Source organism: Meles meles, chromosome 10 (genome assembly GCF_922984935.1).
Source record: "Meles meles chromosome 10, mMelMel3.1 paternal haplotype, whole genome shotgun sequence".
NCBI lineage: Eukaryota > Metazoa > Chordata > Mammalia > Carnivora > Mustelidae > Meles > Meles meles.
In genome coordinates, this window is record NC_060075.1 from 23,811,020 (window position 1) to 23,881,924 (window position 70,905).

General features: G+C 45.9%; 2 protein-coding genes across 2 annotated transcripts in view; both read left to right on the forward strand.

The window, feature by feature from the left end:
- The window catches only part of PRRT4 (proline rich transmembrane protein 4), a 10,720-nt gene extending 10,468 nt beyond the window's left edge, over positions 1-252 (forward strand). Inside the window, exon 5 of the mRNA XM_046021208.1 lies at positions 1-252. This exon is cut by the window's left edge and continues 2,062 nt beyond it. The gene's annotated coding sequence lies outside the window, so the exon portion shown is untranslated.
- Positions 253-4,963: 4,711 nt separating this feature from the next.
- RBM28 (RNA binding motif protein 28) lies at positions 4,964-37,098 on the forward strand. Its single transcript, XM_046021524.1, has 19 exons — positions 4,964-5,185; positions 10,570-10,728; positions 11,034-11,128; positions 11,515-11,590; positions 12,255-12,347; positions 13,126-13,197; positions 14,193-14,367; positions 14,538-14,680; positions 15,915-15,987; positions 18,428-18,537; positions 21,497-21,570; positions 22,744-22,879; positions 23,877-23,941; positions 25,714-25,872; positions 28,801-28,950; positions 29,261-29,335; positions 31,830-32,092; positions 32,698-32,797; positions 35,478-37,098. The coding sequence occupies exons 1-19, from the start codon at positions 5,068-5,070 to the stop codon at positions 35,610-35,612; spliced, it is 2,271 nt and encodes a 756-aa protein (XP_045877480.1). The 5' UTR covers positions 4,964-5,067; the 3' UTR covers positions 35,613-37,098.
- The last annotated feature ends 33,807 nt before the right edge of the window (positions 37,099-70,905 follow it).

The window sequence follows — 70,905 nt, forward strand, 5'->3', positions numbered from 1 at the left end:
GGGGTCCCACTTGGCCTTGGCATTCACCAGCAATAAAGCTCCAAGGTGCTCCACTCCTGACCACCAACTGCCCACTCTGGTGCTGAGTGAGAGGGGCTGTCCTCCAAGGACCTCGAGACTGGCTTCAGTCCCCACACCCACCTGTGCCATGCCCAGGAATCCCATTCCTGTGTGAGCGACACTCCCTGTCCTCCACAGGATCCTTCCCTGTAGAAGGGTCCATGGCCCATCCAGGAGACTCTACAGCTAGGTGGGAGGTGAGCGCTTCCAGAGTTAATTTATCAATAAAATATTTTCAGAGAAAGGTCTAATCTTCTTGGAAAAGCTTAGATCAGCCCACAGCAGCAGCAGCTGTTCCATCACAACTGGAAGACAAGCCATGTTTGGTGGGGAGGCTTCATCTCACACCTGGGTGACCTTTACTCCCAATTGCAAGGAGCCTTGTCGTCCTATAGCTGGGATGAGTGAGGGCCCTGGGAGTGACCCTGTGAAAACCCTCTGACTCTCTGGGAAGTGCCTTGTCAGAGATGAAGCAGGCCCTGGGAAGTGAGGTGGGACCTCTACACCCCTTGGTCGAAACCTCTGCATTCCTAGGAGCCTGGCTGCAGGTTGTGGGGGACAACTGGCTAGGGATGAGTGAGTCCATGGTGAAGTCCTCTGTGGAAATGTTGATACACACATCAAGGGCTTGATCACTTTGAGCTGGGATCCCCAGCAACTCCCCCTGCCATGTTCCCAGAGGAACTCACAGAGGACACTACCTGCTCTGCCTACCAACAAGGCCTCTTCCAGGTTGGACTTACAAGCCCTCTTTCCCTGCACTCATCTCCCATGGTGCAGATCCTCCCTAAAGGGAGCCTATCTTCCCCCAAACCCCGGCCCCAATCTACCCACCAAAGCAGAGCTCACAATGCAGAGACCCAGACCTCCGGGGACTCTGGAACCTCTCCCTTGTCCGGAGCATTTGGCTCTGAGCTCTGGGGTATGCATTCGTCATTTGGCTAAAATGCAATTAAGTTCAGAGTGTCACTAAAACAGGGTCGTAGATTAGGTTTGGAAATGAAAATTTGGCAATGTTTTGGCAGATGTCTTGCACGTCACAGGAAAACCGACAGGGGCCCAACATTCCAGACTTGAAATGGAAAAATAGGAATAGAAATGGTTTTTCTTCCAAGTCTTCCCATCAGCTAACGGGGTTTGGAGAAGGGAGGCCAGGGAGTCAAGAGTAAAGCAGGCAGGCAGGCCCCAAGGGGTGGGGCCTCACCAGACTAGGTCCATGCACTAGTGGAACCACTGTTCTCCTTGCACCTGCAGATCTGTCTTGCCTGAGAAGATGGTCCAGGTCTTGGACCTCGGAAGGAGGAAGAGTCAGTGATGTTTGGAGAGAGTGAGGGTCATGGTAGGGAGCTCAGTGAGACAGGAGCCGCTGAGGAATGGAACCGGAGTGGTTTTTGACTGTGTCTCCTCCATCACCTGGCTCAGCCTGGCTCAGAAATTCCTGCTGCATCGTCACTCTGGGCTGAGGCCCAGGGAACTGCCAGCCTCCTAATTATAGGCATTTCTCACTGGTGTCATAGTGGCTGTAGCAGACCCAGCATTGGAGCTGCTTTGTATCATGGAAGGGATTCTTGCTGCTTGGAAAAAATGGCTCTTTTTCTTCCCCACCAACCCTTCCATCTGCCTCTGCTCACACCCAGCTCCTCTTGGCCCCCTCTTCCTCGCCCTAATGCTTATCAGCTGGCTCATTCGTTTTCCTCACCAGGGGACCTGGGCTTCATGCACAACAGGGTAGTCCAAGCCCCACATACCCTGAGTCAGGCTGTCGGGGTGTGTGTCTGTCTCTCTCTCCCTCACACACACACTCATACACAAACTCCTTTCCTGTCTAGGAGCAGTGAATGGGGCTGATGAGACGGGGAATGGTGGGGGGGAGGAAGACAGCTCAGTGCTCACCAACTCCAACACTTCTTTGGTTTTCCTCTGCAAGCATTACTTCAGCACTTTGACTATAAAGAGGCCAAGACTATGGTGAAACAACCCTTCCCTTTTGTCCCATGCCTTGGCCCTTACCCAAGGTTTCCCAGAGGAGCCCAGGTAGATCAAACTCATTCATTCATTCAGTCATTCAATCTCTTTACAACATTTTATGGAATGCTTACAATAAGCTAGGTGCTGAGCAGAGAGGGGTGAACGAGGCAGACATCAGCCCTGAATGTATGAATTTGAAGGTCTTTGGGGGAAGGCAGACACTGAAGCACTAATCAAATAGGGGCGCCTGGCTAGCTCAGTCAGTAGAGCACATGACTCTTGATTTTGAGGTTGTCATTACTGACTCCCCATGTTGAGTCTAGAAATGACTTAAAAATAAAGTCTTGGGGTGCCTGGGTGGCTCAGTGGGTTAAGTCTCTGCCTTCGGCTCAGGCCATGATCTCAGGGTCCTGAGATCAAGCCCCATGTGGGGCTCTCTGCTCAGTGGGGAGACTGCTTTCCCCTCTCTCTCTCCCTGCCTCTACCTACTTGTGATCTCTTTCTGCCAAATAAAGAAATAAAAAATCTTTAAAAAATAAAATAAAATCTTAACCCACTGAGCCACCCAGGCACCCCAACTTAAAAATAAAATCTTAAAAAAAAAAAGAACAAATCATATAAATAATTACAATAGCACTAACTACAGCTGTGAGAAGTGCTAAGCACAAGAAGTAAGTGGTATAATAAGAAGGTTTGACTTGCAAGGGGGAGTGGGACTTGAGGGATGGGGCCTGGCAGAGGCTGGCTGGGAGAGAGCACAGCCCAGGCCTTTCTTCCTTCCTTCCCCGGCTCCTGCACAGTGATGGATGAGGGAGAAGCCAACAGTTTATTTCCCCTGGAAGCCACGTTGCTGATGTGGTGCAGGGGACCACAACTCCCGCTATTTAATAAAGAACGCTGCGTGTGTCCTGGGGAGATGGATGAGCAAATATTCCTGACTGAAGCACCATGTGGTCTCCCTGATGTGCAGGGATAGGAGGGGACAGGGCTGAGGTTGAGGCTAGGAGTCTGAGATGCACACACACCCACCCTCCCCCAGGTCTGAAACTCCGGAAGTGGAGGAAGGGCCAGCAGCATTATTATCTACTCCTAGGGGCACAGAATTCCTCTGCATTGTGGGTGGCTGCTGCCCCCTGATGGGCAGAGGCACACAGTTTTGTTTTGTTCTTTAAGGAAGGTCTGAGTGAGAAGTATTTTAAACAGCATTGCAGGGGCATCCCAAAGGGGTGTTGGAACAGCCTTCTTAGGGTTCTTTTCCTGGATATGCTGCAGCCAGCACTGGGAAGGCCTCCTTATACCTAGGGCCCCAAAGCTTGCAGTTAAGTCTTTGGGGATCGAATTTTGATTTCTAAAGTGGTGAGGGGGCAGGAGAGGAGGAGAAAAAAAGAGGAGGAATGTGGAATCCCAAACCGACTTTATTCAAATGACCCATCCCACTTCCTTTGTCTACTTGTCTCTGTTTATCCTGGATAGGATTAACCCCATAGCCTTAAAAATCTGTTTTGTATCTCAGTACTTGCTCTCTTGAGTTATGTGTGTAAAAATAACTAGTGTTTTCTTTTGAGCATACATTATATACTTGGACTAGGGTTTCATAAATCTGATGTTGTGTTCTCCCCACCCCCGCATTACTGTCAACCAGCCGTCCCATCCATCCAAAATGTATCGAAAGCAAATGGGTTTTGAAGAGAAGCGGAAACTTACTTTCACTGTATCTTTTGCACTTTCTGAATTTTCAGGTTATAGTATTGAGAAGTTATTTAAAAAGTGCATTGATGGGGCGCCTGGGTGGCTCAGTGGGTTAAGCCTCTGCCTTTGGCTAAGGTCATGATCTTGGCCTCCTGGGATTGAACCCCCAATCAGGCTCTCTGCTCAGCAGGATCCTACTTCCTCCTCTCCCTCTGCCTGCCTCTTTGCCTACTTGTGATCTCTCTCTTGCTGTCTATCAAATAAATAAATAAAATCTTTAAAAAAATAAAAAGTGTATTGGAACTTTTCTCAGCTAGAACCTTTCCAGGGTGCTTCAGTCTTGCACCAGGTCAGTTCCTGAACCCAGTGGAATGGCTAATAGTCTCTGCCTTCCAGGTTCCAGGAGCACACAGATCTCCTGCTGGTGGGTGAGATTCCTCAGCCTTGGGTCTGTCTGATAAGCTGACTCGAGGGAAGGTTTTCTTCTGTTTCTGGGAGGACCTGCATTCAGTGTCTGTATGTTATGTTTGCTTTGGGTGTGTTCTGTTATCCTGTAGGATATCCTGTAAGTTTTTAAAATGAATGTCTGTCTACCCCCCACTAGACTTCATTCTCCATGAGAGTAGGGACTCTTGTCTTGTTTTAGCTCAACAGTTTTATCCCTAATGCCCGGCACATAGTAGGCGCTCAGTAAATATTTATTGAATAAATGATTTTGTACGATCTGTGTCTGCGTGCGCTTTAGTAGCTGTAATTTGTCTGCACACTGTTACAGGCACGGTTATAGTTACCTGCTATAGTGTGACATATATTTCATTCTCTAAGAATATGTGTGACGTATGCATCTATGTGCGTTCTGGTTCCACTTTATACACGTAAACTGTGTGTCTTTGGTGGTACCGAAAAAAGTATTTATTAAATATGCAGTGTGTGTCAGATCCTGGGTGGGACTCCGAGCAAAAAACGACTTCCTCTGCCTGCCGTCGCACTCTGGGATCATCTCCTTAAAGTGAGATCTTAAACTAGGTAGGAGCTAGCTATGCCAGTCTCCTACAGTGGCCCCGGGGGGGGGGGGGGGGGGGGGGGGGCGAAAGGGACGAGAGGGCGGTGCTGGGATTAGGGGTGGAGCCTCGCTCAAGAAGCTCCGCCCCCGAGCAGAACGGCCCCTCTCCCATTCCGGAACGCTTTTTTCCCCTCCCGACCCTGTTTTCCTCCGGACTCTTTTGAGCAACGAGCACTTCCGGAATCTGCGGGCAGCTTGGCGTGGTTGGCCTGCCAAAGCCTGATTTTCGCCTCGCGTGCGAGGGCCCGATTCGCTCGTGATCTCGCGCGCCTCGGTCCCCCGGCGTCATGGCCGGGCTGACCCTGTTTGTGGGCCGCCTGCCGCCCTCCGCCCGGAGTGAGCAGCTGGAGGAGCTGTTCAGTCAGGTGGGGCCGGTGAAGCAGTGCTTCGTGGTGACTGAGAAAGGTAGGGGGCGGGGCTGTCGAGGACAGGGCCGGGGTTCCTGGGAGCAGGGTCCGCGCGAGGACACCCTCCCAGACGTAAGCAAGCCATGGAGTTCTTGACCCTCTCCTAGGAGAAGGGGCTGGGAATTGAGTTTCTTTTCTAGAAGGACTCGGTTCTGGATGAGTCCATAGGGGTTCATTTCTGACAGTCAAGGCATTGCCTCAAGGTTCCATAGCGCTTTCCGTTTTCTGTGGGCGCTTACATACTGTATCTTATTTGGTAACAGTGTTAACATTTAATATATAATACAGTTAACATTTAATAACATCGGTAAGGCTTATTGAGAGTCAGCCGATTGCTAGGTAAGGTGCTGAATCCCGCACGTGTTAATCTCATTTAATTTTCCCAACAGTCTTGGGGTGGAGAGTCTGAACCCCATTTTACAGACAGGAATCTGGGGCTTGGGGAAATTTTGATAAATTCAGTTGACGTTCGCACAGCTTGGACGTAATGGATCCAGAATTTGGTCTCCTGACCCGGAGCTCCTAACCAGTATGTTACTCATTTACTCATTCATTCATTCAGATATTTTTTGAAGGCCTGCTATGTGGTAGGCACTGTTGTAGGTCCTGAGGATGCAGCAGTGCACCAAACCAAGCTCTTAAGTCTTCAAGATGGGGAAGACAGCCAATTAAACAAGCAAAATATAGAGTGATAATGGTGATAAAATACTAAGGAGAAAAATAAATCAGGAAGAAGGATAAGGAGTCTCTGTGAGTGTGGGGGAGGGGGTTGTAGAGGAGTGAGGAATGGCAATTATCTATGGATGGAGAAGCCAGGGAAGGCCTCACGGAGGTGAAGGAGTGAACATGTGTCTCTCCAGGAGGAGGAGGCTAAGCAGAGGAAACAGCAAGTTCAGGAATACTGAAGAGGACTACTGGTATACGGAAGGAATGGCAGGGAGAGCAGGGTGACCAGAGTAAGTGAGTGAAGGTAAGAGACTTAGGAGATGAGATTCTAGGGGACCAGATCGTGGAGGACCTACGGGCCATTGCAAGGACTTTGGCTTTTACTGTGAGATGAGAAACTGCTGGTTTTGAATAGGGAGCTGTAAGTATGATCTGGCTTACATCTTAAAAGATTCTCTTAGGCTGCTGTTGGAGAATAGGACAGAAACAGGGAGACCAAATAGTGGGCTTTTGCAATAATCCAGGTGAGAAATTACGGTGTTGGACCAGGGTGGTACAGAGGAGGTGGTAAAAAGTGATTGGAATATGAATATTTTTTTTTTAATATTTTATTTATTCGACAGAGAGAAATCACAACTAGGCAGAGAGGCAGGCAAGGGAGAGAAGGAAGCAGGCTCCCTGCGGAGCAGAGAGCCCGATGTGGGGCTTGATCCCAGGACCCTGGGATCATGACCTGAGCTGAAGGCAGAGGCTTTAACCCACTGAGCCACCCAGGCGTCCCTGGAATATGGATATTTTTGAAGGTTGAACGGATTTGCTGATGGATCAGATGCAGGGTATGAGAAAAAGAGGAGTCAAGTCCTATTCCCAAGGCTTTTGGCTTAAGCCAAAGTGTAATCCTGCTGTATACCTCATACACTGTGTGATGCTCATTGCATCACTGTGAGAAAGGGTTGCCATGTATTGCAATAAGGAAGAATTGTAAGGATTTTAATTGTAGAGAAGCATTCCTTCCTCTTACCTAGTCTTCAAGAGACACTCGAGATAGGCACCTGATGTTGTATTTAGCTCCCTTCTAAGTCATCAGGCTGTCTCTGTAGGTGGCTGCGTCTTTGCTTTTGAGCAGAACAACTGAAGGGAACTGGCATCTTTTGGACCCCTGTTTCCCTGCATGGTATCTGAGTGTGCGAGCAGACATGCTAACTGTGTGCTAATAATCCCTCCATTGCTAGCTCCTATTTTGTTAATAACAAAGGCTAGAGTTGGGATTGTCCCCATGGCTCTGGTTGCCATATAGGCCATGACACGAGCCTGATTCTTTGTCATTTTAGGTATAGATATGGGTGGTTGAGAGAATGGGAGTGCTCTACAGCCGTGTTTCTTAAACTGCAGATTATTACTGTTAGTGAGTTTTGAGTGGGTCATGACAAGAATTTTTTCAAAGATAAAGTATATATATATATATATATGGTAAAGGATTAATATTTATAATTTTTTAAAAAGATTATTTATTTATTTATTTATTTGACAGAGAGAGAGAGAATGAGAGCGGGAACACAGGCAGGGGTAGTGGGAGAGAGAGAAGCAGGTTTCCTTCTCAGCAGAGAGCCCGACAGGGGGCTCCATCCCAAGACATGGATCATGACCTGAGCCAAAGGCAGACGCGTTATGACTGAGCCACCCAGGCACCCCATATTTATAATTTTTAAAAGATTTTATTTGAGGGGTGCCTAGGTGACTCAGTGGGTTAAAGCCTCTGCCTTCGGCTCAGGTCATGATCTCAGGTCCTGGGATCAAGCCCAGCATCAGGCTCTCTGCTCAGCAGGGAGCTTGCTTCCTCCTCTCCGCCTGCCTCTCTGCCTGCTTGTGATCTCTCTCTCTGTCAAATAAATAAATAAAATCTTAAAAAAAAAAATTTATTTGATTCTTATTTGTGTATTTTTTTTAAAGATTTTATTTATTTATTTGACAGACAGAGATCACAAGTAGGCAGAGAGGCAGGCGGAGAGAGAGGAAGGGAAGCAGGATCCCCGCCAAGCAGAGAGCCCGATGTGGGGCTTGATCCCAGGACCCTGGGACCATGACCCGAGCCGAAGGCAGAGGCTTTAACCCACTGAGCCACCCAGGTGCCCCATTATTTGTGTATTTTTTTTTTAAAGATTTTATTTATTTGTCAGAGAGAGAGAGAGAGCAGGTTCCCTACTGAGCAAGGAGCCCCTTGCGGGACTGATCCCAGAACCCCAGGATCATGACCTGAGCTGAAGGCGTATGCTTAACCAACTGAGCCACCCAGGTGTCCCTAAGGATTTTGTTTTTATTTATTTTTTTTTTATTTTTTTTTTCCATTTTATTTATTTTTTCAGCGTAACAGTATTCATTCTTTTTGCACAACACCCAGTGCTCCATGCAAAACGTGCCCTCCCCATTACCCACCACCTGTTCCCCCAACCTCCCACCCCTGACCCTTCAAAACCCTCAGGTTGTTTTTCAGAGTCCATAGTCTCTTATGGTTCGCCTCCCCTCCCCAATGTCCATAGCCCGCTCCCCCTCTCCAGGATTTTGTTTTTAAATAATCTATACACCCAATGTGTGGCTCAAACTTAAAACCCCAAGATCAAGAATCGCATTCTCGGGAGCTCCTGTCTGGCTCAGTGGGTTAAACCTCTGCCTTCGGCTCAGGTTATGATCTCAGGGTCCTGGGATGGAGCCCCACATTGGGCTCTCTGCTCAGCGGGGAGCCTGCTTCCTTCTCTCTCTCTGCCTGCTGCTCTGCCTACTTGTAATCTCTCTCTCTCTTTTTCAAATAAATAAATAAAAGCTTAAAAAAAAAAAAGGAAACACATTCTCTACTGACTGAGGCAACCAGGCACCCCTTTGGTTTTATATAAAGAATATATATGTTACATTCATTACTGTGGGTTGTCAGGACACTTTGAGAGACACTACTGTCCCGTGCTTGGTGGTTCTGTTCCAGGGAAGAACAGGCATTGAATGGCAATTCTCTTTTGGGTCCTTTATAACTGAAGTGTAATCTTACCTTCTGTCTTATGTATGTGGTCTAAATATAAAGACAAAACAAAACAAAACAACTCTATTCCCTTTTTAAAAACTATATGCTCTTCTCTCCAGATAGTCAGGATAAGTTGGACAGAGTGTTATACTTACTGGGATGGGAAGGAGCGGGTGTGCGTGGGATGAGGTCTTAGTAGTGGTGACTTGGGCACATCACTTAACCTCTTGAAGATGGGAACAATTTCACAAGATGTGAGGATTTAAGTAGAATGAGAGTGCTTTGTGCGAACAGTGAATGGCATTTATTGTGAGTACATGCTTTTATTTTGGTGCTGAACTCCTTCACATTTCAGTGTACTGATCAGGAAGGGCCCTGATTTTTGTTCTGATTTCTGACAGTGAGTGGGCAGGCTTTTGTGAGGAGTGCCAGGAGAAAAACCTTGATCTCCAGATCACAGTATGCCTTCCTAGTGCATAGTGTCAGCTTTAACCATTTATGTGGATCATCGTCCTGTGTTTGAGGGCTTGTATCCTAAAATTAGTCCAAATATAGTTAAAAAAGAAGCAGACCATGTGAACTGTGTTTCTTCTTTGGGTCAGAAGCAGACTACCTGGTCTTTTCCTTTTCGATGCAGTAGATGGCTTAAAAATTTTACCACACAAAAATATTAAATAATAAAAAAAAAACCCAAAAAGGGCAAAAGAGAGTTTTTATTTGCAACTATTCATGCTTGGTCCTAATATTCTTCTCTGTGGCCTTTATATTGGTGGAGTCCCATAGAAAGAACATGGGGCCAGTAATGAGGAACTGATTCAGCTACTAACACCCTGGTGCACCACCAGTTCACTTTCTTTTCCTCCATCTCAAATTATTCATTTGGAAAGAAGGGATGGTAGTATTCACTTTACCTATCTTAGTATGTTCTGAAGATGAAAGTGAGATAAGAGATTTACAGCTACTTTGGACAGGTTAAGTTTGATATTGATTGCTAAGGCTTGGTAATAATGGTAATAGTATCTGCAGGCTCCCGAAGCCATGTTTATTGTTTATTGAGGTTCTTTTGTCAGGGCCTCACGCCTTCATTTCTGATCTGCTGCATTATTGCCTTGCAGTTCTCAAAGCTACCGTACTTACCTTTTCCACCTTCTCTGGTGATGTTCCCATTCTGTTTGATGTGAGTTCTTCTTTGGGGCTATAATGGGTATCATGGATCTTCCGTATTCTCAAGATTATCAAGAAAGGGGGAAGGGGGCGCCTGGGTGGCTCGGTGGTATAAGGCCTCTGCCTTCGCCTCAGGTCTTGGTACCGGGGTCCTGGGATTGAACCCCGCATCTGGCTCTCTGCTGGGCGGGGAGCCTGCTTCCTCCTCTATCTCTCTCTCTCTGCCTGCTTGTGATCTCTGTCTGTCAAATAAATAAATAAAATCTTAAAAAAAAAAAAAGGAAAGGAGGAAGAAGACAAGCTAACACTGAAGACAACAGATTAGAAGAGGAAGCCTAACAATTTCTGAACAAAGTGGGGAAGGGGCCACTGATGCCAACTTTGTTTCTATTCTTCCTGAGGATTTTGGCAAACTGATAATAGGATGGTCTGGCAGTATATCTGCTGGTTAGGACTTTGAGAATTTACTGGGTTTTAAAGAGAGAATTTAGTGTTTTAGGGCTCTTGGCTAATGGTGTTCCCCCTCCCCCTTCACTGTTCAGGGAGTAAGGCATGTCGAGGCTTTGGCTATGTCACTTTTTCTATGCTGGAAGATGTTCAGAGGGCCCTCAAGGAAATTACCACCTTTGAAGGCTGTAAGATCAATGTGACTATTGCCAAGAAAAAACAGAAGAACAAGTCCAAGGAAAAGGGGGAAAATGGTGAGTTTCTAGTAACTGAAGAGAATTTTCCCTCAGGTGGGAGGAAGGGGAGGACGGAGAGGGGAGATGGGGGATAGCCTCTAAATTTAAAACTTCCTTTAATTTCCTTTTGATGTCCAAAATCATCTAATGTGTTTTATTTCCCATTTTTGTCTTTTATATAATTTTAACTTAGGAAATCTGGTGCTTCTGGGTGTTGTCATACTTAGCTCTGTGGGAAATGCCTTTTTTTGCTAGTAGCTTTTTTCCTGTGATCAGGGCTGAGACTGGATCACAGGCTTATTTTGTTGCCTCTAATTTTTTAGAAAATTCAGAACCCCCAAAGAAGGAGCTGAAACCTAAAAAACCCAAACTAGCAGATAAGAAAGCCAGATTAATTATTCGGAACCTGAGCTTTAAGGTGAGTAACAGAGAGCAGTGACACTACCTGTTCTTAGGCTGTTGGTACTGATTGGTGGAGCTCTTCACTGGGATAGTATAATTGGACCCCTTCTGGGCATGAATCTTAGCCTTGTTGGATACAGAAAATGGGCCTGTATAAACAGTTAAGGATTATAAATGTAAAGGAGACTTCCTTTTGGGACAGGGAGGAGGGGAAGAGCTCTTTGATACCTATCTTCTTTGTTAGATCCAAAGCAAGGTGTTTTGTGTTTAGAAATGTTTGATGTCCTAGTCTCAAAAGTAAAAAAGGAGTGCAAGTATTCAAGTTCTTTGTAATGAGCTAATTTAATGTTTGACGTTTGATATTTATTTTCTGTGATAATATCTTTTCACTTGTGGCATCAGTGTTCAGAAGATGACTTGAAGACAGTATTTGCTCAGTATGGAGCTGTCCTAGAAGTAAACATCCCCCGGAAGCCAGGTACCAACAAACTTTCATTTGCTGTGAATTAGGTTAAGATTATTTAACATAATAGTGTTTTTCCATTTTGCCCTTGAATTAACTGATATTTGAAATAGAAATACAGGGGCATCTGAGTGGATCAGTCTGTTGAGTGTTCAACTCTGGATTTCAGCTCAGGTCACAATCTTAAGTTTGTGGGATAGAGCCCCAAGTAGGGCTCACACTCAGCATGGAGTCTGCTTGTCCCTCTCCCTCTGCCCCTCCCCACCACCACGCATGTGTTCTCTTTCTCTCTCAAATAAATAAAATCTTTTAAACAAAATAGAAATACAAGGGTCATGTCATACTCCTTGTGAGCCCCAGATCACATGACACATATAAAGTATGAGGCGCAGTGCTTGACACATAGCAAAAACTCAAAAATAATGCTTATTCCCCCAATGGCATTTTTAGTTAGATTGGAACAAATTTTAAAAGACAAGCGATAGTTTGAGAAAATGCATTTCTCCTCAAGCTTGAGTCAGGGTATACTCAGCAGGAGGACAAAAGCTATTGCTCTGGGCAAGGAGCTGACTGGTTGGCAGGATTTGGGTCATCTTGCCAGCCCAGGTTGCTATAATGTCCTTGGTGTTTTTTGGCTCCCCACCTGCTGCCTCTAACTTCTTTGTACATTTGCACACAGATGGAAAGATGCGTGGTTTTGCTTTTGTTCAGTTCAAAAACCTTCTAGAAGCAGGAAAAGCTCTCAAAAGCATGAACATGAAAGAGATAAAAGGTAAGTTTTCTGTACCCATACCATTCACCCAGATATTTCTGCTGTTTTGTGAATTAGCACAGTAACCCACTTTCTACAATTTCAAAAGGTGTTTGAATTATTGAGAGTCTTACTGCTAATACAGAAATTGTGTGGTGAAATATTCCTAGTGCTTGATCTTAGGGTTAAACTTGAAAGAACACATACCATTGTTTGCTTTTCTTTATTTGGGTGATGAGTGTGCATTTAAATCCTTAATGAAAAAATGTTCCTGAAATAATCACTGATAGATGCAGGTTGCTGTCCAGGGGCTGTGGGTTTTGCAGGTTTCTCTGCCTTGGTGGTGATCCCTCTTCAGCACCCTTTAGCTTCAGTGGGCTGTTGAACTACCCGTGCTCCTTTACTAGATACTGAAGAAGGGCTTGGCTTGGAGACTTTGTAACTTCCGTGCAGAGTGCACATTATTCCAGAGCACTTGTTTCTGCTATTGCTTAGTCTAACTAGAAACTTGTCTAACTGGAAACACTGTTCCCATTCTTTCTGTCTTAACTTTTTTACTCTCTTATCCCAGGTGTGGGGGCTGTGGTAGAAAGGCAAAATAACTGTTTAAATTGATAAAAAAGTTTAAGGGTTAACAAGGGCAGGCTACTCTGAGCTTTATTTCAGGACCAGCATTCCCTGAATTAGCAGTTTCTTTTGTCTGTTTTGGTTCTATCACTGTCTTCGATGAATAGGAAGTCATTTACAAGAGACATTAAACAGAGGAAGACCTTTCTGATGCTACTTTTCTGTTTGCCAGGGCGGACGGTGGCTGTGGATTGGGCCGTGGCAAAGGATAAATATAAAAATACACAGCCTGCCCCTGCCCCAGGTAAGATGTGGTCGTGTTGGGTAGGAGGGGTTGTATGTCCTGAGCTGGGTATGGAAACAGCTCTACCTATGGTAAAATTATAAGGGAACCTGCTTTTCAGTAAGAATACTGGGTCAAAGGTACCAAAAACACAAGATTAATGGAAAGAATGAGACTGAGAATTAAGAGAAGCTCCGAGTTCCTGTGGGCTCAGAAGTAAGCCCAGGGCTGTTTGTCGATTCATATTGTACCATCTGGTGATCTGGTCTCAAAACATAGGTTCTTTTGAGTCTAAGCCCAGTCCTGGGTATGAATGTGAATGAGGAGTGGACCTGAGTTCATTGTCCCCTCTGCTGGCTGTCCTTTCCCAACTTCTCATAAAATGATGGAATATTAAGAATAGAGAAACTTAAAACTTGAGGGTTTTTTAGAAAGCAGGTGGCTTTTAAGCCATCAGGAGCTCTGAGAACAGAACTCACTGAGATGACAGTTCATGGCTGGTCCCCTGGGTGAGCACTGTGCCGGCTGCGGTGCACAATGGCAGGCTGTTTGCAGAGGCTCAGTTGTTACTTCTTCATTCAGAGCCTGATTAATCTTCAACCTTCTGATGAATGGGACAGGCTTCCAGGAGTCCCAGTGATGAGGGGGTTTTGTTGTTGTTTTTGTTTTTTTTCTCTTATGCTTTCTCTTACTTATAGTAAGAAAAATACTGAGAAAAATAGTTAAAGTCCTAGTCCCAGTGCCAAGGAACTGGGAACTTGGGGTGTTAAGTTAATCTTGGATTCTTTTTTATTTTTTTAGAGATTTTATTTATTTATTTGACAGAGAGAGATACAGCGAGAGAGGAAACACAGTAGAGGGAGTTGGAGAGGGAGAAGCATGATGTGGGGCTCGACCCCAGGACCCTGGGATCATGACCTGAGCTGAAGGCAGATGATTAACCCACTGAGCCACCCAGGCGCCCCTTAATCTTGGATTCTAAATGAATACCTAACTTTCTTTATCTCTGTGTGTAGGTGAGGAGAAGAGGCCTGAACCTAAACATCAGGAATTAGAGAATGGCAGGGAAGAAAAGGATATGGAAGAGGAAGAGGGAGAAGAGGATGACACAGAAGAGGAAGAAGATGAGGACAGGGAAGGGGAGGAGAACAAAGAAACAAGGGTGACCAAGCCTGCACAAATTCAAAAGAGGTAAGCAACTCAGCTTGTTCCGAGACAACAGAGGCAGATGTAGGCTTGTCTCTGTGAGGAACAGTGATGTCTTCCCTGCCCCCATCACGGCAGAGGTGACGTGTGTAATGATAGTGGACAGACCCGCCTCCAGCAGCCCAGATCCTCAGTGCTGAACTGTGCCATTGCAGAGCAGTCCGGAGGGCCACGCCTGCCGAGAGCAGTGAGGAGGAGCATTCTGATGACGACAGTGACCTGGGGGAAAGAGAGAGTATTGACGGTGGAGAGGAACTGGCTCAGAGTGATACCAGCAGTGAAGAGCAAGAGGACGAAGGTTTGCTTTTGCATTTAAAACCAGTTCCTGGCAAATGTGCTTCAGTTCGGCACACGCCTCTTTTTAAATAGACCCTAAGGTGTTCTGTCAGATTTATGTTTCAGTGCTGAAAAGGATACCTTTATATTCCTTCTCAAGGTTTTTGTTTTGTCTTTTAAATACATTCGGAATAGTATTTGAGGGTTACAATTCTCAGGGAATTTAAAACCTGCCTTAATGCCGAGGTAGTACTTGTCTCTTGCTTATCCAAGATGAATGAACAACTGGATAAGCAGGATATTGTATCCTAACATCAAGTGGATTTTAAACAACTCTGACGAGTTGAGATGGGGCTAAAGGACCTCTTGGGGCATTTTGTAAAACTAATCAAACTGTAATCATCAAACATTCTTTATAAAGAATGTTGAACATAAACTCAACTTATTTATTGAGGGCAATAGGTCATTACAGAATGAGGAATGGTCAATAACTGATTCTTTAGGTTAAGTCTGGCCTGTTGGCTTGGCCATACAAGAAATCTGAGGAAATAAGCTTTTTCCATGAGGAGAGAATGGTAGACACCTTAGAATTAAAGAAGCTTCTGTACTGGTGGAACTATGACCATTCAGTAATCAGGTTCATCTCTTACCATTCTCTACTTTGAAAAAATTATTGGGCCAATTCATGATAATGGCAGAAAACTAAAAAGAATAGTGCCGGAGAATGTCATATAAAAAGAAAAGTTCCTCACCATTCCCCCGAGAGTCCCTCAGAGTAACCAAAGCTGTTTCTTTCATACTATTTGAGAAATTTTTTATGTTTATGTAAGCATATATGTCTATTTTTATTTTTTCTATTGTTTTTTAAAGTTTTTTTTTGTTTATTTGACAGAGAAAGAGAGAGAGCACGAGTAGGCAGAGAGGCAGGCAGAGGGAAGGGGAGAAGCAGGCTTCCTGCTGAGCAGAGAGCCCGATGTGGGACTCTGCCCCAGGACCCTGGGATCATGACCTGAGCCGAAGGCAGATGCTTAACCGACTGAGCCACCCAGGCGCCCCTATATGTCTATTTTTAAAAACATTGAGTCTTCCTTGTACCCAGGTCCTCAGCCACTTAGGGCCCCTCCCCAGAGACAACCAGTGTTAAAAGTTTCTTACGTATCTATGTAATACTTTTATAAGCAAAAACACATGTGCATGCACACACAGGTCAAATATAGTATTTATTGTTTAGAACATTGTTTTTCTTTGTACTTTAGATGTGCAAGTCTCAAAGAAAAAGAAGAGGAAATTACCCTCTGATGTGAATGAAGGGAAAACTGTTTTTATCAGGTATGCCTTTGTACCTTGGGAACTGCTGTTTGTGTTGCCCTCACAGGTTTTTTCCTCCTTTTTTCTTTTCTTCTGTCTCTCTCTCTCTCTTTTTTTTTTTCTAAAGATTTTATTTATTTATTTGACAGACAGAGATCACAAGTAGGCAGAGAGGCAGGCAGAGAGAGAGGAGGGGGAAGCAGGCTCCCTGCTGAACAGAGAGCCCGATGCGGGGCTCGATCCCAGGACCCTGGGATCATGACCTGAGCCGAAGGCAGAGGCTTTAACCCACTGAGCCACCCAGGTGCCCCTCTCTGTCTATTTTTGTAAAGATTTATTTTTAAGTAAGCTCTATACCCAGAGTAGGGCTTGAACTCATAACCCCGAGATCAAGAGTCTCATGCTCCAGTGACTGAGCCAGCCAGGCACCCCACGTTTCCCCACCCCGGTACTAGTTCTGTTAGGTAGGCCAGAAAACTAGATGCCTTTAAAACCATTAATACATCTGGCCATAGGAACATAGCAAACGATGAGAATATAGAAGAATCAGAACTTCACACACAAGATAAAGAACAGGGGTCTCCAGATTTTGTCCGCATTTACATTTCCTTTTTTTGTAATTGAGGTAGCATCATTTGGTTTAAATCAGTTCTTCAACTATTAGAAACATCTTGCTTCTGGCTTTTGTTTTAGGGGAAGTACTGGGAAGGGGTGATGCCACTTGTCCCAGATAATTTTTCTCTCTGCCTAACTTGCCTTTTAAAGTATTGTCCAGAATAAAATAAGACATCCATTTGTTTCCAGGAAAGCTTAAAGAGGCAGTCAGGTGGAGATGGGTTTTATTTCATGTTGCCATTGCCATCTTAGTGCTACTGACTGTGGTACATTGGTCATTTCAGAGAGTCAGGATATCTTAAGGTTACCTCAGGTGTGCCTTCTTGTCCTTTTTTAAGTGCCAGCGTGCTTGGGTTATTTGGGTCTTATTTTAAAATGTGTATTTTATCTTCCTGTATAGTCTTTTAAGGTTGTTTTTATTATCCAAGTAACTTATGCTTATTGTAGGAAAGTTAGGAAATAAATGAGCAAAAAGACACAAAATATTAACCTTACTGATTACTCAGAGAACACCCGCAAACATGCCCATATCAAAGATGAATTTAGCCTCCACAAGCTGCACTTTAGCCCATTCTCTTCCTTCACAGCTTGTCTCTTCATAGTTGTTCTTACTGTATTGTTAGGAATAGCCATATCAGTAGTTTTGTATTTGTAGAGGATGCTGTCTAATGGGAAGGAGGAAGTGTCATACTTAGGAGCCTGTGACCTTAATACCAAGGATACCATTCCTTACTACTTCTACATCTTTTAAAGAAACTTAGGAAAGTAAAGGGAGAGAAAACTGTACACAGTGAGACAAATTAGGAGAAGTGACATGGCTAGGGTATGTCTTGTCCCAGAACATCTGTTTTGTCTCGGTTACTTCATAAGATGGAATTGTTTATGGGGTTGTTAACTGAGTATAGAGAAGAAAAACTATAAATATTTATTGGGGACTGTTTTTTGTTTCTTTGTTTTTACCCTGGAGGAATATGCATAGCTGGGGAAATGAAAGATCTTTACAATGTATTGAAATTTGCTAGAAAATCTTCCAACATTTTTTAATCCCATCCAGAGGAATAAATGCCTTTCTTATTTGCACTTAACTAGTAAACTTTACTGTGTTTGCTTTTGAGTTATTATTTTGAAGGATTTTCTGACTTTTGTAAAGTTTTAAGAAACCTGGATTTCCCAGCAATGCAGAGAGGAAAATGGGTAATCAAGAGAGACAGACATATGTACACACTTGACTTTTCTCATTGGCCTGCTGTGAATCTTTTGGTTGTAATAAGAGAAACCAATTTTGGCCATGTAAATGAAAAAGTGGGTTTGTTGGATGAACATTGGGTGATTCACGGGATCAAAACTGTCAAAGAACATACCTGAAGAAGGAGATGAAAATAACCTGTATTCTGTAAATTGCATTAATCTAAATGTACAGCTGTGTACATTTGTACAGTGAAATTTTTCATGCATATATATCCATGTAACCACCACCCAGATCAAGATACAGGACATTTTCAGATTTCCGCTTCCCAGAAGTTTTCTTTGGGTGGGCTACTGCTATTTTGAAATAAATCTGCATCAATAGCTTCTGGCCTTTGTGTATGTTGTTCAAGTTTTAAATTCCTGAGGGAGAGAATCTGATTGACATAGAAAGGTCAACCAATTATGGCCGAGAGGCAGAGTCACATATTAGAGGCTGGGCCACTGGGGGCCTCCCCTATGTATTGGTGCTATTCCTGAACCACAGAGGGTGGTCATGAGCAAGATTACCACTCAATTTTGTGTCTTACTCACCTTGTACTAGAATACAGGATCTCACTTTAGTAATTGACCTTTCTTGTGACTTGACTATCTTCCATAGAAACCTGTCTTTTGACTCAGAGGAAGAAGAACTCGGGGAGCTCCTCCAGCAATTTGGAGATCTTAAATATGTCCGTATTGTCTTACATCCAGACACAGAGCATTCTAAAGGTACTTGTCAGCTTGTCAGGCCCTAAAAAGGTAGAGACTGCTACCATGGACACTGACTAGCTTACTTGAGAGCATAATGTGTGCCATTGTGAGGGGCCTACAGTCCATCCAGCCCAGGTTTCTGTGGTCCGTAGAAGCACCAAGGACATTCTGAGGTTGTCTTCCAAGATATGAAACTCAGCATCTTTAATGGTGCTGCCAGCCACAATTTTGTCTAAGCTTTTTAAGCCCTTGCTTATTTACTTTAGGGTAATGAATTCCATTTGTTGTTCTCCTTTGAATTTCAAATGTGTTAGCATCTCATGGGTATTAATCATTCCACATTGCTTGAAATTACTGGGATCTTTTTCAGTCGCTTTTGTTAGAGATGGAAGCTAACAGAAATTTTGTTGCAATGACAACAGTCAGAAGGAAAGCTGTATATAGCAGGACTGCTGCCTTAGATTTTTCTCCCTAAAGCTATTTCTTTTGAACTTTGAAGGATCGGCCCCAGTTCATTCTAGAGTACTGTTGTTAGGGGAGCAGCATCTTTTCAGTCTATTCATAATCTTTGATTTCATCAACTGCAGTCATTCTCCTAAAGCAGTGAATTCTTAATTCATTCTGGTTCTTGCTTCCTTTGAAATCTAGTAAAAGCTATGAGCCCTCTCTCTCTCCAGAAAAATGCCACTCCTGAGGGTTTGTGGGCTTACTGGAACCTATTCAAGGTTTAAGAACCTCTGTTCTAAACCTTACTTTCCAAATTGATGAGGCCTAATCATTTTTGGTTTTCCCTTAGCCAAAAAGATATAAGTAGGGCAGGATGATGGAAAGAAAGATGAATTACTTCCCGGAGATTAGGGATCTAATTGTAGCTGAGCCATAGACCAGCTGGGTGATTTTGGCAAAGTGTTTAACCACTGCAGGCTTCAGTTTCTTATCTGTAAAATGAGTAGGTTCAACTAGAGTAATCACTTAATGTGTCTTTAGCTCTAATACTCAGCTATACCTCTTGGACCTCTCCATTTCCAGTATGTTTTTGGAATTGGAAACTAGAATTGCATAGAATGTTCCTGGTACCGTAGGATATTGCATTACTTTGATATCTTTTGTTTCTTTTTGAGTGCAGTAGTCTGTTGGGTTGGTATTTTCAGAGTGTAGTCAATAGCTAACTTGCTCAGTCTCTTTTGATCTATTAATGTTAGCTGAGAGTTAATGATCTAAATAAGTATAGTTTTCATTGTTATTATTTTTTTTAAGATTTTATTTATTTGTCAGAGAGAGAGAGAGTGAGCACAAGCAGGGGGAGCAGCACACAGAGGGAGAAGCACTTTCCCTGCTGAGCAAGGAGCCTGATGTGGGACTTGATCGCAGGACTCTGGAATCATGACCTGAGCTGAAGGCAGGATAGAGCCACCCAGGCATCCTGCATTTTTTTTTTTAATACATTGTGTGGTTTTTTTTTTTTTTCTTTTTTGAAGATTTTATTTATTTATTTATTTGTCAGAGAGAGAGAGAGAGAGAGCAAGCACAAGCAGGGGGAACAGCAGACAGGGAGAAGCAGGCTCTCTACTGAGCAAGGAGCCTGATGAGGGACTTGATCCCAGGATCCTGGGATCATGACCAGAGCTGAGGCAGATGCTTAACCGACTGAGCCTCCCAGGTGTCCCAAATACATTGTCTTTTTCTAGCTCTTATTAAATTTTTTTGCCTACTCACAAAGCCTTGGCCATCTCCTACCATTTATCCCTGTCAGCATGCCATTCGCTGTGTAGGAGAGCAAAAAATTATTTGTAGACTTTTAGGGAAGTGTTAAGACTAAACCCGATACTGACCTAGGGATTTCCAGTGTTAAAATTCTTACCATTCAGAGAGAAGTACCCATTTTCTTCATATTGTATGAATAAGCTGATCTGTCAGTTAGAACATATTTCTCCCATCTTCCTTCCTTCCTTTCTTTCTGTATTGTTTGCTTCTTCCTATTGAGTATCTCTTAATGCCAGACACTATGGTAGATGCTAACAGCCTAGAAACATAGCCCTTACTCCTGAGGCATTTCTTCTGGTTTGAGAAGATGGCATGTGACCAACACTGTAACAGAGAGATGTGATTGGAGGCCCAGTGGATGGGGCACTTGGCCCTGCCTGGAGGAGTCAGGAAACACCTCACCTAGATGGTGACTCTTAGGTTGGCCTGCCATGTGAGTTGTCTCAGTCTGCTGCCATTCATTCTTGTAGAGGGCAAAAAAATCAATCAATCAGTGCCCCAGTAACTCTAGGAAATATGAAATTTTTTTCATATATGAGGGAATATTTAAATTTGTATAAAGGAATACTTATAAAATATTATGAAACTTGTATTTCTTTTTTGGAGCCTACTATAAGGTGAACTTTTTTCCTTTGCTGACAAAAATTGCTTTTTATCAATATTAGAAATTAGGATGGGTTGATTGGCTTTGCATGTAACCAGGGATAGGTTAGCCTGTACAAATTTGAGGGTATGAGTCAAGAATTGAGCTTACTGCTTTCTGGTTCACTGCTGTATTCATGTAATAGAGGCCAGTCTACCCATAGCTGATGTCTCCCAGGTGGCTTTGATGACAGTGAGATTCTGTAATTAATTTCAGGTTAAGTGGTTCCTGCCTCATTTTTTAGTCCTCTAAAGAGTAAGCCAGTAAATAATGCTGATTTAAGTGGAATTTCTCTACCATATCCTGTGGCTTTTTCTTACTAAGGAGAGTAATGGTGAGACTAAAGTTCTAAGAAGCATTAGAAAAGATGAAGTAATAATAAAATTTCATTGTAAGCATGTGTCCTAGCTATCTTTGAACCTTCAGTGCCTGGCACAGTGCCTGTCTCCTAGCACCTGGCTGCTCCCCCTTCCACCCTGTGTCAGGCTGCCACCATTTGTAGCATCATCTTCGGCATCCTGGAGGGCCATGGGAGTTTGGCATCTCACTTAATTTTGTTTCTCCATGCAGGTTGTGCGTTTGCCCAGTTCATGACTCAAGAAGCAGCTCAGAAATGCCTTGAAGCTGCTTCTCCAGAGACTGAGGTAAAGAGGACATTTCTTTTGCCCCATAACTTAAGGCATAGTGGCTCCGAAGGCCAGCATCTGCTGTTTATACCCAGCTTTATTAGTACTGCCAATAATATCATAGTAATAAAGCTGACACTTACTGAGCACTTGGTGTGTGTTAGGCACTCAGCTTTACATGTACTACCTTATTTAATCCTTACATCAGTTCTACAGGAGTATGTAAGGTAATTACAATTACTATACCTACTGGAGTGCCTGGGTGGCTTAATTGGTTAAGGGTCTGACTCTTTTTTTTTTTTTTTTTAAGATTTTATTTATTTATTTGACAGATCACAAGTAGGCAGAGAGGCAGGCAGAGAGAGAGGAGGAAGCGGGCTCCCTGCTGAGCAGAGAGCCCGATGCGGGGCTTGATCCCAGGACCCTGAGATCATGACCTGAGCCGAAGGCAGAGGCTTTAACCCACTGAGCCACCCAGGCGCCCCAAGGGTCTGACTTTTAACTTCAGCTCAGGTCTCCATCTCCAGGGTTGTGAGTTCAAACCCCATGTTGGGCCCCACGCTGGGCATGGAATATACTTAAAAAAAAAAAAGATCAATTATTATACCCATTTTATAAGTGAGGAAGCAGGTATAATAATGTGTCTAATGTTTATTAAGCACTGTCTGTATGCCAGCCTCCATCATAGGCTGATAACATGAAAGGTTGGGACAGGAAGGGATTAAGGTCATCTATAAAGTGGAGTAAATGAGAGAAAATGTATGGTTGATGAATTTTTCTGTGTGTTCTAAAACCAAGTATATATTGTTTTGAGATAAGTGATCCTGTATTGCCATTATCTCTTACATTCTCTTAAGTAGAATTAATACTACTATGTCATTAGCTTTCTTTAGAATTTTAAAAAATTGACTATATATGGTTTTCCTCAATTTGGGCTTACTTTGGGCCTATTCAACTCCCGTAAAATAAATTACTACTAACTGCCCTCAGTATACATGTAGCCTTTTGCACAGCTCTACTAGGTATTAGGCTTAGTGGTCCATTTGCAGCTGTCTGGGCTAAAACATCCTATGGGTTGGGCTCCGTAGCATAATTGGGATTTGCTGCTTTCCCTTTCCTCGGCATTCCTTGTCAGGTGCTTAGTCTCTACTCATTATGAATTTTAAGAGAGAAGGTTGCAATCTGTTACAGGGCGGTGGGCTTAAACTGGATGGCCGGCAGCTCAGGGTCGACTTGGCAGTGACCCGTGATGAGGCTGCAAAGCTCCAGACAAAGAAGGTGAAGAAGCCAACTGGAACCCGGAACCTCTACCTGGCCCGAGAAGGCTGTGAGTAGTGGAAGGGAGATGTGACCCAAGCTTCTGAGTGGCGGGTGCTGTGCTATGACTGTGACCAGCAATAGTATGTCTGGGGGCATGTTTCAGATTCAAAACCCACATGTCCTCATCAACAGTGTTACATTATTATTCCACTTGAGCAGATGGGGCTTTCTGTTAGGAAGCCTTCACTCAGTTTGTGGATTAACCAGTCCTATTCTCTTTCTTGCCTGCTTCCCTTGAGACCTTTAGATTAGAGGATTAGCAGGGCAAAGAGGGAGGAAAAGCTCAATTTACCTTCACTTCTTGTCAAGATTCCTAATAGTTTTTCTGAAGGAGTTGAAAATTATGACTAAAATTACTCTTTTGAATTATTCATAGATTTAAAATGTGCACCCAGTACCTTTCCCTTTATGTCAGAAAGATAATCAGAAGTTAGCTTCAATTAAAAAACCCAGAAGATTCCCTTTCTCTAGATCATACAGTATTCGTCAGCCTACCTGCTGCACAGCTGCACAGCCGGACTAGTGATGTAAGGCCTTTTAGCCATTGGTTCTAGGCCTCTGTATGGCCAGGTGGCTGTTTTCAGGTTGGCTTAAGTCCCTGCTTAGTACTGACCCCAAGTACATGAAGAACAGTAAAATTCTAAGGGCAGGCAGGTTATAGGTGGAGCATTTTTGTATCCCAAATACCTAAAATGTACTTGTTTTCAGAACTTCCGCTAGGCCTTTCCATCTGATGTTGGGCATACACATGGAGCTTTGTGAGAGGAGGGAAGGAGAAGAGGAATAAATTCACAAAATGTTCAGTTTTAGTCCTTGAGAGCAGCACAGAGCTGAGAACTTAGCCCTGTAGCCTATTTCTGGACCTACCCAAATGCCACTATGTCCTGGCCAGCATAGTCCTCTGGGCCCTATACAAAGAGCTTGCATCATTCAAATCACATTCCTCTTGTTGCTCAGTGAAAATTCCCTTGCTGATGTCTTGGCCTTTTTCCCTCTTTTTGCAGTGATTCGTGCTGGGACTAAGGCTGCCGAGGGTGTGAGCGCTGCTGATATGGCCAAAAGAGAACGGGTGGGTAGATTAGGCACCAGCCTTCAGGTTCTGCATGACTTACTATAAATCAATAAATAATGGCTATTGAATGCTGGAGGTGCCTGTCAGAGAGCCAAGCATCAGTCACAGACCCTGCTTGCTTGCAGTCTTGTTAGAGGGAAGCATACGGGTGAAACAGCAAATAACCCAACATTGTACATCATATAATGTGAGCGTTGTATGCCATTAAAAGGACTGGGTCTTATTCTTTAATTTCCCAATGCTCAACAGTAAATGTTTGCCAAATAGTATGCTACTACAAAATAGAATAGACACTTAGAGGCTAAGGCTATATATAGTTAGATGTCAGTGTAAAGGCAGAATGATCTAAGAGAGGAAGACCAGAATGGGCTGGAGTTAGTAGGGAAGGAGGTAGATGTGGGTCTTAGAAGGAAGAGTTAAAATGTCCTTTTTTGGTAGGGAGTTATGTCCAGATTATAAAATCATCTTAGGAAGACTCCATATCATGGGAGTTCTCCCGATAACTGATATCATTGAGTTTCTTTGCTGCTTAGTTTTTCACTCTCAGTAATTTTTAACTTTTACCCAAGTAGAGTACTTTCAAAAAGCTAAACCATCCTAGAATGATAAAGAGGCATGATCATTAAGAGAATGAGCTTTGGAGCTTGAGGGTACAGAAGACAAAGAACAGAGATGAGAATGTAGACACCAAGAGTCAGTGTGTTTTTCCTGTGTACAGTTTCTAGTCTCATGTTCACACCTTTTTTTGTTAGTGAGCATCTGGAAATCATGGTATTTAGGGAGTATTGTATGCCCTTTTCTGATCATGATATGATAGTGAAACATTTAATTTCCCCTTAGAACAAATTTTTCTAGCAAAAGCTCAGTAAATTATATGCGTTATGATTCACAGCAGGCACAGCTTTTCCTGGAAGAAGAATCATACTGTTGAACTGAGGTGTGAGAGCCTCTTCAAATAACCCTTTAATATTCATTTTCAGAGTATCTTTATTTTGTGATTTGTTAGCACTTTTACCAATTAAGAACAGCAGAAATAAGACTTGGTAAAAGAAAAAATTTAATTTAAAACTCTTTTTCTACTAACCTGATATTAAAAAAACATACCAGGAGAAGAATGTTATCCTCTTCCTTTAGCAAACCTTGCCCTGGAACTGGTATTTTGTGCAGCATAGTTGAGTCCAATGCTCTAGAAGCAAAATTCATTTCTGTGGTCATGGACATACTTTTGCCTCAAGGTGGCAGAGTTGAGATAGCATTCTATCAAGTATGTAAATAAATTCCATTTCCTTTTGGAAGGGCTAGATAATTAGCTTGAGTTGGTGGGCAGATAAGGACTGGGCATAGATGGTAATCACAGTATTATTTATTATTTGTTTTGGGCTGCGTTTCGAGTTTGGGATTTTTTTGTATATTCCCTCATTTCAGCCACACATCAGTGCTGAGAGATGGGTATTTTGACCTATGGTTCTACTTTGTAGAGGGGAAAAACTGAGGCTTAAAAAATTTCATGTAACTTCTCCAGTTAGGGATGGATTTCCAATTTAGTCTGAATTCTAGAGCCCATGATCATACCACCTGCCCCCATCTTGCCTTCTGAACCTTTCCTAATCTAGTCATCATAAGACTGTAGGTAGGTGATTTCCCTTCTTTTATCTATATGTATTGTTGTTGGATGGGGAGTGGTGGTCACAGTTCTTTCCTTTTGGAGAATTATGAACCTGCATTTTTAAAGGGTGGATTGTATTGTTAACAATTTGTTGTTCTTTCAGTTTGAGCTGCTGAAGCATCAGAAACTCAAGGACCAGAATATCTTTGTCTCCCTGACCAGGCTGTGCCTGCACAACCTCCCAAAGAGTGTGGATGACAAAGAGCTCAGAAAGCTGCTGCTGAATGCCACTCAAGGGGAGAAGGGGGTACGCCTCAAGGAGGTGAGATGGGCCCTCCCCACTCCGAAGTTTGATTCTCATCGTGGGTCAGACTGAGCAGTTCAGACTGTGCTGCTAGCAGACTGACAGTTTCTTTTGGGCGCATTGTCGACAGATGAGGCTGGGCGTGGCAGTTTTCATGTGTTTGTTTTCTCTTCTTAGAACTGCCTTTCACACGCATTGTCCAAATTGCAGCAGAATGTGAGGAAGTGTCTGCCCTCATGAATTAATTTGAATGCTTGCTGTGTGCTCAGCATCATAGCAGGTGCTGTAATGTTAATTTTCTCACAGAGAAAATACTCTGTGTAGTTTGCTCTTTAAAAGGACATTTTAGTGCCATTTAGGCTCTTACTGTGTGAAAGTGCTGTGTGGCAAGCACAGAGAGCCATGGGGGTCTTGGATAGTTGTATTAGACAAACATTGGATTCACATCAAGTCTCTGAGTACAAAGACTTCCCTGCCCGCCACTGCAAGCCTTTGTCATGGCACTTACTCTTACACCGTCCTGTCATTGTCTGCTGGTCATTTCTTCCGACCACACTGAGCTCTTGGAGAGCAGGTAAGACATTGCTCCCAGTTCTTGGCAGAGTACCTGGAACATAGTAATCTCTCAATCTGTATTTACTGAGTAAGTAACACAGGCAGTATTATAAATCTACTTTGCTCTGATTTGTGACTAGAAACTGTTTTCCTAATCCTGGAAAACCTCTTCAAAATGTATGGCATTGGTATTTGGGGAATTACTTGAGAGAATGTGAACATATCGGCACATATCTGACACCACTCTTAGTAAAACTGTTCAAAGTGTTACTGGCGTAGAGGTCAGTTGTGTAATTTCTCGTATCAGCATCCACAATACTTAGTAAGTGCCGATACACATTGAAAACCTATCATCAGAAGGGGAAATTTTGTTTTTTTAAGATTTTATGTATTTGTTTGCGAGCAAGAGCAAGCAAGAGAGCACAAGTGGGAGCAGCAGAGGGAGACAGAGAGGGAGAAGCAGTCTCCCTGCTAAGTAGGGAGCCAATGCAGGGCTCAATCCCAGGACCCTGGCATCATGACCTGAGCCAAAGGCAGACATTTAACACACTGAGCCACCCAGACGCTCCCAGTTAGGGGAATTTATGTATTTTACAATATTTGTGTTGTATTGAATTTTCTCTTTACTTAATTTTTAAAAAACTCCCAATATTGTCATTTTAAGGGAACTTTCTTTCTTTCCTTCCTCCCTTCCTCCCTTCCCTCCCTTCCTTCCTTCCTTCCTTTTATTTATTTATTTGAGCAAGAAAGAGAGTGAGAGCGAGCATGAGAGGGGAGAGGGTCAGAGGGAGAAGCAGACTTCCCGCTGAGCAGGGAGCCCCATGTGGGGTTCAATCCTGGGACTCTGGGATCATGACCTGAGCCGAAGGCAGTCACTCAACCAACTGAGCCCCCCAGGCGCCCTCTTTTTTTTTTTTTTTTTTAAAGATTTATTTATTTATTTGGGAGGAAGAACGTGAGTGGGGGTGGGGGGCAGAAGGAATGGGAGAATGAGAATTTGAAGCAGACTCTACACTGAGCATGGAGCCCCATGCAGGGCTCACTCTCACTATCCTGAGATCATGACGTGAGCCAAAACCAAGAGTTGGATGCTTAACCAACTATACCACCCCAGCGCCCCTTGAATTTTCTCTTTAATTCTTTAATATGTATAGATATAGGATCTCAGCAAGACAGTAAACTTCTTGAGAACAGGAACCTCATGTTCAGCTTTTTGTAACTTCCCCATAGTACATGGCACAATTGTAGGGACAGCATAGGTACTAGAAGTATCTAGAAGAAGGTACTAGCAGCATCCATGTGTTCTAATATCTAGATGTCTCTATTACATCAGAACTATGGATTTTAGGAGTAATGGCATGTAAAGGATCAGTTTTTCCAAGATATGCTACTATAGTTTGGTATCCTTGATGCCCCAGGACGCCTATTACATTTAGCTTAAGGATTTAAGAAAAAAATCATGCCAGAGAAGATCTGAGCTCTGAGCAAAGCCAGCTGACGCTTCTTCCTGTAATCCTGAGGCTATATGTTAGGCAGGCCCTTCCCCATGCCTGAATGTTTTTCTTAAAGATTTATTTATTTATTTGAGAAAGAGAGAGAGAAGGGGCAGAGGGAGAGAAGCAGACATCTTGCTGAGCAGGGAGCCAGATATGGGGCTTGATCTCATAACTCTGAGATCATGACCTGAGCTGAAATCAAGAGTCAGATGCTTAACTAACTGAGCCACCCATGCGCCCCTAAATGTCTTTCTTGACTAAAGCCATCAGGCCTTCTTTTCCTTCTTCTTCTTCTTCTTTTTTAAAGATTTTCTTTATTTATTTGAGAGAGAGAGAGTGAGAGCGCATGAGAGGGGAGAAGGTCAGAGGGAGAAGCAGACTCCCCATGGAGCTGGGAGCCTGATGAGGGACTTGACCCCAGGACTCCGGGATCATGACCTGAGCTGAAGGCAGTTGCCCAACCAACTGAGCCACCCACGCACCCTTGTTTTCCTTCTTTAGCGATTTCTTTCCTGAGTGGCTTCTTCAGGGATGAGATCTATGGACAGCACTTCAGTCTCCATGATAACCTGCACCGTTTAAAGTACCATATACCTCTCAACTTGCATGTATTGTCCACAGTTGACTGTTAAAATAAGGGGCGGGTATTTTATTTACATGCTTATTTATATGTTTTTGTTGATCTCTGTAAACTCTTAGAAAGCCAGAAAGTATCTGTTTAATTGGTTTTGTGCTTTCAGTAGGGGTGTTCTAATAAGACCTTGGTAAGCATGACTCCAGTGTGACTGTTGTGGCTGATCAGATGAGGGTTATGTTCCAGTCACCTGATTTCTCAGTGAGTCTGTTCATGCTCTCATCCTGTAACCACAGCTTCTTTCTCTTGTTCTACTCTTAGTGTAGGGTGATGCGAGACCTCAAAGGAGCACTTGGGAAAGTGAAGGGTCAGTCCCTGGGCTACGCCTTTGCAGAGTTCCAGGAGCACGAGCATGCCCTGACAGCCCTTCGCCACATCAACAACAACCCAGAGATCTTCGGACCTCTGAAGGTGAGCCTCAGCCTGTGGGCGCACCTGTTCCTCTGAGGGCCGTTTGCACAAAACCATTTCTCTCCTTTATGTCCCAATTCCTCCGACTTGTGTGTATGGCAAAGAGTAGCCAGTTGGTGGAGGGAATAAGCTTATTCAGCTGATAAGATTAGAATTAATTAGAATCTAAATTGGATAGACTGCGTGCAGAACGGCCCCTTACCTTTAAGTAGAATAAGTGAGCAGGAGAGGGGGCAGTGGTAGGGGACAGCTCAGCTTCTAGCACTCAGAACGAAGACATCTAATGAATGATATTCTCTTTCTGACCCAGAGACCAATAGTGGAGTTCTCTTTGGAAGATCGAAGGAAACTTAAAATAAAGGAACTGAGGATTCAGCGCAGCCTGGTACAGAACTGAAATGTTTTTCTGTTTTTGCTTGTTTTCTTAACATTGTGGTCAAATACACATAACATAAAATTTATTATTTTTAAGTGTAGTTCACTTAAAACAGTTTTTGTTCAGGCTATATTTAAACTCCTATTTTGTTCAGTTTGTGGTTCTGCACCCTTGAAGTAGGTCTTTACCCCATTAGGTTGTTACCCTCTACTCTTAGTTCCCTAGAACTCTCCAGGCCATCTTCTCTGCTGGCCTGTCTTGTGGTAGCTCTGCCGAGGGGAAAGGAAGGAGAGAGGAGTCAGGCTGATGTTATTAGCAGTGAGCAATACCAGTACAGTGTTTTGTGACGTACCTGTCAAAGGTAATGGCCCACATGAAAGTTTACATTGCTATAGATTTCAGCTGTCTCTGCCATGATTCTTCCTTCTTCTTAGATGTCTCCAGAAATGTGATGCCTGATAGTTTTAGTATTGTTTTTAATCTAGTGCGGTGTAAAGCAAAGAACGGGACCAGGAATACTCATGTTCAGACTCAGGCTATACCCCTAAGTTCTGTGGCAAGTTAGTACCTCTCTCAGCTTCAGTTTAGTTTATAAAGTAAGATACCAGTATCTGCCTCACATGACTGATAAGGATTAAATGGTCACAGTGCATGGTCAGCACAAAATCAATACTCATTCTCTTACCCTTCTTGCCCTAGGACTTAGAAGGCCAGAATATTCTTGATACTTTAACTGCTATAGCCTTCATGGATAGTGTACCTGGATTCGCTTGTATGCTAAACATCTGCACTCTTTGTGGTGTGTACCATGGGCCTGGCCGATAGAAGAGCAGTTTTAGGAGTTGATACAGTGGCCCTGGACTTGAAAATATAGGGTCTGGTTCTTGTTTGAGGCAGCTTTGTTGTCCTTACTGCCTTAAGCTGTTGCTTCAGAGTGATTCTGAAACTAGAGGTTTAAAAAATGATTGAGATGGCTTTATTTGTTGCTTATACTTGTGTACGTACTACTCTGTGTGAAAGTGCCCCTTTGCCCTGACTCAAGGATACTTCTACCCAGTTTCTGTATTCAGATCAAATGTGCTTCCTCAAGTAGCGTTTTCACCACCTCTCTCAAAGGAGGTAAGACCTCATAACTTGTACTTTCATGAATTTCCTTAAGGTCTTTAGTTTTTTTTAAGGTTTTTAGTTTCACCCTATTTGTATGTGTCTAATCCGCCACCAGGTGAGTCCTCAAAGGTAGACACTGTTCTTTCCCTTTGCACCCTTACCTTAGAAACTGAGACTGGCACTTTACAGGCATATAGTAGATCTTTGTTGTATTGATGATTACACTAATTTAATGTGGATCTTTTTCTTCTTCCACTACAGTGCAGCTAAATCTGTAACATACTTTATGTCTTCCTTCTTATAGCATCTTTTCCTAGTCTTCATTTCAATTATTCCTTCTCTAGCATTCTTCCTTTTTTTTTTTTTTTAAAGATTTTTTTATTTATTTGACAGAAAGAGAGCAAGGGAGCACAAGCAGGGGGAGTGGCAGAGGGAGAGGGAGAAGCAGGCTCCTCATTGAGCAAGAAAGCAGGCCTCAGGGACTTAGTCCCAGGACTCTGGGACCATAACCAGAGCTGAAGGCAGACACCGTCTGAGCCACCCAGGTGCCCTGCGTTCTTTCTTTCTTTCTTTATGTAGATTCGAGTTTCTGACCTAGGTCATCTTCCTTCTCTGAAGAAATTCACTTAGCCTTTCTTGCAAGACAGGTCCCTTGGTGAAAAATTCCTTTAGTTTGGAAGTCTTAATTTGTCCTTCATTTTTGAAGGTGATTACACTGGATACAGAATTCTAGGTTGGGGACTTCCCCAAAACTTTAAATATTTCTCTGTTCTCTTCTTTCTTACATGGCTTTTCAGAGAAATTCAGTATAATGTTATCTTTGTTCCTCTGTAGAGAAGGTATCCTTTACCTCACCCCCACCCCTTCTTTCCAGATCTTCATTTTGTCTTTGATTTCCTGCAGTTCGGTATGATATGCCTGGGTAGAGAGGCTGTGGCATGTCCCCTGTTCAGTGTTTGCCTGAGCTTCCTGCATCTGTGGCTTAGTATCTGCCACCAAGTTTGGCAAATTCTCGCCCCTTATTACTTCGAATATTTCTTCTGTTCCTTTCTTTCTTCTCCCTCTGGGATTCCTATCACATGTTTAATAATTGCCCCATGCTACTGGCTTTTCTTTTTGCTTTCTTCCTACTGGCTTTCAAGTCTTGGGCATGCATACACTTTCCCCTGTTCCTGTATATGGAAAGGGAAGTGGTAGTTTTGTGTCCCCCGACCTGGTAACCAGCTGTTACCACGTCAGGGCCTGTGAACTTGAATTCACTTCCCTGTAATTTGTACTCTACAGGGGAAGAATTCTCCTTCTTTCACTAAGCTTGCGTAAAGCTCCTTTTCTGCTGAGTGTTTTCAGCAAATAAACCTCATCCGGAAACTAGATGGCAGTCTCTTGTTTTGTGCAGCAAAAAGTGAAATCCAAGCCTGCAACTGGTGGGCCCCAGCAGGAACAACTAGCACTTGGAAAAGACCAGCAACAGCAACGGAAAGCAGCTCAAAACCACACACAGGAACAAATCAAGGCCCCCCTGGAGCAGAAGGGGAAGGTGCATCCGACCTCGTGGACAGGGTTCCAGACCAAGGCAGAAGTGGAGCAGGTGGAGCTGCCTGATGGGAAGAAGAGAAGAAAGGTCCTGGTTCTCCCCTCACACCGAGGCCCCAAAATTAGGTGAGATGCAGAGTGGCGGCATAGCACGGCGGTGGGCTTCTCCCACGGTTTGGTTTTGTTCTACCCTTTACCTCTTTGTGGCTTTTGTTTGGATGAAGGGTACATTTAGCACTGTGTCAGCCCCCCATAAAGGGTTAATGTTCAGGCATCTCCACACTGACAGAGCTGTGCTCTGGGAGCAGTTGGAGGCTGGAATAGGAATAGCCTGGGAGGAACTCCTGGGGTGGCTTTTGTGCCATTCTCCTCTTCAAAGAGCTGCTTCCCATCTGGAGGGCTGTCTCTGTCAGCTGAGGCCCTCTTACTTGAGCTTATCTTGCAGATCCTGTTTGAGGCAATGGATTAGTGCTATCAACAAGTCAATCTTTACAAAATACTTGTTAAATAAATGATGGTTTTTGAGAATCCCTTGAGGTTTTAAGCCAAAATAAAAAGTATACACATGTTGAGCCTTAGGATATTATGTTACAGTTTCTCCTTTTAGAATGACTTATCCTGGGCTTAGAAAGAGCCAGTGTAAGAAAAAGCATTTTATCTGGCGGTGGAGACAGCCTTGGAGGAGCCAGTTAGAGAGCTCAGAGTGACACTTACCTGATCTCTCATTTCAGGCTGCGGGACAAAGGCAAGGTGAAGTCTCTCCCTCCCAAAAAGCCAAAGCCCCAGATGAAGCAGCAGAAGCCAGAGAAGCAGACATTACCTCCCAAGCAGGTGAGTTCTATAAGGCATGAGGCTTTGGTACGGCAGGGCTCTGCCATGGCTGGTAGCCACTTTTGTGCTGTGATTAGTTAAGCAAAAAGAAAGGGCTTCTGGATTGCAACATCCTCTTTTAGAGGCTGTTGAGGTATGCAATTCTAAAAGTGGAGAGAACCTGGGCGCCTGGCTGGCTTAGTCAGAAGAGCATGTGACTCTTGATCATGGGGTCATGAGTTCGAGACCCACGTTGGATGTAGAAATTATTTTTAAAAATAAATAAATAAACTTAAAAAGAAATGGGGGCACCTGGCTGGTGGAGCATGTAATTCTTGATCTTGGCATCGTAGTTCAAGCCCCATGTTGGGTGTAGAGATTACTTAAAAATCTTAGGGGTGCCTGGGTGGCTCAGTCGGTTAAGCATCTAACTTTGATTTCAGCTCAGGTCTTGATCTCAGGGTTGTGAGCCCCACATTGGGCTCCACACTGGGCATGGAGCTTACTTAAAAAAATCTTAAATAGATAAGAAATAAGTCAATAAATAGATAAAATAAAAGTAGAAAGAACCTGCATATTACTTTCTCTACTTCAACAATTCTCTTATTTTACCTTTTCCTCAAGCATACTGCCCCCCTGCCCAGAGTATATTAAGGCAAACTCAGCCTCACATGTAAATATGCCTTATAGGAAAATGAGGTGTATTGCTCAGAAAAATACCTCAGAATGCATCTTCAACTGACTTGCCTTAAAAATATGTATATATCATGCCATTATCATATCTAATGAAATGAATAAGAAGCCCTTAATATCCTCTAATATGCAGCCCATATTAAAATGTCCCCAGTTACCTCAAAAATATTCCTTTGTAGTTGGTTAGTACAAATTAAGATCCAGACAAATTCATACATTACGTTTGGTTTTATATCTCTTAAATCTTTTTTTTTCCTATAATACTCAGTCTTCCTCATCAGCCCCCTTTTTCCCATACTGATAATTTGTTGAAGAAACTGAGTGATTTGCCCTTTAGAATGTATTACATTTTCGGGTGCCTGGGTGGCTCAGTCGGTTAAGCGACTGCCTTTAGCTCAGGTCACGATCCTGGAGTCCCGCATTGGGCTCCCTGCTCCGAGGGGAGTCTTCTTCTCCCTCTGACCCTCCCCCTTCTCAGCTCTCTCTCTCTCATTCTCTCTCTCTCTCTCAAATAAATAAATAAAGTCATAAAAAAAAAGAGAATGTATTACATTTTGAGTTTAGCTGCTTGCTGCCTTGTGGTGTCATTTAACCTGTTCCTGTGATACCCGGTATTGCCTATAAACTGGTAGTTAGATGTACAGGCTTGATTAGATTCAAGTCCAGTTTTCTTTTACTTTTTGTAAAGATTTTATTTATTTTTAAATCTTCTCTACACCTAGTGTGGGCCTTGAACTCATAACCCAGAGATCAAGAGTCATATGCTCCACCAGCTGAGCCAGCCAGGTGCCCCTCGAGTTCAGTTTTCTCGGCAAGAGTTTTTCATGGGTGGTGCTGGGTGTTTGTTGGTACATCAGCATCCTAAGGCACATAACGCCTGGTTGCCCCATTTTTAGTGATGCTCATGTTCATCAGTAGATGTGTAGGCTTAGAGGTTGTCTGCCTCTCTCCCATTTGTGAAGTTCCCATCAGCCTCTCTAATGGTTTTAGCACCCACTGACAATTACTGTCTATATCCATGATTTCAATATGGGGTGCAGAATGGTGATTTTCTAGCGTTTTGGTTTTGGGGCTTTTTCCCCCCAGTTCTTTTGCATTGTTTTGGTAGAATTCTAGAGAAAATAATCTTCCCTGGTCAACTATATGGTTACCATGATATAACCATTTGTATAGGAAAGGCAGGATAAATGCTTGATTTCATTTCTCTTTATCAGTTTTCAGAGTACTGAGTTGGTGCCCTACCACCCTCCTTTGGTGACCAGTAAGATCTTTTTAGTATTACAGATTCCCGAGTTTTTGTATACTTGATGTGTTGCAATCAAATGCAGCTATTATTCTTGTCCCGTTTGGGCCAGCAGAAGGCCCTTCAGTTGGGTCCTGAGTCCTTCTGATATGACCCTGTCTTTGGTGGTGTTCTTGCTTTCTGGTAGAACTCATCTTACATATTTCTTCCCTGGTCCTGGCATTAGCCATTTTTCCAAGCAGCCCTAGTTCCTTTTAGTAGAAAGTTGTGGTTTTACATTCTTGAATATTTGAGGTCAAGATTTCTTTTCCCCTTCCCTAGTTCCTTCTAAGTTTCAAGGGTAAAAGAAGCATTTGCTTCTCCTATTCAAGGAATCTGTGCCTCTGGGAAGTCTGACCCACACCATACTGTCTTATAGAGCGCCATCTCTGAAATCACATAAACAGGATTCTCGTTGAGGGAAAGGACCAGCAAGAAGGTGCAAACTCTGGGCTGACTCGTGTGAGAAGATTCTCACAGGAGCGGTTGAGAGCAAGAGCTCTGCAGCTCCTGCACAGTGTTTTAGTGGGACCTTCTCTCAGGTGTTCCTGGTCTGGTTTCTTGCCAACGGATGGTTCATTTGGGTTTTTCTAAGGGTCACTCTCTGAACGTCCACCTCTTGTGGCTGACAGGATTTCTTATTTTCTCTCTTGGTTGGCATAAAGGCAAGGTGACATTCAGTGCTTGAAATTGATGATCTTGTTTTTCCTTACCTTTCATTTATAGGCCCTTAGGAAAAAAGCTAAGGGAAATAAGACGGAAATTCGCTTCAACCAGCTGGTCGAACAATACAAGCAGAAATTACTGGGACCTTCTAAAGGAGCACCTCTTGCAAAGAGGAGCAAATGGTTTGACAGCTGATGGTGGCAGCGGACTGGATAAGAAGCTGGATTCTTGGTCAAGCTCCAAGGTCGCCACCCCCTAATGTTATTCTCTGAGGGAAGGACACCCTCCCCCTTCCTCCCCAGGGCACTGCCACTTTGTTGGGAGGCTCCTTGGGCTGTGCACATTTGAACTTGGGCCCCTCCTCAGTGCGTGATTAGTGAACCACAAAGAAATCTCAGAAAAACATCGATGCTTTTTGTGTATTATCCAAGTTACTGTGTGAATTGTGCCTATAATTATTACCCATTCAGTCCTTTGTTTCTCAAATGGAAACAGTGGGAAAGAGGATTCTTGATGGCTGAATTTTTAAGATGTGTATTTTGTTAAGTGTTTCCTTTAAATGAGCTGTTTTTTGGCTTTTTGAATAACAAACTTATTTCTCATTTCTAATAGATGTGAATCCTTTGTTATTTATGAACATTGACATTCCTCACTCTAGTTCAGTTACATAGTTCTACATAATGCAGGAATTAAGTAAGAATGGAGAAAGATGATTTCCAGCCTAATCTCAGAGAATGGGAGAGACTGGGAAAGTCAATGAGGGCAGTGGGGCCTGGCAGAGAGCAACCCCTAATAATTGCTAGCCAGATAAGTGGGTTTTTATGAGCAGTTGACTAGAAATCGGTTTGCGGTGGCCCCCTGTCAGTAGCCTCGCTGGTGATGACCCACATTTTCCCTCCTCAGGACTTAGCAGAGGTAGAAGTTGGTGGAGGGAGCAGTGAGCATGAGGCCTAGGCTCTAGGTTGTCCTGCCTTTACCTAATGGGTGGCGTTGAATCAGACGCAGACTCTTCTCAGCCTTGGTTTTCTCATCTGTAGAGTAAGCAGTTGAACTAAAGGTTTTTTCTGATCCATTTTGGCTATACTCTTTTTCTAATTCATTCATTCTAATTCATACTCTTTTTTTAATCCTTTCTTTTTTTATCCTCAGAGAGGATAGAGATGACTCATTACTTCCCCAAATTTTGGAGGTATTGCAAAAGCTGGGAGGGATGGTGAGTAAATATTAGAGAGTCTAGATCCAAAAAACATCATGATAGCCTGAAGGGATGGGCTCAATCTGATAAAATGAAAATCACTGGGAGCAAACATAAATTCCTTCACTTAGGTTCAAAAGCCCTGCAGGCACAAGTTCTGATTGGAGAGTTTGAGTTGAATGAATTCACATTATGAAGCAATAGTATGGCTGCCACACATGTAATGGGATCATTAGCAGTAAAAATGGGACGTCTCCAGTGAGTGAGCTGCTAGTATTCTGGATTGGCCATACCATACCTATGAGACAAATGTAATGACCCAAGTTCATGAAGGAAGTCAGAAAGAGAGATGGAAACACAATTGGTCATGAGTTCGTTGTTGTTGAAGCTGGTCATAGGTAAATGGAGATGTATTATACCGTTCTCTCTGCTTTTGTGGACATTTGAAATTTTCCATAATAAAAAGTTAGATTTTAGAAAGTCAAATGAGGGGCGCCTGGGTGGCTTAGTGGGTTAAAGCCTCTGCCTTTGGCTCGGGTCATGATTCCAGGGTCCTGGGATCGAGCCCCGCATTGGGCTCTCTGCTTGGCAGGGAGCCTGCTTCCTCCTCTCTCTCTGCCTGGCTCTCTGCCTACTTGTGATCTGTCTGTCAAATAAATAAATAAAATCTTAAAAAAAAAAAAAAAGAAAAAGTCAAATGAGTAACTGAAAGAAACCGGTCTGACTTGCCTGAGAAGGGAATTCTTGGAGTGTTATTAGCTGTTGGTAGAGCGCAGAAGGATATATGGAGGCAAATGAGTAAAAGTCACAAGGAATCGGGTTTTGGAAGAACTTCATGTAGCTGTCAGAGGGGCATGAGTCCCATCTCTGGAATAGACCAAGTAGAGTAAGTCCGGGATAGTGCCAGGGGGTTCTAGTACCCAGGGACTGGGCTAGAGGAGGCCGTAAGGATTGGTCAGCTGAGTAATGTTTGACCCCAGGATGACCTGAAGATGGGCTTTATGTCTCTACCCTTGTCCCTGAGGCCCCTTTCTAAGGCAGATGTCCTCATTCTCTCTGCGGTGTTCTGTAGCTACTTGGTCCTCATGAAGTCTGCCCCAGGCTGAGATGGTGTAGCTCCTGCAATAGGCAGTGCCCTCGGTTCTCCAGGCCCTGTCACCTCTCCTACTTGTCTCTATCTGTCTCCCTTTATTTCATTTTTGGCTTCCCAGCCCTTCCTTCAGTTCCTTTGACTCTGCCACTTCAGAACCTTCGTGTTTGTTCCCTTCGCCTGGAGAAGTTTTCCCTCAGATCTTTTGCTTATCACTCAGCTCTCCACTGAGCTGTCACTCCTCCTGGAGCTCTTTCCTGGCCAAAGCAGGGCTCTTCTTCCCCTCCTCTCTATCCTGCCCCCATCACTGAGTCCTTTTACTGTGCTTGTTTTCTAACAAGTACTCAGTCTCTCCAAGAGTGTGTGTTTGTTCCCCTAGTTAGAATGTATGCTTTGTGAGAGGAACTTGATTTCTCATTGGTCCTGGAGGCACAGCACCTGGAGTTGAACCTGACACATAGTAGGTAAGGAGTAAATATTTTTTGAATGAAAAAAAAAAAAAAAAAAACGGGCAAAGGAAGAAACAATACCCAGTGGGTCAGAAAAAATTGGAAATATAGTCCAAAGTTCTTGACTTTCTAGTCCAAGCTGGTGCTATAATAAATGGTGCTTACTTGAGAACTGTTGCAACGCTAGGGCCTATGGCTGTCGCGTATCTTGGGAGGACCAATGAATGCTCAAAAATGCCCTAAATTGGTTAAAAATGGATAAAGTAGAGACCCTGAAAATACTTAAAAGCCTTCCTTGGGCAAGAACCAAAGGACAGGGCTGTATCTTCAGAGTTCTCTTGAGACAGTGTGACTTAGGAAGTTTGAAACATTCTTTTAGTAGCTTGGCCACACACCCGTCCTAGGAGGGTCTGTACACTGTGGAGGCAGCAAGATATATTATCAAGGTGTACACGGACCGACTCTCCACCACCTGCCTGTCAGCTAGTCTGTTTTCTCTTGGCCAGCTCTGCTCACCAGATACTTTTTTTTGGGGGGGGGGTATATAAATATCTATAAATTAGCATTCATATGTCTTAACATTTAGAATAGATAAAAATTGGTGTTCATTCAAATAGCTTTGCCATATTCTCTTAGATCCAGATGCTGCTTCTGATAGCGTTAGCAACCTAGCAAAGTTAGTGCTCAGTGCTTTTAAAAAGTGATATGCAGATCAGTCATCCTCTTTCTCAACAACCAGATTCCTTATGTGGTATTGTCCTTTGGGATGCCTTACCATGGGTTATCTGGGTAGCTCCATGTACCTTTTCCTTGAGTGTATTAATGCATGAGAGTTGTGCTCGCTTCTTCACTTCAGAGCCTGAACTTTCATGAAATGGAATTTTCTGAATTGAACGTGAAGATAGAGGTATAGACTGCTTAGTTAAAAAAACAACAATACCATTTCGTTAACATCCAAGACCAAATGCCTTCAGTCAGACTATTAAGTTTAAGGAGCGTCTTCCTGCTTGGTTATGGTAGCCTGGCTCAGAAATCTTTCTTTTAAATATAGAGTCTTAAGATGGTGTGCTATTTCTTTGCTTTTGGCGGGGGGGGGGGGGGGGGGGGGTTACTTGACAGTTTCGAGGACTCTGATCTAGGAGGTACAGTCCCTTCCTTTGCGGGTTAGCCTGCAACACCATTATGTTTCAGCTGTCTTGAAGGGAGATCTGTAAACTTCTGAGACGGAGTTAGGACATGTGAATTCATTCTTTTTTAAGTTTTTCATTTTAATTCCAGTGTAGCTAGCATACAGTGTTCTATTCGTTTCAGGTGTACAATAGAGCAATTCAGTAATGATATACATCACTGGTACTAATCACGACAAGCGCACTCCTTAATCCCCATCACCTCTTTCCCCCGTCCCCCCACCTCCCCTCTGGTTCTTCTCTATAGTTAAGAGTCTGTTTCTTGGTTTGTGTCTCTTTTTTTTTGCTTTGCTTTTTTTTGCTTCTCTTTTTTTTCTTTTCTTTGCTCATTTGCTTTGTTTCTTAAATTCACATACGAGTAAAATCATAAGCTATTTGTCTTTCTCTGACTGACTTATTTCACTTAGCATGACACTCTCTAGATCCATCCATGTCGTTGCAAATGGCAAGGTTTCGTTCTTTCTTATGGCTGAAAATGAACTCATTTTTCAAAATACTTCCAAACATCTTGTGGTATGTTTTTGCCTTGAAAAGAGTTTTTCCACTGAAGCATTCAGAGCCCAGAACCTGAGGGCACCAGGTTCTGACCATTATTTGGCCTTCAGTCATCTGAGGAAGCAGGAGGTCAGATACTCCAGAGTGAGTGCTGACCACCCAGAACCTTCAGTCTTATGCCTTCTGATTGACCCAAGGAGCTAGTTCTCTGCTTCATGTCCGCGTGACTCACTTTTTGAGACGTGATTGACAGGCATCTGCCAGCTCTGTCATAGAAGTAGCAGCTCTGCCCCATGCAACTTGGTAAGTTCCTGAAACTTCTCTGCTCCATCATGGCAATAGCTACATCGTCAGACTGTGGGATGCCCAAGATAAACTGGTATTTCAGTTTGTTTCAGATCACATTCACCTGTGTTTTCCCCCTCTCAGCCCTAACTGCGCTTCCAGGACCGGGAGGAGGTTGCTTCGTTTCTCTCAGGCCAGGTAGAGATGTGCAGATGTCTTTGTCCAGGGTTGACCGATGTAGAAGTTACCCACAGGTGTTGGCTTATGTTGGTTCTCTAGTTCTTGTTCTGATGCCTCTTCCTTACCAGGAGTAACTGCAGAGTCTGAGACTGCTCACTGGTTGGGGTGCTGTTCAGTGGATGGGTCATAGGTATCTCTGCAATTACTCTGGCTTCTGATTCTGAACGGGCTTCTGATTCTGGCTGCAGACAGGCTCCCGTGCTTGTGAAGGAATACACTGGGAGGAGTGTGGGAGACACAAGACTGAGCCTGGTAACTAATCCTGAGAAGAAAACTGCAGAGTCACTGAACACCTTTGGACCCCCCCACAGATGGAGCATCTTGATAGATGGCTAATCTAGTTTTCCTTAGACTTGTCCGTGCTGCCCAGAGCCCGCCGCCATTTATCAGACGGAGGACTTCACTGCTGCAGAGTCATCCTGAATCTCTGTCACTGGCCGTTTGACAGAAGGAAAATCCTTCCTGCCCTTGAGGACAGGGACTATATTTCACACTTTCCTATGTACTCTGCAGTACGTGACAATGATTTACACATAGTAGGAGTTCATTTCGTTCTGTTGAACTTACTGAAGGCCATCTGTTTTGAGACTTAGTTGGGCTTACGGAGGAGAACAGAGTCATTTCCTGAGTGAGGTCTGTGAAAGGGCCCCCAAATACAAAGTAACAGGAAAAGAATAATAAACAGCTAGTCACAGTCCCTTGAGTACACCAGCTGGCCCCATTTTATTGTTCCTTGTCCATCCATGCTAATTCCTTGTCCAAAGTGAACACCTTTCTGCTGGTATGCTATCTGGCATTCAAGTTTAGGCCAGATTTCTCCCTAAGGCCTTTGCCCAAAGCAGGGACTGCAATCCCTCCCTCAGTCTCTGACATTTACTAGGTGACAGCCATCGACAGAGCATATGGGACTGTGGCTGACCTGTCATTTCTTTAGGTCTTGCCTCCCTAAGGAGACTGTGAGCCACTGATGGCAAGAACTTGCTCCCTGTGATCCCAGCCCCAGAGCTTGGGACATGGCTGACTGTTGGTTATGGAGGATGGTGAAGATGAGGGATACGCCAGACTGTCATCTGCTGCAATGACCTCTTCCCAACCTGTCCTTTTGTTTTCTTTTTGCTCAGCCTCATTTCCTTACAGTAGGTGCTCAATAAATGTCAGTTCCTCTTCTTTTCTCCTCCTCTTCTCCCTGCACTGTTGTCTGAGCTTCAGTCCACCAGCAACTCCTCTCAGACGCTGCTTGGTCTGCCTTGTGGCTAGAACCCAACCCATCCCGGAGGCCTGTCCCCTCTGCCTGAAGGACTCCTTCCCTCATGCGTAGGGCTGGATGTTAAAGGTTCTTTGTGCAAAAACCTAGCTGTAAGAAATGGATTCTCAAGTGTCTCCTCACTCTCAACCTCTCTCCATTTTCCCTCCTCTTCCTCTTTCATGGATGGACACTCCATTGTCTACATGTACTTTTCAACCAAAAGATACTCAGATGCTTTGATGCTTTGATGAGGTTTTCCCTTGGAGACTACTTCAGAAAAGATTCCATCTTTGTATGCTAGCCCACATTGGGGAAGATCCTGTGTGGCACTTAGCACCTCAGATGGAGGGAGAGGTCCAGAACATTGTTCTTTTCCTATTTGCAATGAGAAGATAGAATTCTGGTGCACCCTTCTAATAAAATAACATGGTATTGTGATTTATAGTAAGAAATACGTATTTGGTCTTTGTCTCCTTGTCTCCGCACAGATCTCCTAAAACCCTTGGAACTTCCTGTGAAGAGAGCAATAAAGGTGTCTTTTGTTAATGAGGTGATTTTGGGATGCACCTAAGGATGGGGGCTGGTTGCGAGAATAGCTGACCATGTGATTAGAAGCTGGAGATTGAGTTCAGTTGCCAGTGGCCAATGATTTAGTCACACTCAGGCCTACGTGATGAAGCCTCCGTAAAAACCCAAGGGTGGGTTTTGGAGAACCTCCACGTTGGCGAACACGTGGAGATAAGGGGAGAGTAGAGTGCTCAGTGAGGGCAGGGAAGCTCTGCCCCCCTTTTCCCAGACCTTGCCCCATGCTTCTCTCCTGTCTGGCTCTTCCTGAGTTCTATCGTCTATAATAACCTGGCAATCTAGTGCATAAAATGTTTCTGTAAGTTCTGTGAGCCACTCCAGCCAATTAGTCAAACTCAAGGGGAGGTTGTTGGAACCTCTGATCTCACAGCCCTTTGGTCAGAAGCACGGGTGACAGCCTGGATCTGTGACTGGCGTCTAAAGGGGCCGGGGGGAGCGGGCAGTCTTGTAGGACTGAGCCCTTACCCTGTGGAATGTGATGTTATCTCTAGGTAGATAATGTCAGAACCGAACTGCAAGACCCCCAAGCTGGTGTCAGAGAATAGCTTAGTCTGGGGAAGACTCCACCCATGGGACTTGGGTGCCGAGTTGTAGTTGGAGTCAGGATTATAGATAATAACTTGTAAGAGTACCCTAGCGAACATTCCTGCCCAGCAGTATGGCGGCCAGCTGTGGCCAAGTATGTGAGGTTATCCAGCCCTCACAATAGCCACCAGCTCTGCAGCAGGGTCCTGGAGGGCAAAGCAGGCCTGTATTTCTTCAGAGTTGGCTAACGCCACGAATAAATGAAGAACACCTGAGAGGCTGGGTGCGGCGACTCCCACCAGGCCTGCGGTGTTGGAAGCCGGAGAGCAACCTCCCTCGTCTAGTCAGACCTGTCTACTACACAGGCCTGCCTTGTGTAGTAGGTGGATTGGAGGCTGTGATATCCATTGCAGAGATGGGGCAAATTGAGGCCCAAACAGGGTAGGTGGCATTGGGTGGGGCTGGGATACAAGCCTAGGTCTCCTGACTCCCAGGCCAGTGCTCCGACCTCACCTGTCTCTCTGGCCACATGGCCTGCCCCATGTCATCCTTAGTTTTCCCATTGGCACAAAAAAGTTTCCTGAAGGAAGCCCATATCCTGCGTGTCACCACATCCTTGATGATGTGGCTCAGAAAAGCCTGTGGCTGTGGAGAGGGGTAGAGCCACAGCCATGGGTTCTAGGTCATTAAAAAAGCAAACCACAGGCCCAAATGGTGTCTCTTAAGCCAAGCCACAAAACCCAGGCTTAATGCTTAACTTGCCATTTCAGTCTCCCCGAGAAATCTAACTCTCAGCCTGTCAATCAGGAATTTTCTGTTAAGCACCAGTGAGGTCATCTGTCACTCGCAGCGGGCCCTCTCTGTCCCCCAAAGGAAAATTAAGTAATCCACCTAATAACACCTCTTCGCTTTTTATCTAAGGGAAGGTGGCTTTGCCTTTCTTTTCTTTTCCTAATAACTTTCTTGTTCCACCCTCCCTCTAGAAAACCCTTCCGTTTAGTACAGCTCTTCACAGCAGTTCCCCTCTGTTGGGAACTTGGATCCTCAGCTAGATGGGCTGCTGCCCTATTCGTGAATTGGTTAATAAAGTCAATTAGATCTTCAAATCTACTCAGTTGAGTTTTGTTGTTTTAATAGTGTCAGTTGTGGAGTGTGGGCAAAGGCAGGGCTGGGGACTGCCCATCCCAAGCCACCCTCCCTCACCTGTGGGAGAGGGCAGCCAAGGCTTGGGGTGAGTGGGGATGTCCTCCAACCTCTCCCGGCTTCAAGCTTGCCTCCTGATGGGAGAAAGAACACAAAGGAAAACTTCTCCTTCCTTCTCATTTCTCCTGACCCTTCCCAGAGGCAGTCGGAGGGGGTGGGCAGCCTGGTTATGGGAGACGTTGCTGAAGTTGCCCGAGGAAGCCGTCTGGCTGTGACAGGTGCAGAGTGGCCCCAGGACCCCACCTTGGCAGGGACTGGGCCTGAGTACTGCTCCTCACATGAGAGTCAGCTCTGCAGGCAGCCTGCTTTCTCAGAGCCTTTGCTTACTCCTTCTTACCTCAGGTGCTCTTCACAACAATCCTGGCCGAGGTGACCGAAGGGCAATCGTTCTGGACCTTTCTCATGAGGTCATTGAGGGGCAATCATTCCCATCGCCTCCCAGCTGATGGCCACTGGCTGGCTCTGCTAAGATCCCCGGCCACCTGAGCTAGGACCAGAGCAGGGCTCCGACCTGGCCCAGAGCTGTCTCTGGGGCCTATTTAAGGAACTGTCTTGTATTTCAAAACACTTTTTGCCGGGTACATCAAATGTTTTTAGGATAAAAAATGGTTTCTCTTTTTCAAATTATGTGGTAAGAAAAGGAAGACACTTTATTCTCGCACGTTCTTTGGATGGCAGCAAGACTTTTAAAAACTTTGTTCATGTAATTAATAATGCCAAGGTCTGATGATAAATTATTAACTGAAAAATGAAGTCCTGTGCTTCACCACCTCCTTTCCCTTCAGGGCAAAAGAAAAGAGCCAACCCAGATTTTGGGAGTTGTTCTCCGTCTCCCTCCCTCTCCCTCTCTGCTGCCAGAAGCCAAATGCACTCGTATACATCAAAACTGGTGAAAAGAATTTGAGCAGTGCATGTCTTTACTTTATGACTTCCTTACCTTGGCTTTGCGTCTCCGAAAGGGTGACTTGGCTCCACTTGGTTTGTGCATGGCCTTTCCTGGAATCCTGAAAGCATCATCATTCCCCTGGAGGTCAGATACTGGCTATTTATTTTCCATAGTCATGGAAGTCTCTGGGGAGAGCCATGGCAATTTGACAAGGACTATTAAAGGGACATTAAGATTGAAGCGGCTGCTCAGGAGCTCACACACCGTTGCTCTGGCTCTGTGGGGACAGCTGCCAGCCAGGCTCTCCTGCCCCGTAGCTGTGTGTGGATGTGGCTGGCACAGGGGAAGAATCCTTTGCCTCCTGTTCCCTTACTCTCCGCAAGAGGATGGGTGCTCTAACATCAAATATAATAGTTCATAATAGCTGCTAACAGTTCCCCAGCACTTAGTCAGGCGTGTGCTAAATTATCCCATTGAGCAAAGGCTTATCACATCCTTATCCCCGCACCGAGAGCCCGGATGAAGATAACAGAAGGGAAATCTGTGTAGGTAAGCAGGCAGTCCCTTTGCCCTCCGCTTACAGACCTTCTGGGACAGGAAACTCACCACCTGCACCAAGCACCCCATGCATTTCCACACAGCTCAGAATATACAGCCCGGTCGGGGGTTGATTAGCTGAGTCAGTCCCCTCTGTACAGCCAGAGCACCCATGGATCCCTCAGTGCGGATATTTCCCTCAGAAATAGCCGCAAGTCTATTTCTGGACCTGTCCTCCCCGCTGGGGTACAGCTGTAGGAGGGTGGGTGGAGTGGGGTGTCTTTCCCTCTGTCTGCCCAGCTCCCAGGGCCTATGTGGTAGAGAGCAGGCACTTAAGTGAATGCAGTGAGAGCTATTGCCAGGAGAAGGCCACACCCCCCGCCCCGTGGTAAGCTTGGGTGCCCAAACTTTCCAAGAAGCATAAGTGTTCCCAGGGGCAGGACCCACATGGCTCCCAGGAAACTGTCACAGGGCATCTGCATTTCTAGTCTCTGGGTGAGAGTCAGGCAATGTAGGGCTTTAACAAGGGACTACCTAAGGACAAGGGTCCTTTCCTGTGGAGGTCGTGAAGGATCTGAGTTGTTCTAGTCGGGTGAGGGACAAAAGAAGGAAATTCTCCTCCCAAGAGATTCCAAGTTCTGGAGGGTAAAAAGCGCCATAGGAGCCGGGCAGGGCCAGGTGTGTCCCCAGCAGTACCAATGGGCAGGAAAGAGCGTGGGGCTGCTCCTCCCTGACGTGAAGCCCGCTCTCTGCCCCACGCACAGCCAATCTCCCCAGGAGGCTGTGGTGACACAAGACAAAGGCCAAGGGACAGGAGGATGACCTTGGACAAACCATGAAACACTTCAGTCTTCTCTTTGCTCATCTGTAGAGGTGATAAAGCCCACTTTGCAGGACCATTCGTGTGCGCCGAGTGGAAAAGCATTGTGAAGGAGTGGGGAAGTCCTCGATCAGGGCCAGCGGTCTCTGGGGTGCCTGGGAAGAAGGGGCTCCGTGATGCCTTTGCACCCAGTGCCCTGGGTAAATTCACAGGAAGGGGGAGAAAGGATATTGTCCTGGAAGCCTTTGCCCATCACCAGCCTACTGGCTACTTTCCACCTCCCTCCTGCCTGGGGGTGAGGGAGCCCACCCTGTCCTTGAGGCTAGGAACGTGACGCTGGCCCCACCACGGCCTCTGCAGGGAGACCCAAACTCGGGGATGAGGCTCTGCTCCCAGGGCAACGTGCCCTCCTCAGCCTTTGCTTCTTCCCTACAAAACCGCAGGGAGAACAGTCTGTCTTGTGTCCATGTTTTACCTCTGTGAGGAGGTGGCTGTGTCAATGGGAGAGATGGAATGCTGTGAGGAGATTCCAGATCAGGGGCACCCAGGCCATCACCCTACCTCTTGGCCCCTGGCAATCCTTGGTAACTTATTGTGACCCAGCCCAGACTTGACCTCAACATCTTTTCAACACAACAGTCTAAGCGACTTCAGTCGACAACGGGAGTTGGCATGCAAGATGAAACCTTCTTGCCAATTTTGCTATAAGGAAACATGCTTCATTGCCAAAGTGTAACACAGTATTAATAACTGCTTCTAATCGCCCTCTTGTTACATTCCAGGCATCTTGTTAAGGGTTTGTGGGCATTAGCAGCTTTAATGCTCGCAAGGTCAGGAGGCAGATGCTCGGAGTGTTTTGACTGATCAAATGAGACACAAGATAGACGGCGCCCGCCTTCACTCAGCAAATGTTAACTGAGTCCCGACTTCCTGCCAGGAGCTCCAGGGGGAGTGCGGAGGAAGGGCACCATACAGAATTCAGTTCCGGTCGGCTTGGAGCTCACATTCTAGGAACCAAGCCCCAATCCGCCTCAGGATGTCTGATCCAAGGTTCTTAGCCGGCTCTGCTTGGAGCCCTCAGACAAGGGACAGAGAAGAACCCAGAGGCCAGAGGTTCTGGCCAGAAGGAGTGTTCATGGTCCTTGAGGGTTCATGTTCAGAGACTGAGTCTCTGCCTTGAGCTTCTCTCAAAGCATCTGCCAGCATTATAACCAGGAAACTTGGGGTTCTAGGCGAAGTTGAGAGGGGCCCGTATTAATTTCCTAGGGCTGCCATGACAAGCACCCAAGCTGGGGGCTTAAAATTACAGAAATGTATTGTCCCGCAGTTCTGGAGGCGGGAAGTCCAAAATCAAGGTGTTAGCATGGTGTTAGATTCTCTTCTTTGCCTCTGCTAGCTTCTGACATTTGCTGGTAAATCTGGCATTGACGTTCCTCGGTCTAAGATGTGTCCTTCCGACTGCCTTCTTGTGTCTGTGTTCCCTTTTGTGGGGGTGTCCATGTCCAAATCTCTCTTCTTATAAGAACACTAGTCGTATTGGATTAGGGCCCACCCTAATGACCTCACTGTAACTTGACTACCTCCACAAAGACCCTCTTTCCAAAGAAAGTCACATTCACAGGCTCCTGGCCTTAGAAGGACTTCGGTGTATTTTTCTGAGAGACACAATTCAACCCATAACATGTGTAACGGGGCCTCTGGCCTTTTGTTTTCTCTTCTTTTCTTTAAAAAAAGCTTTATGTAATTCCTTTTGAAATAGGCAACACATTCACATGGCACAAAATAAAAAGAGACAGAAACTCTCTTCTTCCTAACCTTGGTCCTGAGCCACTGAGTTCCCGTGCCTGGAGGCCCCTGTGTTAGGATTCTTGGGAGCCCTTCCAGAGATATTCTCTGCACATACAAGCACCTGGGTACCTATAATGAGGAATATTTCACTTGGTGTTTGCACCGGGGTTTTTTTTTTTTTTTCCTTTTTGTGGCATCTCTTGGAAATTGTTCCTTTCTTTTTCGTGGCTGCCTGGCATTGGGTTCTACTACTGTGCTATCACTTAACTACTCCTGCTTTGATGGAACTTTCATTGGCTTCCAACCTTTTCTATGACAAACTGCTGTGAAGAGAAACCGTGCACATACATCACGGTATTAATCATGTTTTTCGTTTTCTCTATTTTATGACGCTTTGACATCCTGGGGCTTTGATGGTCCTCCTAGGGTTAGCTCATTTCCAGGGATAGTTAACACCTTGCCTGAGAGCACTCCTTTCATAGGCAACCCACCTCCTTTATTATCTCTCTCACACCAAGTCCGTACTCCCCCTGCCCTAAATCACCCCAGGGCCGGGTACCCAACAACTAGGGGTTACCTCTCTAATTCAGAACCCACTGAGACAGTATTCAAATCCTAAATCTGTCCACCCTGGCTTGCCTCACCTTTCCCATGGAAATCACAATGGGAGCTTGTGCCCACGCTTTCTCCTAGCTCCTCCAGCCTTTTGCATAACCCTGTGCTCTGTGTGGTGCGGCTGGCCCCCTCCTCTTGGGAATGGTAAGCAATAAACTATTCTTGTAATGGCAGTTGTCATGGCAACCCAGTGAGGCCATAGATGTGTGAACTAACCTTATTGTGATAATCATTTTGCAATATATATGTGTATCAAATCATCATGGTGTATACCTTAAACTTACAGTATGTTATATGGCAATTATATGTCCAGAAAACGAAAAAAAGACAGACAATGGTCTCCATGTCCACCGTCTTACCATGCCTGATTAAAACAAATCCCAGGTGCGTGTTAAAATAGTCATTTTGTGCAGCTGTTGCTCTCCGTTAAGGGGAAAATTTGAGCCATCTTTTGTTTGGCTCCAAGGGAGTGGTGCTTTACGTGTAGAGAGAAGAAAGAAAAGCAGTGGGAGAGGCTTGAAAATAAATATGTTCATTTTTTATCCTGATTATAAAAATAATACATGTTTAGTAGGGAAAATCTGAAAAATATAGAAGAAAAATATTAAAAATGAAAACCAACAATTCCTCAAAAAGCAAAACATAGATTTACCATACAATTCAGCAATTTCACTCCTTAGGCATATACCTCAAATAATTGAAAGCCGGAACTCAATCAAACATACACTTGTACACACTAATGTTAACACCGACATTACTCAAACATACACTCGTACACTAATTGTTAACAGCAGGATTGCTCGTAATAACCTAAAAAGGAAAACAACCCGAACGTCCATCAATGGATGAATGGATAATAGTGGTGTGCCTAAAATGGAATAGTAATCAACCATAAAAAGGAATGGTATTCTGATACGTGCTACAATAGGGATGAATCTTGAAAATATCCTGCCGGGTGTCTTGGTCTATCCAGGCTGCTGTAACAAGATACCATCCAATGCGTGGCTTATAAACAGCAGAGATTTATTTCTCACGGTTCTGGAGGCTGGAATTCCAAGACTATGGCATCTGCAGAGTCCGTGTCTGGTGAGAGCCCGCTTCCTCACTGATGGTCATCATGTCGCTGTACCTTCATCTGGCCGAAGGGCTGTTGATGCTCTCTGGGATCTCTTTCATAACAGCATGAATCCTATACATGAGGGCTCTACTCCCGGCCAAAGGTCCCACTTCCAAATGCCATCAGTTTGGGGATTAGGATTTCAATATATGAATGGGTGGAGGGGAGATAAACATCCAGTCTGTTGCACTAAGTGAAATAAGCCACAGAAGAAAAATATTGTGTAATTCCACTTATATAAGGTACCTAGAATAGGCGAACTCCTAGAGACAGAAGGTAGAATAGAGGTTGGGGAGGGCCCGCTGGGGAGGAGGGGAAGTGGGCGCTTCTGTTTCACGGGTATAGAGTTTCAGCAGGAATGAAGAAAAAGTTCTGGAAACAGATGAAGGTGATGATTATGTGGCATTGAGAATGTACTTAATGCCACCAAACAGTATTAGAAATGGTTAAAGTAGTAAATTTTATGTCATATATATTTTACCCCAATAAGAAAAAAATTAAAATCACCCATAAATCATGTTGTTCAGAAGGAAAGGTAATCTGATGTATTTTAACCTCTACTCCCCCCCCCAGCATGTGTGTGTTTTATGAAACTTGGTTTATAATATACATATAATAGTGAGGCTTTTCGTTTTACATTTTTATTGTGGAGGTATTCATGTCATTAATTAAATTAAAATCACCTCCTTTGATGGTTATATAATTTAGCATACATGGCTGTGCAATGATTCCCCCCCTTTTTGGATACTGAGGCTATTTCTAATTTCTCATTATTATAAATTATGCAGTGATGAACATCTTTGTAGATAAATATTTGCCTACATTTTAATTGTTTCTTGAAGATAGATTTTTTTAGAAGGAGAATCACTTGGTCAAAGGGTATGAATTTTTTTTAAAGGGCATGAATTTTTAAAACTCTATGCCGAGCATCAGATTGCATTCTAAAAGATTTAGAATTTTATACTTTGAATACTAGAAATATATACCTTGGACAGTATAATGGGTATTTTTACTGTACTCATTGATACTAAGTGTATTATCATATAAAATATTATTAATTTGAAAGGCAAAAAAAGTCATCTTTTCATTGATATGGATTTGATTACTAATGAGGTTAAACATTTTTTATGTTTAGAGTCAGGGCCATTCTGGGAAATGTCTGTTTGTGTTCTTTGCCCAATTTTCTATTGGGATTTTTGATTCTTATATATTAAGAATAATGGCCACTTGTCATTTTGTAGCAATTGTATCTCCCAATTTGCTATTCACCTTTTAGTTTTACTAAACCTATTTTTAATGTAAGTTTCAGTTTTTTAATGTAGAAGAAGTATTGATTTTCCCTCTGGATATTTTCCATTGGTTTTATGCATATAAAGTCCTTACTGCTTTTGAAAGCATACATATTTTTCACCTATATTTTCCTTTTTTAAAATAACTTAAAAAAAAGATTTTATTTATCTATTTGAGAGGGAAAGAGAGAGAGAGAGGGAGGGAGTGAGAGTGCACGAGCAGGGAGAGGGAGAAGCAGACGCCCCGCTGAGCAGGGAGCCCAAGGAACTCGATCCCACCACCCTGAGATCACGACCTGAGCCAGAAGGCAGATGCTTAACTGACTGAGCCACCCAGGCACCCCTCACCTATATTTTCTTTGAATTTTTTTAATGGTTCTAATTCATACATTTGTGTTGATTTCCTTGTGTTGTCACAATGAAGTACCACAAACTAGATTGTTTAGGACAACAACAGTGTATTGTCTCAGGCATCGGGGCGTCTCAGTCAGTTGAGTGTCTAACTCTTGATTTCACCTTGGGTCTTATTCTCACGGTTGTGAGTTCCGGCCCCATGTTGGGCTCTGTGCTGGGGCTGAAGCCTACTTAAAAAAACAATGTAATGTATTGTCTCAAGTTCTGGAGGCTGGAAGTCAGGCCATGCTTGCTCTGAAATCTCTAGGGAGAATGATTCTTCCTTGCTTCTTCCAGCTCCTGGGAGACTCCAGGTTCCGTGGCTTGGGGAAAGGTGTAACTCCCATCTCGGCTTCTGTCCTCACGTGCTTGCTGTCTTCATATAAGGATAACAGCCATATTGGATTGGGGCCCACCTAATTCTCTAGGGTGACCTTATCTTAATTAATTATGTACACAATGACCCTATTTCCGAATAAGGTTACGTTCTAAGGTGCTGAGGGTTGGTACTACAATATATATAATTTATTTATTTTTTTCCCCAAGGGATACAATTCAACCTCGAACAACACCAAACGCTTTCATCAACTGGGATTTGCTTATTTGGTTGTGTGGTGTGAGAGGAGGTATAATTTTCCCCCCAGAAAGTTCACTGATCATCTCTTTGCCACTTATCAAATAATGCTGTCTCTCCCAGCAGGACCATGATGCCGACTTCTGCGGACCCTAGGTTCTCACACACGAACTTCTGTTTGTGAGCGTGGCCCATGGAGGTGTCTGCCAGTCCTTGCCATCAGGGCTATACTATTTCCATAATGTTAGCTCCATTGTATACTCACTATCTGATTCTTCTTCATCCATCTTAAAATGTTTTCTTAGCTGTTCTTGCCTAGGAGTGAAATTTAGAATAGCTGTGCATGTTTAGGCATGTTTAACAACAACAAAGCAATAAAACGCCTTAGACTTTCCACTGGACAGTGTTCAGTCACCAAGTTTCACTCCATGGTGCATTGGCTTGTGCCATTTAGGAACACAGTGCTTCATGGCACGTGTTGGCATGCCTTTCCATCCAACGCCGTTATGGCATGTGTTCTAGAAAGTTCACCAAATCTTAAGATCTAGTGTTCCCATTTGCCACATTTGTTGGTAAAGTCAATCCTGGGCATTTTGTTATTGTTATTACTGTTGTGATTACACTCTCTGCCCCCTATGCGGCCCCCACATTTTATTTTCTAATTGGTTGTTGCGAGTTGATGAGGAAGCTATTGAATTTTGCATGCAGCCACTTTATTAAATTCGCCTGTTAGTTCTAATAGCATTTCAATTTATTCTTGTGGGCTCTCTGGAGCCTTTTGCACAAACCAATTCCAATGAATAATTAACTTTCCGGCTGTATCAATGACCTTCCTTAAATCAGGTCTCTTATAAATTTAGGAGTTTGGCTGCAGGAGAATGAATTCTGTATAAACGCAATGTGAATAGGGGCCTTGGACCATTCTGGTAGCTTCCAGAATGCTTATATTCTTTCATTCCTGATTTCATTGCTCAAATCTGGGCTACGGGAAAAAAAAAAAAGGCGATCAGAACTGTGAACAAAAGAATTCATGTATCAAGACGTGTATTGCGATGTTTTTTATTTATAACAATACAAATTGGAGACAACCTAAGCATTAACACCAGTGAATTGGTTAGGTCAAGCGTTTCCTTTGCTTTCACCTCAGCCCCCTGATCTTCTCTTTCTACCCACACCATATAGGGCCTTGACCTCTCCCTCCAACGGCGGCCTCAATTATCCTGCTGGCTGCCGGAGCCTCTGGTTCTGTTCCAGAGGCTCTCTACACCTCTGCGTGGCATGGTCAGAGCTCAACCTCTTCCTTCTCTGCTTAGGTCGGCTGGTGGGACACACTATGAAGCAGAGGTTTGTGTTTAGTTGCTGGGGAGGGACTTGGAGCAGCATCTGTACGGGAGTGAGGAAAGGGGACTGGGCAAGAGGGGAAGTTGAACCGTGATACCGTTCCAGCAGTCATTAGCTGATCCCATGGGGAGAACTATAGCTGGGCTGGCCCTTCAGAGTTGTCCCGAAGAGGGGTGAGGGGGTTGGGTTCTGGTATCCCCCATATCCTCCAGGCACAGGATGGGGGCTGTACTTTGAGAGGGTGTGACTTTGGGGGAGGACAGTTCCTAGAGAGAGAGCCAGCTGCGCAGCCCGTACTCCCAGCAGGGGAGTACTGCATGCTGCGTGCCTCCCTCTGGAAGGGGAGCTTCTGGTTGGCTGTGTTGCTTCCCTTTATGTGTCATCTTGACTCAGCCACCCTGGGCCCAGATATTGGGTTAAATATTATTCTGGGCGTGTCTGTGAGGGTGTTTTCTGCGTGAGATTAACATTTGAGTCAGTAAACTGAGTAAAGCAGATTTCCCTCCCCGGTGTGAGTGGGCCTGTCCAATCTGTCCAAAGCATGAATAGCAAGCAGTCTGAGTAATAAAAAAGTCTTCCTCTCTGCCTCACTGTCTTCAAGCTGAGGCACCGGTCGCCTCCTGCCTTCAGACTCAGAATAGGACTGGAACTTCACCATAGGCTCTGCTGGGTCCTATTCTGAGTCTGAAGGCAGGAGGGGACCGATGCCTGCCACGAGGGGCCGGGCATGTGATTCACCCTGTGGACCTCCCAGCCCCGTCCGAGGCTGGGTGCAGCCCCCTGAATGAACCCAGGTGGAGCTGGGGTCGCAGACTAGCCGGCTGAGGTCTGCCCGTTTCTTACCCCACAGAATCATGAGAAATAATAAATTGTTTAAGGCCACCTTTTAGGCAGGTTTTAATTGCAGGCGTAGAAATAACTGAAACTCCCTCCAGCCTCCCAGCGCACTCCTTTTCCTATCATCCGTCCCAGTTGGTGGCACCAGGATCCACCAAACCACCCTGGCGAGGCACCTCGAGGTTGCCGTGGACGCCTCTGTCCACGTTGCCAAGCCCCGCCAGTTCTCCCCTCCGACACCAGGCTTGAGGCCGCCCCTCCTCCGTTTGCCTGTCAGACCCTCCTTACCCTGGACAGACGCCACCGAGACGGGTCATCTCCAGCTCCATCTTCAGCTGGGGTCACCTCCCTAGCATGCGTGTGACCCTCTTTCTTGCTTCTGTCCTCATGACAGCTCCCCAGCAGGATAAGGGTAACTTTATCTGAAGTACAAAGAGCTCTTCCTCACTGGGTCCCTGTTTACTCGGCCAAATTTTCCTGTTCTTCTAACTAAAACCTCAACTTTTGCCGCCCACATGCTGTTTCTCTTTCCCCCGCCTTCTCTCCAGAAGGCCCGCTTTCCCCTCCTTCTCCCCACTGATTCTCTGCTCAGGAATCCCTTCTTTCTGGAAACCTTTCTCCTCTCCACCCTCAGCATCTACCACACACGCTGGGCTGGGCGCCCCTCCTTCCTTGTCTGTTCCTTCAAGTGGACCGCGACCTCCTGGGAGGCAGGCAGTAGCTAAATCTTTGTGCTTCCAGCATGATACCAATTAAAAATAATACTGATAATAAAATTAATAACAACAGCTAACACTCCCTGAGTCCCGAGCCAGACACTGTTCTTTTTTTTTTTTTTTTTTAAGATTTATGGTATTTACTGTAGAGAGCACAAGAAAAGGTGGGGGGAGGGCAGAGGGAGAGAATCTTCAAGCAGACTCAGCACTGAGCACAGAGGCTGCAGGGGTGGGGGGTGAGGGATCGGGGGGGGGGTGAGGGGTGTGTGCTCCTCACAGGGCTTGATCTCTCCACCCTGAGATCACGACCTGAGGTGAAACCAAGAGTCGGATGTTTAACTGACGGTGCCCCCAACATGCCCCAACCAGACCCTGCTTTAAACCCTTTCCACACATTCACTCACTGAATCTTCACCCTAAGAGATGAATGATATCCCCCATGCTGGGCTTACAGATGAGGAAAGGGAAGCATGGCGTCAAGTCACCTACCCGAGACCTCTCGACTGATCATGAGCAGATCCAAGACCGGGGCCCAGAGTTTGCTGCAGAGTCTGGGTCCTTAGCTGTACACCACGGGCACTCAGTGCTTCATTTTGGTTTGTTGTTGTTGTTGTTGTTCTTGCTTGTTTGTTTTTTATTTTAATTCCAGTGTGGTTAGCGTACCGTGTTGTGTTAGTCTCAGGTGTACAATACAGCGATTCTACAGCTCTACGTATCACTACGTATCACTACATTAAGGGCACCCTTAACCCAGTCACCTCTTTTACCCACCCCCTCCCGTCTGGTAACTCTGTTTGTTCTCTGTAGTTAAGAGTCTGTTTTTTTGGTTTGTCTCTTTTTCCCCCTTCGTTTCAATGCTTCGTTTTGAACAAATACGTGGTAGATATATGATACAGCTTTTACATTAGTTGGGGTTCTCCAGAGATCTATCTATTTATATTTTGTATTTATATCTATCTGCTTATCTTCTGTCTATCGAGACTTATGAAGAATCGGTTCATTCGATTATGGAGGCTGAGACGTCCCACAGTCTGCCATCAGCGAGCTGGACACCCAGAAAGACCAGTTGTCTTCTTCAGTCCGAGTCCAGGGGCCTGAGGACCAGTGGGGCCCATTGTGTAAGCTGAAGCTGGGAGATGTCTGAGTCTGGGAGAAGATGGGATAGGTCTCCTCCTTTGGGGAGGCAGAGAGAGGGGCCCTCAGTGGATTGGATGAGGCCCAGGCACCTTAGGGAGGACAGTCGACCCGACAGAGTCTGCTGATTCGAATGCCAGTCTCATCTGGAACCCCCCCTCACGGATACACCCAGGAGTAACATTTAATCTGGGCGACCCAAGGCTGAGCCAAGTGGACACATAAAATTAAGTCGACCATCCCATATAGCCTTTAAAACAACATCCTGAAGGGTTCGAACCCCTAGGGAACAGCTTATCCCCTCCTGTTAAGGGAAACAAGCTACGTGAAGGAAGCAAGCCAAGAGGACAGTCAACGAAGTGTGACTAGTGTTTGCTTCTGCATTATGGACCATGAGTCATTGTTTTATAGTTCTTTCTATTTTTCTGCACTTTTCGTACTTTCTACAATGAACACAAATCACTGTGACAAGGAAAAGACTTAAGGAAGCAAACCCTGAGGGCTCAGGAAGTAGTGGCATCTCTTTGCTGCCCGAAAGATTCATTTTGGGGTGGGCGTGCTCCCCACCTTGTGGCCATGACCTTGTGGCTGGCCTCTTCCTGTAGACCCTCAGCTGGGCCAGCGGCCGCACCCTGTCCGCCGTGTGGAGCGGCCCCCTAAGGGGAGAATCTAACTGCTGCATGGCGGGAATTCTGTCTGGGACTAGGGTGCTGGGAGGTCCTTTTGTGGTTGAGACCAAATGGAGGGATGTGGGGGAAAGGGCAGGCACAAGAGCCCTGGGCCTTGTGTCCCTCTGTGCCACTTCTTGTCTGCCCTTCTCCACACACAGCCCGAGGAAACTGCCAGGAGCTGCCAGGTCCCCTCTCTGAAAGCACCTGGGGACACAGGGAGGGAACACCCCTGTCCTGTCCTCCTGGGGTGGGCCGGGGAAGAGCAGAGAGAGGCCTGGAGACTGGGGGGCAGGGGTGGGACGGAAAGTAATGCTGACCCCGCAGGAGAACCACAGGCAGCAGGGGAGGCCCTGCCAAGGTCCCTTCTGCTTGCAGGTGGTTTTCAGAGAGGCCCTTGACCATGGCGGGTACCTGTGACCGTGGCCACTGCACCAAGGCCCACACTTCTTCCATCTCCTGGAGTCTCCCTGGGTAGCCAAGATGAGCTGCCAGGGGAAAACCACAGGCCTCAGGACTCCCTGGCTGCCCAGGAGAAAGGCCAACAGATAAACTCTAAATAAAACAGACCCCACAGGGGTGCCTGGGTGGCTCAGTGGTTAAAGCTTCTGCCTGCGGCTCAGGTCATGATCCCAGGGTCCTGGGATCAAGCCCCACATTGGGCTCTCTGCTCGGCAGGGAGGCTGCTTCCTCCTCTCTCTGCCTGCTTGTGATCTCTGTCTGTCAAATAAATAAATAAAATTAAAAAAAAAAAGTTTAAAACAGATCCTACACTCTCTCCTTTCCAAATCCCCAAACACAGCTAAAAACCAAACACCTAGGAGGGCCTGGCAGGCTCAGTCGGTAGAGCACGCGTTTCTTGGTCTCGGGGTTGTGGGTTCGAGATGCCTTAAATACAATGCTAAAACCAAAACCAAAACCAAATACCCCTCGGCTGCAAACATCCACCATGACCAAAAATATGCATGGGCAGTTTTAATGTTACCTGGTCCCTGGGCTCACATCAGTGAGTAAGAGCAGAGATGGTTTTTCTAGCCAAAGGGCCAGTCAGATTGGAAAGATTACTGTCCAGGTCTTCTCTTGGCCCAGTTCTGGCCCTGAGGCTGGTGAGAGTGAGCTGGCTTCCAGGCCTGGAAGAAGGATTCACACTCAGAGCATTGCTGTCCCTGCCCTAGACCCAAGATGCACAGAGAGGCCTCTGGCCTCACAGGGAAGTGAAACAATACTTCTCTCCGTTTCCCTGTCCCCGGCCCCAACCTGCCATCTATCTAATGTCCTTCTCCGGGGGCTACTCAGACAATGGGCCAGGGGCCTCAAGAATGCTGTTCTTTTTACAAACGTTACCGGTTTTCTTTAGGCCTAATCTGTTGGAGTAATAATACCAGAATTTTCTGTCTGAGGTGCAGGCTTCGGTTACTATAGTATTTCTTGGCCATAGTCTGCAGTGGCCCTCGTTTTTGGTATCTACCCCAGTTAGCGGTCACATTACTGAGTGGCTACAGAATCTGGTGACCTCCTGGAATCCAGTGATGGAGAAGGTGCTCTGCGTTCCCTCTGCCGCTCCCGGACAAACCGCGCTCCCAGCAGTTCTTCTGTCTGCCCTGTCAGTTCAGCTGTTCCCTGGGCCCATGTCCTCCGCTCATAAGCAATTTTTCAGTCCCCTGGCACAGCTTCATGGAAAAATGCACTCCTCTGCAGCGCCCGAGAGATTTTTCTGCTGTTTTTCAAAGTTCAGCGGTTTCTGAATCATTTCCTAGCCTTTCTCCTTCCATCTCTCCCTTGCCCCCATATTGAAGTTCTTTTCCAAGTGGAGTCTGGATTTTTCCGTCCCCTGCCTCTACCTGTGGAGCAAGAATGTGATTTGGCACAGGCTTTGGGACCACACTGGGCAGGTGTCTGTCCCAAGAGGTCATGGAGCTGGTGAGAAGAGGGCTACTTGCCCAGACTTCAGTCGCAGGGTCTGTGGGGGAGGGGCACGGTGGTGGGCTCAGGCTGGGAGGGCAGGCGGAGGTTCCTGGTCCAGACCCACCCTGCGGCCAGTCAGCCGGGGCTCTCATTGAACAAGAGGGTCCTGACCGCTACAGTGGATGGAACAACTGTCCCTTTCATGGGATCGGCTCCTTGGAAAGCGCTCAACTCTGTGGCCCAGCTCAGCTCCGTGGCCCGGACTCACTCGCTGCGGATGAGAGCCGTGATCACAAGCAAGGTTACCTGACCTGGAACAGCAGTGTCCCTTGGGACAATTTGAGGAGCAAAGGGAAGGCTCTTCCCACCTTTTCTTCACCAGCAAGAAAACCTTCCACTGAGAGCTGGCAGTCCACCATCGGAGAGTTAACTGTGCTCATATTTCCTTCCCTCTCCTATCTTAAATTTAAAATCCAGCTAGAGGGGCACCTGGGTGGCTCAGTGGATTAAGCTGCTGCCTTCGGCTCAGGTCATGATCTCAGGGTCCTGGGATCGAGCCCCGCATCGGGCTCTCTGCTCCGCAGGGAGCCTGCTTCCTCCTCTCTCTCTGCCTGCCTCTCTGCCTACTTGTGGTCTCTCTCTCTGTCAAATAAATAAATAAAATCTTTAAAAAATACATATATATATATATATAAAATCCAGCTAGAAGGGAAACGTAGCAGGCCCTCAACCCTTCCACAGAAACTCTCCCTCTCTCTCTCTCTTCAAGTAAATTCTGTTTAATTATTTTTTTTAAAAGATTTTATTTATTTGACAGACAGAGATCACAAGTAGGTGGAGAGGCAGGCAGAGAGAGGAGGAAGCAGGTTCTCTGCTGAGCAGAGAGCCCGATGCGGGACTTGATCCCAGGACTCTGGGATCATGACCCGAGCTGAAGGCAGAGGCTTTAACTCACGGAGCCACCCAGGTGCCCCGTAAATTCTGTTTAATTCTATAAACACTTACTGAGCACCCACTAACCTACTGTATGCCCGACACTGGGCTCCGTAGCACAAATACATATGTGAGTAAGAAAGACATGGTTTCTGCAATTTGGAGAAAATTCCCACCATCCTTACACTCCTAGGGATGTGAACAGGGGTTTTTCTGGGTCCCCATGTGGGTCTTTGGAGGAATCAGACTTGCTCAGCTGAGATCTGGTCCCACCTCCTGCCTTCTGATTGATGCATGCCCCTTTGCCTTTGAAGCCTCCTCCCTCTGACTAGCCCAGTAGGCAGCCACTCAGGCCTGGGAGCGGCTGTCTGGGCTAGAGGGGTGGTCCAGGGGACTGAAAGGAGACTCTCGTTTTCTTGGTGATGGTCTGTCCTGTGCTTTGGGTTACACTCTGAAGCATCTGATAAATTAAGACTCTTCTGACAATTTAAGAATCGAGGAGGCAGGAGTTTAGTCTGGCCCCTGGGGTAACTGAGATTCTTAACCCAGCCCTTTAGCCTTTTTGATTAAAATGCTGGCATTTAATATAATTAAATGGTGCTCCTAAACAGCCTCCAGCTTTACGAGTTAATTCCTCCTTGTCTCTGCTAAGAAGGCTTTTCTTTCTTTTTTTTTTTCCCCCTTGGTCCTTTTCTCCCTCCCTGATATCCCCTAATTCTCCCAGTCCTCCCCTCCTCCCCCCACCCCTGCCACCCGCTCCAAGCCTGCTGCCATCCCTGGAGACACCAGTCTCCATGGAAATGGCCAGCTTCTGGCCTCTCGCATCCTGGGCTCCTCGTGGCCAGGGCCCTGCCCTCCGTTCCAGTCCATACCTATGGCCAGGCTGTGTCCTGGAATCCACTGGGTCTAGGCTGTGGATCTCCCACCCCAGGACCGTGCCCGCAGAGGCTGTGCCCCCTAACGGCAGCCTCCACAGTTGCCCTGAGTCCCTTGTAACAACCCTGCTCCTCAGGCTTCTGGGGACCTCTGGCTTATGGATGCCTCCACACCGTCCCGATCAACCAGTCTCCACTGCCTGCACATACCTTCCTTCCCAGCTCAGGGTCCATGCTCCAGCTTCAAGCACGGATGGTCTCTATCCTAGACTCCCTCTCTCCCTCCTCCTGCCCCAGCAGGCCCCTGGCAAAATCCCGCCCTCAATAAAAGCAGCCAGCAGCTTTCCACAGTTCTAGGAACACTGGGCCACCTTGAAGTCCTCGTCTCCACCTCAGCTGAGCACACAGCAGCGTCCAGCAACCCAACGACCCTGTGTCTCTAGACGACTCTTGATTCTGGGCCCTGGAAAGACGGCTCCACTCGCTCAGACTCCCAACAAGCCAACCGGCCCGTGGTGAGCTGGTGGTTTTAACAGTTTATCCGACTGAGCTGCCAAGGCATCCCTTTAATGTATTTTTAAAGTAAACTTTATTTTGAGATCATTATAAATTCACATGGAGTTGTAATGATACAGATATCTGTACCTCTATCCACCTTCGCCCAGGCGCGACACGTCGCACAACGATAGTATAACGTCACAGCCAGGACACTGATGTCGACACAGTCAAGATACAAAACACCTGCATTACCACAAGGATCACTTCTGTCATCCTTTCACAGAGACCCATGTTCTTCCTCATTTCATCCCTGACACCTGGCAACCATCATCTGTTCTCTACTTCTATCATTTTGTCCTTTTGAGAGTGTTCTATAAGTGGACTCATAAAGGGAAGCTGGGATAGCTCAGTTGGTTGGGTGTCTGCTTTCTGCTCAGGTCATGATCCAGGGTCCTGGGATCAAGCCCTGCATCGGGCTCCCTGCTCAGCGGGGAGACTGCTTCTCCCTCTGCCCGCCGCTCTCCCTGCTTATGCTCTCCTTCTCTCTGACAAATAAATAAATAAAACCACTAAAAAAATAAATTGATACATAGAGTACAATATCTTTTGGAACGGGATTTTTTTTCCCCTACACAGGACATTATGTTGAGTAAATTTAAAAAAATCCCGTTCCAAAAGAGCCTTTACTGTGTGATCCAAGTTGTTATACATATCAAGGGTTTGTTCCTTTTTCTTGTTGGTTAGCATTTCATGGTAGGGATGTACCATTCACCCTCTGAAGGACATCTGGGTTGTCTCTGTTTTTTTTACTATGACAAGCCGCTATGAACATTGCTGTGCAGATTTTTGTATGAATGTCAGTTTTCGTTTCTCTGGGATAAATGCCCAAGAGCACAACTACTGGGTTGGATTGTAGGCACATGTTTAGTTTTGTAAGAAACTTCCCATGATCTTGTCCAGGGTGGCTTTACCAGTTTGCATTCCCAGAAGCAACGTATGAGTGATTCAGTCTCTCCATAACCTTACCAGCATTTGCTGTTATTATAACTTTTAGTTTTAGCCATCCTGGTAGGTGTGCCATGTTATCTTGTTGTGGTTTGAATTTGCATTTCCCAAGATGTTTAATGATCTTGAACGTGCTTTCATGTGCTATTCGCCATCTGTATCTCCTTTTCAGTGAAACGTCCATTCATGCCTTTTGCCCATTTTTCTAACTGAATTGTTTTTTATACTGCTGAGTTTTGAGAGTTCTTTATGTATTTTAGATACTAGTCCTTCGTCAGATATGCAGTTTGCAAGTATTTTCTCCCAGTCTGTAGCTTGTCTTCTGATTCTCTCACAGAGCAAAAGCTTTTCATTCTGATGTGGTCCAATTGCAACCACTCATTGAAAAAGCTAAGTGCTTCTGCATATTTTTTTTAAAAGATTTTATTTATTTATTTGAGAGAGAGAGAGAGAGAGTGAGAGAGAGAGAGAGAGAGAAAGCAGGGGAATGGGGAGGGTCAGAGGGAGAAACAGACTCCCTGCTGAGCAAGGAGCCCAAGGACCGTCTTGATCCCGGGGCTCTGGGATCACGACCTGAGCTGAAGGCAGATGCTTAACCAACTGAGCCACCCAGGTGCCCTGCTTTTGCATCTTTATAAAAAAAATAGTTGAGCATTTTTGTGTGGATTTACTATAATTTAATTTTAATAACAGCTCTGTTTAATAATTGGCTCATAAAATCCTTGGAAACTTCACAGTAGGTTCTCCAAGCCATTACAAGCATATGCCAGGCCAGCCCCCCCATTTTGCCTATAGCCTCAGTATTTGACCTTGACTCCTGCTTCAGTGACAAAAGAGAAGTGTGCAAATTCCCTTCCCTCATCTCTAGACTTACAAACCCTCGTACTGCCCAACTCAGCCCTGCCCTTTCTTTTTCCCTCCTCCTAAGAAGAAAGGGGTCTATCCCTCCTCGCATGGGGCCAGGTCTCCTGGCTGCTAATTCTGGCTCCACCCACTTCCTTAGAACCTGCCCCCCACACACAACATCTAGCCCCTCCTGCCTGGGCTCTCAGAATTAAAACAAATTGCTTCCCTCTCACCCCTGAGTGCTCCCCACCCCACCAGCACAACCCCTGTATTGCTTCTCCCTGAACAAACTTGTTCCAAGAATCAGTTTCTGCTTCTTCCTCCTCCTCCTTTCTTCCTCTTCCTCAATCTACCCCCATCTCCCTTCAGTCAAGCTGCGGTTCAGCCCCATCCCCTCAGGGTCACTAGTGACTGACCTGTCCCTGAATCCAGGGGACACCTGTGTGTCCCCACCTGCTTGACTCCCTATGGTGTTCCACATGGTGGACCACACCATTTTGCTCAAGACACCCTGTTCTTTGAGCCTCCTCCAGGCTTCCCTGTCTCAGTAAATTGTCCTCGGTCCCATTTCCCTGGGCCACATACCACTTCTCCCATTTGCACCCCTCCCTCCACATCCAGTCATCACCAGCTCTGTCATTCAGCCTGTCTGGCCCCTTAATCCTACCTTTCTCTTCCCCTGTTGCCTGGTTTTGGTCCCTGTGATCCCTCATCCAGATATGGCAGCAGCCTCCCAACTGGTCTATCCCATCCTCCTTTTGATGCATCCTTCCCACTGCAGTCAGAGAAATCTTTCTAGTAATTTTTTAAAATTATGTCTCTATTTGACAGAGAGAGATCACAAGTAGGCAGAAAGGTAGGCAGAGAGAGGGGAGAATCAGGCTCCCTGCCGAGCAGAGAGCCTGATGTGGGGCTCCATCCCAGGACACTGAGATCATGACCTGAGCCAAAGGCAGAGGCTTTAACCCACTGAGCCACCCAGGTGCCTTGAGAGATCTTTCTAAAGTACCAATCGTGGTATCTGGGTGGCTCAGGTCGAGTCCCACACTGGGCTCTCTGCTCGGCAGGGAGCCCGATTCCCCCCTCTCTCTCTGCCTGCCTCTCTGCCTACTTGTGATCTCTCTGTGTGTGTCAAATAAATAAATAAAATCTTAAAAAAAAAACACAAAGTGCCAATCGGACCATGGGGCTCAGCTTCAAAGCTCCCCCTGCTCTTCACAGCTCCCAGGTCCAGTCCATCTGAGGTGGTACAGCATGAACTGGCCTGGCTGACCTCTCTCTTTTGTCCCATGTGCCCTGGGCTTCATTCAGGTGCTCATTGGGTCTCCCACCCCACCCCCTTTGTGAAAAATGGAGACGTCATTCACAGACCATGCAATTCACCATTTTAAAGCGTAAAAGTAAAATTCATCAGTTTTAGGATATTCGCAAGGTTGTGCAACCATCACCACTAGCTAACATTCTTATCCCCAAAAGAAACCCAATCCCATTAGCAGTCACTCCTTATTTGTCCCCTCCCAGCCCTGACAACCTTAATCTCCTGTCTTCATGCACGGACGGATTCCGAACGTTTCGTATGAATAGAATCATACCACACAGGGCCTTTTGTGTCTGGCTGTTTTCCCTTATTATCACGTTTCCAAGGTGCCAGAGTCTCTCTCTTGCTTTGGGGACTTCAGAAACACTGTTACTCTCACCCCAAGCCACCCCCTACGTCCCCTCTACCTGGAGAACTTCTGCTCAGCCCCTGGGTTTTTAGCTCATCTCTTCTTTTGGCGGTCCTTTTCTGCTGCAGCCCCCTGGCCACTTGGTGCCGCTGGGACCCTGCTGTAGGTTTCCTCCCAGCAGAAACCCCCATCACAAGGTGATGAGGTGATGAAGGTGTAACTTCCCTCATAGTTTGTTCTCCTGCTAGACATACGCTACATCAGGACAAGCCCCCATGCTCGTCACTCCTTCACTCTAGTCCCTAGGGCCCGGAGCACACGCAGCTTGAAAAAAATCAGTCCTCTGGCCTTCTGGCACGGTCCCCTGGTAATTCAGAGAAACATCTCAAAGCCTCGTTGCTCGTCCTCCTGTTCTTTTCTGCCTTCCTCCTCTCTGGCATCAGGATGGCATTAGGGGTGTGTAGGGAAAGGCTCTGGACAAGGCCCTGTATCCTTGTGTAGCATGCGAGGCGGCTAGCTGTGGGGCATTCTGCTTACCCGGGCAAGGGTGGGGTGAGGCCTTGTGAATTTGGGAAGAGGTTTTACAGCTGGGGGAAGGAGGAAGAGGAGATCCTGGTGAGTGTAATCAGTAGAAGGGAGAGGAAATAAGAGTGACCTGGGCTCCCAGCCCCCACCCACAGCTGGTGTCCTGGCATTTCTAGGTAGGTGAGGCCTCTGTGCAGGCTTGGGGCAGGGTCCATAAGGCTAGGATTGACAAACTTAGCAAAGAGAAACACAGGGCACTAGTTAAATCTGAACTGTAGCAGCGATGAATCCTTTTTTAGTACAAGTATATCCCAGAAGAGCAACAGAGCAGTACTGCATGGGACAGCTTCTCCTAAATACATACGCTGATAAGCTTCGGGACCTGAGTGTGGGGTAATAATTTTGTGGGTAGGGACCTTTCGACTATCCCTTCAAATCTTCATGCGAAGATGAAAAATTGCTGGTTTGCTCTACTCTGATTATTATATTATGATTGCTTGGTTTGGCTGCTGACAGCAACATTGTGGGATAATAACATATCACTCACAGACTGGTGGTGAGATTGAAATGAGCTCAAGGTAAATAAAGCACTTATTAAAGGGTCTGGACTCTCCGAGGTTCCCAGAGCTGAAGAGAAAGGAGGAGCCTTTGCAGGGGAGGGAGCTGCAGGCAGGCAGGGATCTGACCGGGAGAACGCAGGTGACTGGTGCCCGCCTTCCGGCCAGTGCCCTTCGACCCGACCGGTGCTGGAGTTGGCCAACAACATTCAGTTCCCCCGGCGTCCGCAGCGCGGGGCTGGCCCGCATGGACTAGGCGGGACCTTGGGGCGCCGGGGCGCCTCTCCCTCCTTCATCCCATCTGCTTCGCTGGACTCCGTGTTGCTGACTCAAGGGAAGAATGGAAGAAGAGAAAGGGGGGAAAAGCCAACAGACAAAACCAACAATAAAGGGAAATTTGCTGAGCCGGTGGAATTCTCTCCCCAGACGCAGCAAGTGAGCGCGCATCTGGGAATCAGCCTGCCAGGCGGCGGCGCGCTTGTCACCCCCGCCGCACCCGCGCCTCCCCAGGCCAGGAGCGGGGATCAGCATGGGGATAGGGAGGAAGACCTGTACCCGGAGAGGACTGAGTCCCTCCGGGACCGGCTCAGCGGGCGGGCAACTGCCACCCACTTCCTGCCATCTGGCCCCAGAAAGGGGTAGAGGGTGCAGGCAGCAAAGGCATTTCTGGAAATGATAGATCTCCAGGATGAAAAGAAGAGGGAAGGAGCAACTTAGCTGTTTTACGAGGATTTGGGGGTGGGCTGTCTCCCCTCACTCGCTTCTATCCTGTTGAGATTCCTAATCACTTTTCCGGGAGGGGGGGGGGGGGAGACAGAGAAAAGAGCCAGCGCGATCACTGGGTTGAGAAGGAGATAAAGTAACAGGGCAGGTCCCTGTGCTAGCATACCTCCTTCCAGGACCCTCCCAGGCCCACCAAAGACAGCTCTGGCCATCGTCTGGAAGCACTGGTTATGTGCCTGATCCTGCGCAAAGATTTTGGGGGCATTATCTCATCCATCATCACAAATAGCCCAGAGCTGGGAGAGATTAAGTAATTTGCCCAAATCATGCAGCTCATAAATGGAGGGCTGTCTGCCTCTGAGCCCATTTCTTTTTTAAAAGATTTTATTTATTTATTTGACAGAGAGAGAGAGAGAGTGCGCAGGAGCAGGGGGAGCAGCAGGCAGAGGGGGACCGGAGAAATAGGCTCCCTGCTGAGCAGAGAACCAGGATGTATGCGGGTCTGGATCCCAGGATCCTGGGATCATGACCTGAGCCCAAGGCAGACACTTAACTGACTGAGCCACCCAAGTGCTCCCTGAACCTAGCTTTTAACCCTAAACCATCCTGTCTCCTGCTGTACTGAGAGAAGACTTCAGACTCCTTCTCAACACAGCACTCTAGATAGCCGCTGCTCACAGACCCAAGCTGGTGCATGAAATAAAACTTGTTTTCCAAATGCCTTATGTTGGTGTGTCGGCTCAAGCAAATAATTGTGGCTGTTGGATGACTTGACTGGGCGTCTTCCCACCTGATACTTTTTTTTATATATATTTTATTTATTTGACAGAGAGAAATCACAACTAGGCAGAGAGGCAGGCAGAGAGAGAGGAGGAAGCAGGTTCCCTGCGGAGCAGAGAGCCTGATGCGGGGCTTGATCCCAGGACCCTGGGATCATGACCTGAGCCGAAGGCAGAGGCTTTAACCCACTGAGCCACCCAGGCGCGCCCCACCCCCATACATTTATTTATGGGATTGTATAATAGTAAATCTAGAACAGACCTAAGAAATGGAGTCCCGGATGCAGATTTGCAGATAAGGAACCTGAGGCCCAGGGAAGTGAACACAGGGAACCTGAGGCCCAGGGAAGTGCCCAGGGCTCCCCAGCTTCAGGATTAGAATCTCTGTGTCTGGTGTCCCAGCACAAGACCCTTGTTAGCCCTCCTACATGGCTTTGTTTCTCTCCCTAAGACCAGGCTGCGTACCTGAACCCCAGACTTTAGATTACTTCCTGACCTCCCCCTTCAGATGGGCTTGGAACCCAGAGGCCAACCAGGTCCCAGGGCAATTCGGTTCCCATTTCGCCTGTTTTAGATGGTCCCGAGGCTGTTTTTTCAGATGCTTGATGCATGGTCACGAAATGTAGCAATCACAAAGATATCCCACTTACACACACACACACACACACACACACACACACACACACACCCCTTTTTGTTTACCCTCATTAAATATTGTATTATTTCAACAACTATTTGTATATAAATGAGTGTGAACAGCGATCTGTATAAAACTCAGCAGCAGGGGACCTGGGGGATTCATTAGGAAGAGCTCAGGTTCCTAAGTTTGAGCCCCATGTTGGGTATAGAGATCACTTAGAATAAATAAATAAAATTTAAAAGCCAACAGGAAAGGCTCTCACAGATGGGACCTGCCTAGGCTGCCCCAGGTTCTGGGCTTCTCCCTTTCTGTCCCACCTGTCTTATCATCTAAACAGCACAGAGACCCTAGAGGGTTGGCTGGAGAGCTTGGGTGACTTGTCCCACTCACCCAGCTGGAGTGACAAGACATGGACCAAACCCCAGGTGTCCTGACTCAGGCCAGCGTGTGATTTATTGAAGACGATCCCCCAAATTCCTCCCCCTCCACAGATCTGTCAGGATTCCTAAAAAATTGCCATTAGAGTTCCCCAACCCCCTTTCTATTGGAGGATTTGGTGGGGGCTTCAAGAACATCCCCTTTAAAGAAATCATGGAGGAAGGAACCTTTCATTAGCACTGTGACTGGACAAAGATTTTGGCTCCTGCAGAGGTGAAGGCATGAGGGAGGGCATGGCAGGGCATCAAGGACCTCAAAGGCCACCTCTGCCTGCTTCTCACAGCTCTGGGAACCCCTGTTCCCTTGGTGCAGCTGTCTGCTCCACTCGGTTCTCTTTTTGCTCCTTTTCGCTTTCTCCAGAGTCCGGCATATAGTAGGCAGTCAAGAAATGTTTACAACTATCTTTACCCCAACTCCGCCTATGCCAGGATTTAATGGGCCTGATCAGAACCTGCCAGGATTGGCCAAAGGGCTGCCCTTTGTGCCCCTCCCCCAACCCTCCACCCATGCGCAGCCCGAAGATGAGCACAGTGACTAGGAGGCCACAGGATTCCTCTAGAAATGTTTTTCATAATCGAGTCTCCAGCAAGGGACTTGGGAATTCCTTAAACAGCCAGTGTGCATTTGGGCATAAACACTTGGCCTGCCAGCTCCCTAGCATGTCTATTAAAGGCATCAATCAACCAGCCCTCCTGGGCAGGCAGCGCTGAGCAGGACAGCTCCAGACCTCCAGGATGATGCTGCCCCGAGCCCCCTGGGGCTGCCGGTTCTGGGCCAGTGCCTCCTTCTTCGCCCTGGGCCCCCTGCAGCCCGCAGCTGGCCCCAGAGACAGCAGCTGCTCATCCTCCCTCCTGGGCTGGGGACACATCTGCGTTTGGCAGTGCCCAGATTAATCCCTATTACCTTCCCCGCTGACTGTGCAGGATCGGAGCCGTGCCTCCCATTCCCACCCCTGTCCCCTGGGAAAACAAAGCCGAATGTTCCCGCAGCCAATGTCCTCGCTAACCAAGGAGATTATGACTGCATCCTGTTCTCGGAAGAGCGAGGCCAGAGTGTGTTCTGGGCAGGCAGGCACCGAGGGATCTCGGAGCTCCCCAAACGGGGCAAGCGGAGCGAGGCTGCGAGACTGAGTGATGCAACACTGGCGAGTGGAGACGGGAGAAAATTCAAGAGAGAAAGGGGTGAGGGAGGAGGAGGAAAGGCTCTTTTGTGGGAGATTTTATTTATTTTAATTATCTTTGAAATCAGACTGCAAGTAGCATCAGGAGTGGAAAAGCAATAGAGAAGCAGGGAAGGGAAATAGTTGAGATCTCGGGCAGCTGGTGTGTGCCTTGGGGACCTGTGGGGTCGGGGGGGCTTGCTGCATGTCCAACCCCATACCAAGGGCAGAATGCCAAGAGTCACCCACCCTGGACACAGACAGGTGACCATGAGAGAGGAATTTCCTGCCAGCATTTTGCTAGGAGACAATAACGTCCTGGAGAGGAAGGGTCACGGCACTCTGATTCATTTCTGTAGCTAATACGCCTGCTACAGAGCCTCGTACACAGTAATTGCTCAATAAATAAGAGCTACGTGCTAGGAGCTCCTCGAAGCCCTTTGCACATATTAACCCATTTTATCCTTTCACGAAGTTATGAGATAAATACTATCATCTTCATTTTGCAGAAGCAGAAGTGGAAGGACAGAAAGGTTAAGTTACTTGCTCAAGGTCACAGAGTTAGAAAACAGCAGAGCTTGGATGCGAACCCATGCAGATCGGTTTGAGAGATGGTGCTTTTACCGTTCTCTACAGACTCTTGAAAGGAAGAGAGCAGAAAGAAAGAAATATATCTTTGCCATGGAGCGGAAAGATACCTGGATGTCATTTAGAGGCAACTCTTTGTTTTATCAGCTAAGAATTAAAGAGAAGAGACTGGTCCAAGAGCCTTGGCACCAGCCAGGAACTGGCAGAGCTCAGATGAAAATCCGTATCTCCCTGGGCCTCCTTTCTATCCCACCTGCTTGTCTTGGAAAAGAACAACCAGTGCCCTCTAGTTTCTTGCAAACTGGCCTTTTAATAGTTTTGGTGCTGGGCACCTGGGTGGCTCAGTTGGCTAGGTGTCTGCCTTTGGCTCGGGTCATGATCCCAGGGTCGGGTCCTGGAATTGAGTCTTGCATCAGGATCCCTGCTCAGTGGAGAGTCTGCTTCTCCTTTTCCCTCTGCTCCTCCCTTCTGCTTGTGCTCTCTCCTTCTCTCAAATAAATAAAAGCTTAAAAAAAAAATAGCATTGGTGTCCACCAGGCTTGGGCCACTTTCCTCTCTCCCCAACCCTCCCCACCACCTTGCTCCGGGCTGTTTTCATGGGCATGTGTGAGGTCTTCAGGCCTCAGCAGCCCAGCTGAGCAAGGAGACAGTGATGCCAGGGAGGTGAGCAGGAGGAGTCACTGCGGGAAGCCACCCAGGCTTCCCAGGACCCACCCAGGCTGGTCCTCAGGAACAAGGACTCTAAGCTGTCTAAAGTGCTCGGCCTTCCTTGGCCCGGCCCGGGGCGTGTGGGTGTCCAGGGTGGACGCTCTGTTCTCGCGCTGAGGCATCAATTACCAGTTCTTTGGCCACCTGAATACTTAAAATTTTCAGGGTAATTTTTCTCCCAAGGTGTTTGTTCTGGATGGCTAATGTCTGGTATGTAGGATATCATTTTTGATTTAACATATTTAAAACTCATTTTTCCCCTAGACAAGACAAATTGAATTTGTATCTTCCCATATGGAGCTTTTCAAAAAGATCAGTGCTGGGATGCACTGGGTTCCCAAAGTGATGTCATTTGATTAGCCCTGACATTCTTTTTCCACTTATGGGGGGGAGGTGAGTAATTACAGACGTTCCAACTGGGAGAAGT

Bases quoted from the DNA above. Each gene is read 5' to 3' on its own strand.
- RBM28 (XM_046021524.1), top strand. From the start codon at position 5,068: ATGGCCGGGCTGACCCTGTTTGTGGGCCGCCTGCCGCCCTCCGCCCGG. The intron at 5,186-10,569 runs GTAGGGGGCGGG...TTCACTGTTCAG, and splicing joins CTTCGTGGTGACTGAGAAAG to GGAGTAAGGCATGTCGAGGC. The intron at 15,988-18,427 runs GTATGCCTTTGT...TATCTTCCATAG, and splicing joins GGGAAAACTGTTTTTATCAG to AAACCTGTCTTTTGACTCAG.